This window comes from Talpa europaea (genome assembly GCF_964194135.1).
Source record: "Talpa europaea genome assembly, chromosome: 7".
Taxonomy (NCBI): domain Eukaryota; kingdom Metazoa; phylum Chordata; class Mammalia; order Eulipotyphla; family Talpidae; genus Talpa; species Talpa europaea.
The window spans coordinates 101,984,425-102,056,513 of record NC_140074.1 but is presented as its reverse complement, the minus strand read 5'-3'; the positions used below and the strand labels follow the sequence as shown (position 1 = coordinate 102,056,513).

Genomic DNA, 72,089 nt, shown 5'->3' with positions numbered 1-72,089 from the left:
CTGCGCGCCATGTGGGACCCTCCTCCGGTGGCCGGGGAGCAGCCGGGGATCGAACCAGCGCTGCAGAGGCCGCGGGCAGCTTCGCAACCCAGCGCTCAACCGCTGCGCCACCGGGAAAGGGGCCCAGATTTTGAAAGTGTCTTATTTTCACTTTTTTTTTTAAAACTAAAGCAACTAAAGCTATGGATTAAATAATTTTCTAAATTTAAAAATAAAAGTCAAAATAAGTTTATTTGGATTTACAAACTAGCAGGAGCTTAGGTTCAGGCTAGAAACCCAAAACCCCTTCACGTAAAAAAAAATGAGGTGACCTTGCCATTAACATTTCAAACGCTGCTGCTTCAAATGCCCACCGCTGACCCAGTTCTGTGCAAAAACAAAGTTTAAAAAAGATATTTCAAATTCAAGGTTTTCTGCAGAAAGGTGGTTTGAATTTTTTTTGTCAGGAATGCGTGCGAGTGTGTTTCATCCCATCCTCTCCAACATTTCATTCTATTCTGTTGAGCTGTCTTCAGGCGTTGACACACGCCCCCCACCTTCCGCCCCGCCTTCCTCTCTGCTGGGCCCGCCCCGTCCCTTCCCGTCCACCTGGGAACGGTCATCTTTATCCACAGTTCTGCTCCTCACCACCAGGCGGCGCGTTTCGTCCCCGCCCGCCCTCTGCCCGGACCCTCGCCTTGGTCCTCCTCAGACCTTCATTTCTCAGCGCTTTCTCTGCAGTGCTCCTGCTTGCCACCAGGCGGCGCCCTCTGTAGTTTGTTTTTTAAATTTATTTATTTATTCATTTATTCATTTATCTATCTATCTATCTATCTATCTATCTATCTATCTATCTATCTATCTATCTATCTATTTATTTATACATACAAGCACTGGGTACAGTCAGAAGCGCGGGAGGGCGAGAGAATTCACCAGAGCCAGAGCGGGGAGCAGAGCAGGCAGAAGGACTGAAGTACACTGCTGAGGGGAGCAGCGGGCGGCAGGAGAGGTCTGCACGCCATGCGGGACCCTCCTCCGGTGGCCGGGGAGCAGCCGGGGATCAAACCGGTGCCGCAGAGGCCGTGGGCAGCTTCGCAACCCAGCGCTCAACCGCTGCGCCACCGGGGAGGCCCAATTACTAACATTTTTAGTGTTTGTAATGTACCAGACACTGGAAAGCATACTTCATATTCATGATCTCATTTCCTCTTCATAGCAACCTTATGAGACAGGTATGAAAGTTATTTCTATTTGCTTATAACTAAAAAAGCAGCTGACATCACATAGCTAGCAAATGGCAGAATAGAGATTTGCTTTTTTTTTTTTTAAACATTTTTTTTTTTATAGAGGCATGTTTTTTATTTATTTACTTATTTAATTTGTTTGTTTGTTTTGTTTATACATGCACTGGGCACAGTCAGAAGCGCGGGAGGGTGAGAGAACTCACCAGAGCCAGAGCGGGGAGCAGAGCAGGCAGAAGGACCGAAGTACACTGCTGAGGGGAGCAGCGGGCGGCAGGAGAGGCCTGCGCGCCATGTGGGACCCTCCTCCGGTGGCCGGGGAGCAGCCGGGGATTGAACCGGCGCTGCAGAGGCTGCGGGCAGCTTCGCAACCCAGCGCTCAACCGCTGCGCCACCAGGCGGCCCCCTCTGTCGTTTTTCTGCACTTCGGCCCTTATGGCCCTTTAAGATCTCCCTGGCCCGTCCCTTATCAACGTTTCAATCACGACGGACCATGTACTTCATTGCTCTGCCCTCTCCCCTTTCCCTCGCTCTTCATTCCCTTTCTTGCCTCCGCCTTTGTGCACTCCTTCCGGCCCTTTACCTTGCCCGCTGGCACTGTCATCATTCTGCATTTCCCGCCGCCTAGTCCCGCCTGTCCACAAGGCGGCGCCGTCCACTCCTTGGCCATTCATTTTGCCCCCGCAGCCTCTCCTTCTGCGCCTCCCTGCCCGCTCGCAATTCAGGAAGCGACTTTTGCCACGACTTACAAGATGGCGAAATGCGGTTTTTCCGCCTTTTTTTCTTAATTTGGGAAGTGGCTACAGAGGAGGCGAGAGGAAGGAGAGGATCCGGGTCCAAATGAAGGCAAAAAGCGATGAATGACGCCGCCTTGTGGACCGGGGTGGTAATGTGGGAAAATAGCTAACGGAAGACGATGTGGACACGAAAGTGGGTGGAGGAACGAGGGGCTTCCGGGCAAAATGATGGCAGATAATATTGGCGCGCGCCGCCTTGTGGACTGGGGTGGTAACGTGGGAAAACTGCTACCTGAAAACAACCTGTGCATGGATGTGGGGGAGGAACAAGGGGCTCCTGGGCTAAATAGTGGCCGTTAATACCGGAGAGCGCCGCCTTGTGGACTGGGGTGGTGCCGTGTGAAAATGGCTGGCGGAGGTGGGATTGATCACGGAAACAGGTGGGAGCACAGGCTCCTGGGGCAAAGGAAAAGCCTGCGGAATGGAGTCCGCCCCACCCCGAACGCTGCTCAGGGGCGTCCCTGGGGGTCTCATGTGTCTCAAGTGCATGATGATGGCGGGCAGGGGTGAATGGAAGGGCGGGTGCGGGGTGCAGAGGAAGGTGTGAAAGGAGAGCAGGAGCAGGGAAGGGGCAGGATTATGCTGGAGCGCATCCGTGCTGGGTGAGACGCTGAGCGGCTGAGGCTGGACGGCGCTCGGAAGGGCAGGGAGGGATGTCGGGCAGAAAGGCGACGGAGGACGCCGCCTGGCGGCCAGTAGGAACACTGCCACAGAAGCGCTGCTACGGGAGCCGGAGGGCTCGGGGCTGGCAGGGCCCAGGGCGGCTGATGGGAGTGATGAGGCAGTGGGCGGGGGGAGCCAGAGTGGAGCAATGTGGCAAACCCGGAATGATGACAGGGCAGGGGCTGAGGACAGGAGAAAGGGGGTGGGTGGAGGGACTCATTTCACAGAATGATGTGCTGGCACTGTTGAGAGGAAATACATATGCTCACAGAATAAATTCAGACCTCCCTTGTGCAGATACCTTAAACTTATATTATTTATTATATTTTATATTTGATATTTAAAATATCAAAATATTTTATTTTGCACAGAATACTGGGGTGTAGGCCAGAGGGGTGGGGACAGGGGTGTGTTTGTGTGAGAGAGGATTCACCACAGAGTAGGGAGCAGAACAGGCAGATCTACTGAAATGCACTGATGAGGGGAGCAGCGGGTGAGCCAGGAGGGATCTGCTGCACCATAAAATATTTATATTTTATTTTAAATAGCTATAATAATTCCATTTTGGGGAAATGCAGGTAATTTCTATGTTTAAAAATGTTTACCAGCACTTTCTTTATAGTAACAAATAATTGGAAAAAAGCTAAAGGAAACCCCAGCAAATGGCCAAATAAATAACAGTATACACATAAATGAAATGTAGCAATTAGATACAGTAATTTTGAATAGTTTTTAATGACCTGGAAAATACTTATGTTACAGTGTCAAATGATGAAAAGCAGAATTTCCACTACAAAAGGAAAATATTAATGAAATATACTCACTTTAACCCTTATGTGTATGTAGAATAGTAAGCGAATTACTTAACCATATTCAGACCAGTCAGGCTTCAGATTTTTAAATCACACTGTAAATAGTCTCCACCCCAAGCCTGAAGGAAACCCCCCAATGTCCTCGGGCTGTATCCTAAAGTATCCCCTCCACATCATCTTCCAGACTTGAGCCATATTCTGCAAATTTCCTGCAGCATAATTTCCCACTAATTTATAGCTTCTTTTCAACTAGAAGAAAATACATCCTTCTCCACTAGTCAAATGGGAAAGGCATACAGGAAGAAATACCTGGTTAACATAAATGTTCTCTACTCTCCCTCTGAGAGCCCTAAAGACTAAGGACAGATGGTTTTGTTTCTAAATGGCTGAGTCATGATTTAAACTAGACCCAAATGCTTTTGGAAACTCTTAATTTGTTTACGGCATATCCCATAAAGGAGAATAATAATGGGAACAAGAACACAGAATGAGGTGATTAATGTCAGCCCCCCCCCCACACACACATTAAAAGTGGTAGAGTACATAATTTTCTTATCAACGAAATGTTATTTTAATTTGTGAAACTGATCATTCTATTTGTGAATGATGTTGTTTGCATTTCTTAAACACACCATGGGGCCAAACAATGATATCAACTAAATGAGGGGGTTGCTGCTGTCTTGTTTCTTTGACAGTTTTTGTTTCTTTTAACATTTATGCTGAGACAGATTATATATTTTTTCTTTTCTGAAAGAATAAAGGGTAAATGTGTAAAAAATGCCTGTGGCATATAACATAATGGAAACTTAAAACACTGAGGCCTGATAATTTCCACTTGCAAAAGCCAACAGCTCCAGAGGTGGAGAGCCTTCATTTTCCAAATCAAAGTAGAAAGATAATCTAAAGGGAGATTTTTCAGATTAAATGTGGCTCATGTACATTGCTTGGTAAATCCCTCCATCATCCTTAGTGATGATAACTGGAATATTATTAACTTCGTAGTGGAGGAAACTGGCAGAGAAACCCTCAACCAAGTGAACAAAGCTAACATTAATGTAATGGGACAAATTGACACCAGGTGCCTGATAAACACAGATGGAAAATTACTACTGCAGTATTGTTGGCAAAAAGTGAGCACATCTTAATACAAATCAAAGCATGAGAAGATATCAGTATCACACAACTTTTGATGCCCATATTTTCCCCATGTTTTGTAATCTCTAACTGTAATCTCTCATGATATATTTACACAGTAAGTCTTTAGCAGTCTACCTAGCATCTCCCTCCTTGATTTCTTTTTTTCAGTTTTCTAAGTGACTCTGGGCCGTTGATGCCATCCTGCTGTCGTGTGCATTCCATATCCTGCTGCAGTGACCTGAGGCCTGAAAATCTCCACTTGCAAATTTCAGAGGACACCGAAAAGGACACCGAGCTTCTCACTCTTCCCAAGCACCCACCCTATCCCAATGGATTCCCAGCGCCTGGCCACCTAGCAGATATTCTAGCCAAAGGGAATACTTTCAATCAGTGACCATCATTCATTCATGATGAGAATTTTTCATGCCATGTAGAAATTCTGGAATCAGACAATGGAGTGACAGCTATAGGACACAAGGAAAAAATATTCTAAAGAGCCAACTTTTATTTTCACAAGAAGAAAGGGAGGGTAGGGAAAGATGGTTGACACAACTGGGACGAGAAGGCCAAGGGGCAGAAGTGCTCCAGAGAGGAGTTTGGTGGTGTGATTTGGAGTCAGAAGGCTGCCCTGTCTGGAAAGGAAGGGGGGTATTTTTTCAGCTAAGCAGTTTCTTTAAATTGAAAATATTATGGGAACCAGTAAAACAGAAAAACCATGGTACCAAAAAAAAAAAAAAAGCAGCATAGTGGGTAACTATGCAGGGAAGGGATGGAGAGGGACGGCTGCTTGGGGAGCTGTGGATGGGGGAGGGAAATGAAGGAACATAAGAGACAGCACAGATGTCAAAAGCATCCCAATAAGCAAAAAAGCAGTATGGCTTGATAGCAAATTCCAGCCCAAGAAGCATTTTTCTAGATTGAAATGATAAATCTAGCATATAATGGTGGCCACACAGATTTCATTATTTTGTGCAATATTTGGGAAATCACTTAGAAAGTGGAGTGAACATTAAAATGGTGAAAACTGGTTAAGAGACCATCATTAAAATCAAGAGTAGATGGAGCCTTAGCTCTTCCAAGGGTCACCATCAGGATTCCTCTTAGTGTCTTCATTACTAATCTACACTGAGCATGAAAACCCCTTGGGCGTGACGGGTGGTAGCAAGCTGTGTGGTGGTGTCAGAGCAGGAAAGTGGTAGAACAGTTGTATCTAGACAGGTTAGAAACAACACAACTGTAGGAGGTAGGCCAGAAAAGCAACCTGGAACACTGAAGCAAAAATTCAGCAAAATAAATGAGAGAGAGATGCCCGGCACTCACTGGCACAGTTCTGAAGGGAAAGAAGAGTGACGGACTGACATGTGCCTCGAAGCCATACCCCAGCCTGGTTAGTGAGAACACAAGGCAAGAAGCTATCAACAGAAAACTGGAGTCCACTTGTCCGGATTTTAAAGAAATCGGGGTAGCCCTGCCCTTTTCCCATCCTGCAGATACCTGTTCTGATGTGTAGAAAGTTTCATCTCCTTGCTTGTCATGCATACATGTTGCTAATACAGCCCTGTGGTCCTGCTTCCTAATGACACAGAAAGTGTGCAGGGGCTGGTAGGTAAGAGGGACTAGGCAGGTGAGGGGCAGTGTGAGCAGGGTTGGTGAGAACTGAGCCTTTTGTGAGGCTGATTCCCTCCTCACTGCCCTGTGTGAGGCTGTCAGGGCAGAGCAGGTAATGCCCGAGAGGAGAGGCTGCGTTACTGTGATCTTTGTCAGCATCAGAAACTTCTGGGAAACCCTGTGAAGATGGTCAACAATGCAGATGCACCCACAAGAAAGACCAGCAGTCACCCTGATCCCAGCAGAGCTATTATAGAGATCTTACCTGAAAAGAAGGGAAATAAAATATTAGAGACAGGAAAACAGTGCTGAAGAGTGCAGCTGAATGAAGGAGATAAGTGGTAAATTAGGGAAGTTTAAAAGGTTAAGGAACCAGAACTTTCTGACAGCAAGAACCTCTGTTTGTGTTCATACCGGCCAGGTGTAAGAGCAGATCGGCTATCTGGGAACTGAGGGCAGACCTGAGAAAATGCCAAAGCAAAGTTCCACAGGGAGCACCTCTGCCAGTTGCAGGAAAGGAGGGGGTAAGCCCCTCACCCCTTGTGGGAGCCTCCCTCAAGTTCTTCCAGGGCCCAGCTCAGAGGTGAAGGCGGAAGGCCTGGGATGTGCAGGGGCAGGTGCTCCTGAATTACCAGATCCAAAGAAACCAGTGCTTGAGTCCATGACCTAGTCTAGGGTCATCTTCTGTTGCCTTGACCACCTAATTACATTTGAAATGTAACCACTCAATCTTCTAGTGATATTGTATTGGCAGGAATGAGAAGAAAGCACCTCTGTAAGTGAGGTGATCTCCCAGACGAGACAGATCCTTGATCCTGTGCGTCTCAGAGCTGTTAAATTCCCACATGAAAGGGCTAAGCTAATGGCCCTGACCTCAGACAGTCACACCTGATGCAGCTGAGCCACAAACTCTCCTGCATTAAGGAAGGGACCCTAATCCCAGTCCCCACATGAGCGGGGCGGGGCTGAACAGCTGGGTGAAGCTGTATAACACGGAAGCCAGGTGGGTGAGAGGGACAGACAGGCAGAGGAGTGTGCTTGCTTTTCAGCTTTGGACTTGCTCCACAGACTTGGGAAACTTGGAGGAGAGACATACAGAGACATTTGAAAGAGACAATGTGAGAGACAGATGGGGGGGTTGATGATGGCAGCCATTATCTTGATTTGTGCTTTGATTTTGCTCCTTTCATCCCAGACTTGCGTGGCTCCCTCTGCCCACCCTCCCCGCTTCCTGTGGCTCCCCATCAAAAGGCGTCTTAGACTTGTCACAAGCTTTTGGGTCTCAGCAGCCCTGCTCTGGGCTAACTCTGCTTGGCTGGACACTTACCCATGAGGGGACAGGTAATCGGGTGTTTTATTGGGAAACTACTCTCCTTTCTTCTCTCCTCTCTCAATGCGCTTCTATTAAAGTGTTTTTACACCAAGAGTCTGCTTTGTCTTTGTGGGCACAGATGGCTGGACCGCTTTAGAGAGAGAAAGTTGGGAGGCCCCTGGGTCTGCACCTGGACGTATACCCTGTACTCAACCCAAAACCCAACTGCTTATTGAAACCATCAGAATATATCATAAACATGACCATGTATGGAGTACTTCTGGAACAAATGAGACTTACACATGACAAAAGTGAAAGTTAACCTCTGAAACAAAAGTATGCATTTTTAAAAAGATTTCCTTGACAAATGACGTTCCCCATTATGCTGAGATTTGTCCCCATTATGCTGAGATTTGTAGACGGCAGCCTCAGATACAGCACCATCTTGCTCCATCAAGGTTCCCGGCCTTCCCAAGGTGAAAGTTAGCTGGCTGTCTACACTGGATGGTGACAGGACCAGAACCAGCTGGGACTTCAAAAGATGAGTGTCCCCACTTTGTAACTAGGGCCCATGAGTTAGCAATACGTGGCAATAGGGACATGTAAATGAAAGAACAACAGGACAGGGCCAGTGTGTATGGGGGGGGGAGCAGAGGAGATATTCTTGAGGAAGACAAAACAGGAAGGCGGTGGGAGTGGAGGGACCAGGAATGAATGAGGCTTCTAGGAAGTACCTACACGTGTGCTCAATCTACTCCTCAAACTTTCGCTGATTATCTTTGTGAAGATCTTCTTAAGGCATTACAAGGGCTCACTTAGAATTCTCTGTAGGCTCCAGGGAAGCTGATGATTTCTTGGGGACCCTTTCTTTAGAAGCTATAAAAGGTGTGGCCACTGCCCCAAAGGACTCCCATTTGCTTAGCTGAAATATGCCCGCATATTTTAGCATAAAATATATCTGGCAGTTATTAACATAATTGGATTGCTACACCTGTAAGCACTTAATTTTTCATTAAATTTAATAGAAACTTCCTGGGTTTATTCCAGTGCTGCCACTGAAACCAATAAAATACATTATTATATCAATGTGGTCTGACAATGGGTACTCAACATAGTTTCAGCCAAGAATAAAAAGCCCAGAAGTCTCATTGTGCAAAGATTAATAAAATGTTGTTTAAAACACAGATGCCGAATTAATATAACAGGGAAGAAAACACTGCAAAATGCAATGTAAGACTGGGTGTTTCAGAAAGACAAAAGTGCAGAGTGAAAGGAAATTATGTGCACACTTCTGAAATGGGGGTGGCCATGATGGTCTTTTCCTGCTTAGGCTTAACTTGCAAGAACAGCAGGGTGGGCTTGCAACAATGGGAAAACCATTTCCATAAGTTGACAAGTTGTATGTAGAGTATAGGTCCAGAAGACTGTTAGCTGTTCTTGAGGTGACATCTCATTGGCTAGACGAAAACAGCCATGGCACAAAACCCTGATGCCTGCCTCTGGCTCCAGGGACAGCACTCGGAAGCAAGGGGGCTCAGTGGGCTGCAGTTCTGGATCCAAATTCAAGTTCCACTCTGATTCAAAATCTGAATCCATCAACTTGCATTTTATGTATTTGTTCTTCTACTCCATACCCAAAGGCCCATCCTTGGGGAGACTGATTTGAGAGCCCCATCTCCAGTCTTCTGCCAGGTTAACCTCACATAAAACTAGTTCTTTCTTCAAAAGCTGCAGGCATGGGTTTTGACTTCTGTGCCATTAGGTAGTGGGTCTGTGCTGGGCAACATTATAGATCTGATAGAAGTCATTGATCAGAATAAACAGAGAACTTTCACAACTAATAAAGAAAAAAACCAATTAAAAATGGACAAAGGACTTGAATAGACTGTTCTCCAAAGTACACATACAAATGGTCAACAAACACCTGAAAAACCTTTCAACATCACTAGTAATTATGGAAATACAAATCGAAACTATAATCACAAGCCCCTTCACACACAATGGAGAAAATCTGAAATAATATATATTGTAAGTTGCTTGTGGAAATGTAAAGGGATGCAGTCCACATTTAACTAGTTTGGCATTTCCCAAAAATCTTAAAAATAGTATTACTCTATGTTTCAGTGTTTCCATACCTACATAGATAGCCCCCAGAATTGAAAATAGATATTCAAGCTAAATTTTGTACACATAATTCTAGCAGCACTGCTCATAACAGCCAACAGAGACACAGTGAAAATGTCTGTCAGCAGGTGAAGGGATAAACAAAATGGGGTAGATCCATCAACTTCAATACTATTCTGCCATTTAAGGGAGAAATTAAATCAGTGCAACAGCTTAGGAAACCAGCATGGCAATTCCCCTAACAATTCCCCTAAATGAACATGGGCTACAGCAATTGCACTTCAGGAATACACCCAAAAGAATTGAAAGCAGCGACTCAGACTCTATCTGTACACCCATGTTCACAGCAGCATTATGCACAATCTACCAATATCTAGAAGCAAGTGGCACCCATTTTGTAGAAATACAATATGGCCTAGAGACAATGCCATATTCACTCAAGCAAGGAAGGAAATTCTGATACCTGCTACAACTTCTAGGAAACGTAGATTCATTAGAATAAGTGCAATAAATTACCCAGGCACAAAAAGACAAGTGTAAGCAATTCCATTTAGGTGAGTATCCAGAGTAGTCAAATTCAGAATGTGTTTGCCAGATGAGGGGAAGGAGGGATGGAGAGTCAGTGCTTAATGGATAGTTTCAGTGGGGAAATGAAAAGGCTCTGGAGGGTGAAGATGCCAGCTCACCCACTCCACAGATTTATTGTGGGTCTGCTAGGCTTAAAGGGCTGCTTAAGCTGCCATTCTGGCTATGCAGTTTGGCCTTTTCAGTACAAAGTCCATTTGGCCCAATTACCTAAACTTAAAGAATGCAAACTACCGAGGACCCCAAAAAGGTTCTTAAACTAAACAAGAGCTGGATGCTTAACTCCCTGGGACAAAGAGTATACATCACCAGGCATGACCAGGAACGCCTGGGGGGCTATTGACTGATACACTTTGCCTCCCAGAGACTGAAGGGTGGAATGCCTTGCTAATCGGATTGGAACCACAAGTGGGGGTCAGAGCTTGATTTCGATCTTCAAACATAGGCCATAAAAATGGGCCATAAAACTAATCCGGATCCTCAGACTCATCTCCCCAAAAAGCCTAGATAACCTAAGCCTACATTTGCTTCCTTCTAATTTTCTTCTCTTTGTTCTCCTCCCCTGAGTAAATGACTCAGTAAAATCAATCAATAACAAGGCCAGGATTTGCCTTCCCAGCAGCATCCTGCCGTAACAGCTTGCTCCACGACACCCGTTTCTTTGACTGTGGTGTTGCCCGACACAATAATTTATAACCAAATGATACCTAAACAAGGGAGCACCTGGGCGTCCACTGAGTGGGGCCTGGATCAAGAAGATGTGTCTATCCGCATAATGGAACCTCGTCAGCCCCAAGGAAAGACAAGATCTTCCCAGTGGCAGCAAAATGGAAGGAATTTGAGGGACTGCTTTATAGTAAAGCAAGTCAGAATGACAAAGACAAATGCTGGATGTTTCCACAGCAGGTGAGAAAACAAAGCAAAATATACCAGACTCTAGAAATAAGTCAGGCTCCAGAGGTTAAGAGGGAAAGGGGAGCTCTCCTGCCTGCAATTATGCAGGTGTTTCTTTTCACAAATCCTCTCCCTCTGCAAAGCAGCAGCAGAGCTCCTGGCCCACCTCTGGCTGCAGATGCCTCTCCTTTTCCTAATGAAACTGTCCTTTTAAAATGTAAAAAAAAAAAAAAAGGGGGGGGGTAGAAGGCCAAAGGGAAAAGTGTCAGGTACTAATAGGTGTTATATTATGAAGAAAAGGTCTGGAAAATAGATGGTTACAGAGAGGTGCTATTAGAGACAGAGTGATCTAGTGGGTCTCTCTGAGGAGGGAGTTATTTGACAATCACCTGAAGGAAATGATACAGTGGGCATTCGAGCAGAGAAAACCCCAAGTTCAAAGCCCTGACCCTGAACATGCATCTTATTTTTAACAAGATCAATAGGGCCAGTGGGGGGGGCGGGGGAAATACAAATTAAAATTAAAATTAAAACTGAAATACTGGCCTGTTTTTGTTATGGTTATATTATAATCCATCATAAAAATGATAATTTCATTTTCCTCTTAATTTCATACCACCAAAGAAGTTAGGTCTATATCTCAGGAAACAAACTGTTGGGCACTCATGCAGGTAAATGGGCTATGGAGGCGGCCAAAAAAAAAGCATGAACATGAACACCTACGTGAGAGACGTCAAATAGAAAAGACCGCCCAGACTGTAGGCAGGTGCACACATTAAATCCATCAAGGTTGTGAAAATGAGGAACACTTTCAAACCAAAAGAGAAAACTAGATCAGAGTGGAATAAGACTTTTTCACACCATTGGGGCAGGTGGTGAATGTTGAAATGCCCTGTAGATCAGATTCTAACAAGGAAACCATGGTGACTTACTAATTGGGGGCTTTGTGGTGGATCCCTGGACTATTTTGGTTAAATACAAAATGGAATATTGTGATGAAAACACAATGAGATGGTTCATGTTAAGTCAAATACATAGTAAAGTAGGATTCTGCATATAAAACACGGAGTGTTTGAATTGCTATTAAAATTTCCCATGCATTTGAAGAATGGAAAGTAAATCACTTTCCAAAAGACTCTCCAGAAAAACATTTCTTCAGAGAAGACACTGAAATTGGTCACATATACAAGGCCTGACAAAATCCAGTCCCTCCAATGATGTGCAGCTGTGTCTCTGTAGGAGTCCACATGTTACTAAGAGACACTGTGGGAAGATTCTATATTAGTTTAAAGACATTAAGTCTTGGGTGTTGCAGATGACCCAGTAAGTGGTAGAAATAGAAGCTTTTAAATGTCAAAGTTTTACATCACACCACGAAAAACAAAACATTAGCAAGATGAATTCAGTAAAGCTACAGAACACAAAATCAATACATAAAACTCAGTTATGTTTCTATACCCCAACAATAACCCATCAGAGTCAATTGGAATACAAAACCATTTACAATTGCATCAAAAAGAACAAAATATCTGGGAAAACATTTAATGGAGAAAACCTGCACAATGAAAAACTATGAAATACTGTTGAGAGAAACTGAAAACACAAACAAATGGAAAGATAGTCTGTGCTTGTGATTGGAATAATTAACATTACTGAAAGGTGCAGACTTCCCAAAGCACAGATTCAATGCAATCCTGGTCAAAATTCCGATGACATTTTTCACAGAAACAGAACTAACCATCCTAAATATGTCTGGGAGCACAAAGCACCTGAAAAGCCAAAACAGCTTGAGTGAAGCTGGAGGCATCTTGCTCCCTGGGTTTCAGCTGTTAATTGGACACAGTCTCAACTAAGGCAGTTTATTAAAGTGAGGATTTGAGCCCAGGAGCAGCCTGACAAATTTTATTCCCCAAAACAAGGGTTTGAATTTAGTTTATGTGGCTAGGAAAAATGAGTCGTTGACACTAAGAATGCAATTATTCTGGATAGGCAGGACTTCTCCAATTTGCCCCAAACTAAATATATGCTTAAGCCAGACTTAACCTCTTCCTTTCGAAAAAATGTCCTGTTGAGATGCAAAAGCTGAGCGGCCATTGTTAAACCTTTATCTGCCTCTGAGATCAATAGTGGGGGTGAAGAGACTGGCTTCACCTTCAGGTGCCCTGGACACTAAGGGTGGGCACTGCTCAGACTGGACGCCTGGGAGATGGCTTTGCCCTCCTGCCTGCTAGACGCGGTGGAAAGGGGGCTTGACATCTCCAAAAAATTTACAATATGTTCTCCAAATCCTATTATCAATCCACTGAAATAAAAACACAGATCAGTGGAACAGAGCCCAGAAAAGCCACACCAGGTGTCATCAATTTACCCAGGAGGCGCCAGAAACAGAGAGAAGGACGCGCTCTTCAGTCAATGGAGGGGGAACACCGAGGGGTCACGCTCAGGAATGAACCCGGACCCATAGGTGCTCCAGATCCAATAATGAATCCCCCCAAAGCCTCCCAGTTTTCCACATACAACCCTTCCCGCACTGGGTCCTTCGCCTGGACCCCCTCCGCGATCAGCCACCCACAAGATGTTCTCACTTTCCTCTCACCTTTAGCTCACCCCCTCTCCTCCAGGCCAAGGAGGTCCCCAGACCAGAATGCAGATGAGGTCTCCTCCTCGCTAGGTTCAGGAGACACCAGGTTCCCAGCCAACACCAAGTGCACCCCAAGCCCGCAGGAAGCCAGCGGCCCGAGGAAGCCGCAGGGCCGTGCGCGCACGCGCCGTCGGGGGCTGCGCAGGTGGGTGGGACTGGCAGGTGGAACTGGCAGGTTGGGTGGGCGGGGCGGGACACACCCCCATCGCGCTTCAGTGATCTCGCCCACTCGGCAGTCCCACTCCAGCCTTATAGTTTGCAAATTCGAACTCAAATGGAGGCAAATAACCCAAGGAAATTCAAATTCTCCCTCGTGACAAAAGTGGGCAGTGCTTTCTTCTAGAATTACTAAGATCAGAACAAAAAATAGATGCGCGTACTTGCATGTTAGATGGTACCTCTTTTCCCCTCTATCTCTTCTTTTTATGTATTAGCTACATGTAATGTGAAATTATGACTAATGCCAGAGGAAAGAACAATTAAAATTTGAAAGTACCACTTGGGACTTTTTAGTGTCTGTCTGGATATTACTGCTCAAGAGTTTTAGCATGGAAATATATTTAAATTCCTATATTTCACAAAATTCCATTTTTTCATTAAAAAATGTGTTACAGGGCCTCCCTGGTGGCGCAAGGGGTTAAGCACCGCACTACGAAGCAATCCACAGCCTCTACAGCACGAGTTCGATCCTCCCCGCCCCGGGAGAAACTCACCTGGGGAGGCAGACCTCTCCTGTCTCGCCCGCTGCTCCCCTCAGTAGTGTGTTTCAGTCGGTCAGCCTGTTCTGTTCCCCACTCTGTCTCTGGTGGATCCTCTCCCCCCACCCCCTCGCATCTCTGGCCTGTCCTTGTATGCATAAATAAATAAATCTTAAAAAAAAAAAAGTGTTAACAGCAGAACCTAGCAATGCTCTGCCATCTAGTGGTCAGTTCACTTTAGAACACATGACGTCATGGCACTCAAAACAATAGCTTTAAAAAGTGGTTAATAGTGATCACTAAAGGATGTGAATAACCTACAAAAACAAAAATACGTAAGTATACTAATACACGCAATGCATGCTAATATTTTGCCACACATTTATATTTACACGTTTGACATTCTTGAGTATTCTATTATGCCCAAGACCCAATCTAATGAAATTAATCTCAGAGTTGAAGTGTAAGGGCTAGTATCCTCCACATCATTCTTTCCCCTATCTCATGGGATTTTTCATGATTGTTTTACAAGTTATGTATGTTCATTTTTACAAATTTTAGAATACATGAGATGTTTTATTATTGAAATGATCAAGATATGAAACAATGTTGTTGAGCTGAAATGATGAGAGTATCAGAGATCCACATATTTTAGTATTACAAAGCCCTGTGTAGGATTGTTCCCCAGCACACAGGTACCTGAGAACCAATGCAGAGGGGCTCAGACTTTAGCCGCTGAGCAGCTGCGCTGGTAATAAGTGTGAATTATGGAATAGATTTCCGGGTGCAACATCAAGGAATATCAGTCAAACACTGAAAAATAAAAGATTTTCTAAAAATGAATAAGGAACATTTTTTTTTTAAAAAAAGATTTATTTATTTATACATAGAAGAACTGGGGTATAGACCAGAGGTGTGGGGAGTAAGAGGATACACCAGACAGAGTGGGGAGCAGAACAAGCGGATCTGCTGAGGGGATCAGTGGGAGAGACAGGAGAGGCCTGCTGCACCAAGTGGGTCAGCTCCCTGGCCTGGGGATGGAACTTGTGCTGCAGTGGCTGGAGATAGCTCGATAGCACTGTGTCTTTAACCCCTGCACCACTAGGGAGGCCCAGGAATAAGGAATTTTTAAACCAAGCTAGAGAAACAGGAAAACCTTGTCAAGATGCCCATTCCTACTGCCTCAATCACAGAACTGAGAAAGAAAAACAATGAAATGAATGAAATCCAAACTCTATAGCTGGGTCAAAACAAGATAACCATCTTCCTGGATAAGAGATGTACAGAAACACTTTGAAGCGACCGAAGTTCAAGGCCTGATGGGTGCTGAGTTTCAGATAGTGGTAGCAGCTGGGGAACAGTGTACCCAGTTGCTGACTTCTGGCTCAAGAGCTCTGCTCCTGGACCCATAATGTGAACAGCACAAGGGGAAGCCTGGCAGTGTGAGGCTGATGGACAGCAAAACACACTGCAAACCACCACAGGGACACAGACACAATGGGAATTCAGCGGTAACTATATCAACTATGAATTCAGACAGTTTGAAAATATATGTGCAAAGGGATGAAACATGCATTACATTAAAAAACAGGCCTCCCTGGTGGAGCAAGGGGTTAAGACACAGGCTATGAAGCTGTCCGCAGCCACTGCAGCACGAGTGCGATCCCCAGCCGGCCAGGGAGCAACACACATGGCGCAGCAGACCTCTCCTGACTCGCCCACTGCTCCCCTCAGCAGTGTACTTCAGTTAATCTACCTGTTCTGTTCCCTGCTCTGTCTCTGGTGAATCCTCTCACCCCCCACACCTCTGGCCTGCACCCCAGTTCTTGTATGCATAAATAAATCTTAAAAAAAAACCAAACACCCCCCCCACCCCCACCCCGAGACTGAGTCCGGCTGACTAAGGATGGTGGCCTATGACTGAACTGTGGTGGAATTCAGTTAGGGACAAAGGAGAGCTTCCAGATAGTTCTTGGGCAGACTCCACCCAGCACTCTCTTGCTGTGTTCCCCACTCAAATAGGTGAGAACTTCTCCTCACTGAGGTCAGGGGACACCTGTCCCCTTTTGGTGCCTTGTGTTGAGGCTCTCTTGCTCTTGGGTCTGTCCTTCAGGTTATTGCTATAAGATCTTTCAGGTCAGAGTCCAGACAATTTCTGGGTTGCTTCTGGTTCTAAGGCCAGTGCTCATTTCATGAGTGGGTGCACTTCACAGACCTCACCTGTTAAAAATGAATCTTTAAAAAAAATACTTATCTTTTGCATTAGCTTAGGAATTAGTATTTTAGTTGAAAGTCACTCAAAAGAAAACTCCAAAAAAAAAAAAAAATCAATGGTACAATCTGCCTTAAAGAAAAACAAACAAGGGCTTCCCTGGTGGCTCAGTGGGTTGAGCACAGTGCTGTGAAGCTGTCTGCAGCCTCTGTAGCGCCGGTTTGATTCCCAGCTGGCAAGGAAGATACCCCTATGGTGTAGCAGGCCTCTCCTGCCGTGCCCACTGCTACCCTCAGCAGTGTACTTCAGTCTGCCTGTTTTGCTCCCCACTCTGTCTCTGGTGAATCCTTTCAACCTCCTGCGCCTGTAGCCTGTACCCCAGTTCTTGTATAGAAATAAGTCTTAAAAAAATACAAACAACATAAAAGTATCCATTGCAAATTTATTATGCATTAGGAAGCTTAACTTAAAAACCAACAGCATAGTAAAAAGATATGTTATCTCTGTTCATAGCAGAACAGGTTTCAAAATATATTTTCTTTTAAATGTATTCAGTCAGTACACAAGCCTTTATAAAAGTTGTATATATTTTTTCTGTCAACACCTTCATTACATTTATAAATACAAGATTTACACAGCACCCCGTCAAAAAAAAAATTTAAAACTCCTTACAAATATCTACATATATTTCATACCTATAAAACTTTCAAAGGAGTGCTCTGTTAAAGGTGGGCCCTAGTTAATGGTCCATTTACTGGTGCAGCAAAATACATATAAATCTGTAAAGTTTTCTTTGTCCATAAAACATCTCAAAAAATTAGCAAGACACTTATTGTGAAGCTGAGCTTCTTAACCCATCATATGTTAGAAAGGAATTTGATGTGCATATTCCCATGAAATTCAAAAGTCAGAAAAACAGATGGAAGTAAAGACCCACTGAAAACAAATGCGCACTACAAAGCAGTTAAGGCAGGAGTGTGATGAATGAGAAAAACTGAAGTGGAACACAAGAGATGTGGAAAGGAGCAGAGTGATAATGCATTATGAGTTTGAACTCGGGTAAAAAACTGCACTGGTATCCAGTTACTAATGCTCATCCTCACTAGGAATGTTCACATTGTTGAAACTTTCTTAGAAGCATCCTCCAATTTCTGAATTGCCACCAGAATGTTTGATGTGTGGTTTTCTTTTATAAAATCACCTCAGATCCAACCAAGAAACAAGGTCCAGGAATCTGAGTTGCTATTACTACATGATTTAAATTTGAAAGAAGATTTTCCTTTATCTGATAAAGGTTATCACTGATTAGTATTATTAATGACCAGAGGTGTATATGCTGAATTTTATTCTTGCCAAGGACAGGAAGCAGAAAGGAGACTCAGACTAGGCTTTTGCTTGACCTTTGAACAAAGGCCTTAGATCCCTGATACTGAGTGACTCTGGGAGCCCATAAATATCTATGGGCTAAGTGGACCCATTCAGAGAAACAGGGAAGGAGGGTAAGATAGGAATCTTTCAGATATTGCCCAAGGTGGCCATCCCACTACAATCCTGCATGATCTAAGGACATGGAAAGACTGGTGTCACACTATTCCAGAGTTATTAAAGGAAAGCCATCCTTTCCACAAGAGACAGGATATTTTCTGTTTGTGTTTCAATGTTGGGGCTCTAGATAATGTTGAGAACTGCATATTAATCTGAAGCAAGTATTTCAAATCTTGTTCTATTGTACAAACAGAAAGAATGGAAGAAACAGGAGGAGGGAGAGGAGAGAGATGGATGGAAGGAAGGGGTCACTGCTCAGACTTGGCCCTACAGGATGCCACAAGCATCTCCCCTCCAGCACCATGAAGTCTCCATGTGGTGTGGCAACCCACGGCTCTCAGAGCTGGCGTCCGCAGAATCCGCCTTCTTGCTAAGTTCATAGTTCAGTGCATTGATTCCCAGGCTCCTCCAAGGAAGAGAGCTCCCAGATGCTGCTGTCCTGCAGTAATGGCTCAATGTCCTCTTCACTGCCCCGGTCTGGGGTGTTGGGCAGACTGCCAGTGATGCTGTTGCTATGTTTTTGAATTCCACTGCCTTTACTGTATTCGGGGATGAATAAGGCAACCAGAAAAGATATAAGAACTATACACGCCCCAAATAAAAATGGTGGGCCTGGGATGACGGCTTCCTGATGGTGTGGGAAACAAACAGAAACGAAAAATTTGGTCAGTATTTCCAATCCAGAAATTAATACTGGATGATCCCCAAAAAAACCGCACCAGGAAAAGTGAATCAGTATCTCAAGCAAATGTTTCATTAAATGTCAAGGCAAAGCTAATAGAGCCAGGTGTCTGCAATATGACAGAGGACAACCAGCCACTGCTTTCTGCAGCACTTCTTTTAATGAAACCTGTAAATGACAGTTTATCTCTAATCTCATTCTGTGACCTCACATCATGCACTTCTGTATAGGAATATTAATTCCAGTTTTGTACATAATCTATAATACTGCTTAGTGGAAGGACTATCAAATAGTAACAACAACAAAATGGCACTCTAGTCTCTAGTTCAATTCCTAATTGAAATTTGAAGTCATTTCATATTATATTTTAGCTTGGGTTTCACCAGAGGACAGCACTTTGAACAAAGTTAAGACAAAGCTCTTACATAAGATAATAAATCAATGAAATGATCCCATTCCCAGGCCCAGGAAGTACTAAACAGAGCACTTGCTTCCTGTCAAATATAATAGTAATATTATACAAATAAGAACACTCTCCAAATTTAAGGTCAAAAGATTCTGCTATAATCAGATGCAATCATTATAAAACTAAACTTATCACATTACCTGCAGGGCAGCATTGTTAGAATTCAGTTCTGGCCCCAACTCAGTCAATTCAACGTGGAACATGTAGAATATGAAGCCGTACAGCGCTGGTCCTAAGCCGTTACACAGTCCTCTTATGCCAGTGATGATCCCCTGGGCAACTCCTACATCACAACAAAGAGAAGCCAGTCTTCTCAGAGAAGCATCTCAGGATTTAATTGTACTTTTGACAAACTATGATATACTGAATTTGCTAGACCGAGTAGTCTGTACTGAGGAAAGTAGATTAAGGATTTATTAGCCCACCATACTTTCATTCATTTTACAAATGTTTCCCTATGTCATTTTAATGCTGCCCTCATTCTGTATGTCCTAAGATTCTACAAGGAAATGAAGTCATAGCGATGTTTCTTATGTCCCTTTGGGCTGAACTCTCCCCATAACAGCTTGTGCTTCCTGTAAGTGGAAAGTGATAAAATGAATACTCTCCATGCATAGGCAGTTTCCACCTTCCTGTGGGTTGAAGTTTTCCTGTTAGCACAATAAAAATCTGTCCTTACTCTCTTTTGCATCCTTGCCCATGTACAAGTCCACAGTAGTCTTGACCTATGTGCTCTGGCATCTCTGAGCAGACTGTGTCTCAAGGTGCCCTTTGCATCCTAGGTGTAGCTCCCTATTGCCCTGCACTGAAACCAATTTCTAGAAATCTTCAGTTTCTAACTGGTAGGTAAAACATTAGTTTGAATCACATGAAATGGGGGTACAAATGTATGGGGAATATAAAAATAAAATTAAAAAAAAAAAAATGGTCAACTGTAATTCAACCTTTACAGCATTCTAAAAATTTTGCATGCTGACATATTGAAACATCTGCATTAATACATACCAGCCTAAAAGAGCCAAAGAAGCCCTGAAAGACAGGACAGAGTCTCTGAGACACGCAGGCAGGGTCTGTCCCCAACAAACAGTCAAGCCTCCACTTCAGATACAAACCCTTAACGACTCATGGCCCAGGGAGTCACAGATTCATGGTGACACAGAACTTGTGGTCTTCAAGCGACACTACTAAAAAGTGGGTCTGAATAAGACAGCTAACTTCTCATGTGGAAAAAAATAGGTATGATGAATAAACTCTTTTCCAATCTAGCTTTTTACTGAAAAATTTAAAAAGAGCTCTTAAGCATTTACTGTTACTTCTGAAATTCTTTTCCCTGACTACAGTAAGGTGAACTATTCAGATACGGAGAAGCAAAAGGATTAACTTGGGCAGCTGGAACTATCCGACAGAGAAGTCAGAGGCTCAAGGGGGATGAAGGGAGTCTAGACAGCAGAGTGCAACTTTCCACAGTCTAACTTGAATTTCATCTCTCACTTTCCTTTTTTTTTAAAAAAGATTTTTATTTATTTATTTATTTGTTTATTTGTTTATACAAGCACTGGGTACAGTCAGAAGCGCGGGAGGGTGAGGGAATTCACCAGAGCCAGAGCGGGGAGCAGAGCAGGCAGAAGGACCGAAGCACACTGCTGAGGGGAGCAGTGGGTGGCAGGAGAGGTCTGCGCGCCATGTGGGACCCTCCTCCGGTGGCCAGGGAGCAGGTGGGGATTGAACTGGTGCTGCAGAGGCTGTGGGCAGCTTCGCAACCCAGCGCTCAACCACTGCGCCACCGGGGAGGCCCTCATCTCTCACTTTCCACCCAATTGTCAACAACTACAGATTTCCTTTATCCTATCAAAGAAATCATTTCCTAAATTCAACTAATGGACATTTAGTGATTCCAAATTAAAGAAATTTTGATGATGAAGTAACTTGCTGTTTTACTAACTCATCTATCATTTTTTAATAGACATCTGTTAAACTATGATTATAGTCTAATTCATTCTGATGGTAACACAAAACAGTTAAAACCAAAAATAATAGGTAGTTCTATTTCTAATTCTTAGTATTCTGAACTGTTGAGTGCAGATTTTAAAAGCATGAGTATTAGATCAAAACAGGAAGAAAAGTAGAATTTTCCCATTTGGCAAAGTAAATTGTTGAGAAGGGACCACACGACTGTCACCTCCTGCTCTGCTGAGTGTGGAGAGAGGCTCAGGGGCTCACGCTTCTGGCAGGTACATCTCAGCTGAAAGTAGAGAATGAAGGGGTGAGTAACCTCACCTTGCTGATCTGACTCTGCATTCCGAGAGACCAGGGCGCTGATTGCTGGAAACGTGATGCTGGACATGGCAGCCACAGTTCCTGCTGCCCACATCATCCTGCAATGACAGGACAGGCTGGTCAGGTGGCAGGCCAGCCTGAGTTGTTTGCTGCTCAGAGTACAATCAGTGGCAAAAGTACCAATGCTTTGTTTTCTTGTGTTAATTGATATTTATTTTTAAATCTTAAAAAAATTTTTTTTAAACATGGAAGGTTACATATCACACTGTTAATATGATCACTTCACAGGTTGGGAAAGCTTCATCTCTTTAAATTCTATTCTTCCTGATTTACCATTTTTAGATATAAGTTCAATGAAATTTTGTTTCTAGAAATTCCACTTTTTTCTTTGTACTTCTCAAAGGCTCACCTTCATGTGCACTAATGGAAAGAAACAGAGACCTGAGGTTCAGGATGACATCCTGAGACTTCCAAGCCTGCTTCTTTTAGGCCTTTGTCCTTTTCTTGGTGAAAGGAGCTTAAGTGCAAGTGTGGGAAAAATGAAGCCCCCCCATGGCTTACTACTCATGAGGCCAGGATGGCTGACATGCATATCCTTACTGAAAAGGAAAACCCTCAGGCTGACAAAATCTTTTTAATGTGTCATGAGTCTGAATCAGCTCCTGAACTAAAGTTCAGAGGACTCCAATCTTAAAGAACAAGAAAGAGTCAACCACAGACCACTAAAATGTACCTAATTTCTCTAAATTATGTCATCCATTTATTTATTGAAAATAGAGACACTCAGACCATTCTTCCTCTGTTCATGGGAATCTGACGTTGGTAATAACTGCCTCAGGGAACATGTGATTTCAGAACAGACCTTAGTGGTCATCTAACTCAAATGCTTCCTTTAAAGGTTATGTCATTGCACAAGGTCATTCAGCTAAATATGGCTGTGAACCACAATCAGCCCATTTTTCATCCTTGTGTTTTGTTTTTGACTATATGTGATATACTTAAAGAATGAGAAATATTTTTAAAAAGGAGACATAAAACTTTATTGGAGGCTTGGGGGAGAAGGCACACATTCAATTAAGAAACAACTCACTGACAGCCCAATGAGGTGAAGGCAAGTTTTACAGATAATCCTAAACAACCTAGCTTCATCCTTCCCCAAAATAAGTTTAAGAATTTCTGAAATACTGAACACATAAAATTGGTTAAATAACCCTTGCTTCCTTCACATTACAATCAACTTGAACTCCTCTAAAAGATGCCTCTATTTGTTAGTTCATGAAAATTCACAGGAGATACTTACCAGGCCTGAGATCCAAAACCGTACCAGGCTAACTGGAACATCTGGAAACCTAAGCCAAGGAGGACAGTATTCTTATTCCCCAATGATCTCATCAAGATGCTAAGAAAGACCGTCTGCAAAGCAAAGAAGACAATCCTGAGAAATCACATGAACACATAGATTTGATGCAAACTCTGTGAGGGAAGCCCCTTAACAATGGCCAGGGACCTCCCAAGGACATACCACTTAACCTGAGACTGTGGAGACCTGTGGTACTGATGGATCCTTACAAGGATGGCGCTTCAGGGGTTTCCCAACTGACCAGAGGTCAGGGCCTCTGCCTCTTCCCAGAAGCCTGTACATCTCATGCTTTGTTAGTACTTCCCAAAGGTCACTCTAGTAGTTCACCAGTTCTCATGACTGGGGGTGGGGGTGACACATACCTCAGTATCTTTAGAGAAATGCCAATCACTGAACCACCAGTGAACAGCAAATCTATGCTGAACATTTATTTTTATTTTTATTTTTTTAAAGATTAATTTTTTTATGCATATAAGAGCTAGGGTATAGGCCAGAGGTATGGGGGGTGGTGAGGGGATTCACCACAGACAGAGTGGGGAGCAGAACAGGCAGACTGACTGAAATACACTGCTGAAAGGAGCAGCAGGCGAGAAAGGAGAGGTCTGCTGTGCCATGTGGGTTATCTCCCTGGCCAGGAATTGAACTTGTGCTGCAGTGGCTGCCAATAGCTTCATAGTGCTGAGAACATTTATAAACTATGTGGGATTTTGCTGGAGGCTAAGAGTTTCACAAAGTTGGACTGACATAAACTTGGGTTTAATAATATATACTTTGCTAAAAAACACTTGTGGTGATAGTCTTAAAGGCACAGGGCAAGAGGAGTCTGGACTGACTAATCAGAGTTAACGTAAAAAACAAGCCAAAATATTAAGCAACTTGACAGATTAACAAAATTTAAATTTGTTGATACAGTTCAACAACAACAAGTAATTAAAAGGCCATTTGCATTGATATATTTCTATGAGCCCTGTCAATTCTAATTTCTGGGCAAAACAGTTCTGTACCCTTCTCATTTCTGACAGTGAATGAATGTAAGAGAGAGCATAAACCAATGCTCCACTGGCCCACCAAGCTTTGAAGTAGCTGCTTCAGGGAAAGCCTATAGGCAGTGCCACAGGATCGAGTCAGTGGAACTAATTTATTTTTTAAAAATATTTTATTTATTATGCATACAAGAGCTGGGGTACAGGCCAGAGATGTGGGGGTGAGAAGATTCCCTGGAGACAGAGTGGGGAACAGAACAGGCAGACTGACTGAAATACACTTCTGAGGGGAGCAGCGGGCGCGAGACAGGAGAGGTCTGCTTGCTCCTTGGCCGGCTGGGGATCGAACTCATGCAGCAGAGGCTGCGGATTGCTTCATAGTGTGGTGTTTAAGCCCTTGCGCCACCAGGAGCCCAGTCAGTGAAACTAATTTAAAGGACACATGCTCTGCCTTTTATGGTCAAATAATATTTATAGTAAATGGGGAAACATTTAATTCTTTTTACTCATTACCTATTTTCTACTGCATTGATTTATATTTCTTTAGTCCTGAGGATAGAAAAAGTTGAAAGTTACTGATTTTTTTTTTTTCACTTACCCCATCTCCTTACTTTTCAAAACATTAAAATAATACTGAAACATTCTCCTGATGAATTTTTCAGTATAGTTTTTATTTGCAGAACTGATCCAAAAGAGATTAAAACTGATCTAGAAGAGATTGAAAATTCCTCCAATATCACAATCTCAACATTTTATTAAAAATGGAGTAGTTCTGAGGACTGTATCCATGCCAGTTTTCTGGGTTTGATATGGAACCACTGATATGTTCAATGTTACCATGGTTGGGGAGGGAGGAGTAGGAGTGCAGGTTATTTTCATAAACATCTCTTTTTCTTTGCAGCTTCCTGTGAATCTATGGTTAGTTATGTCAGAATAAAAAGGTTAAAAAAAAAAAAAGAGTAAAATGACACTTACCTGAGCTACAATAGAGAGAATCCCAACCATAGCTATAAAGGCTGCAATTTTAACGGATCCGAAACCTATGATCTGTGGAAATGGAAATAGAACACTTTTGTGATATATATAATTACACACATATATATATTATAAAAACAATGAGGAATATTATGTCCTATTAAAGCCATAGCATAAAAAGAATTGAGGAAAATTTATGACATCTTGACAATGGTACATTAACGCATGTTGAAAGTTGAACCTATTAACCAGTAACTTACATCTAAATCTGAAATAAGACATCACTGTAAGCAATCACAACTTAAGAAATATTTTAAAGACAATATTTTCCATTATAGGTTGATGTAGTATTGTCTCATATCTCCCCCCACCAACTAACCAATAGACAAAATGTTATCAAATCATTAGAACATGAAGAAAATGATGTGACTTTTGATGCTGCCAATACAGAATGTGCTTATATAAGCAAAGTGAATAGCTCTCAACTTTGGCACAACATGAAAATCATGTGGGCAACAGAGATGGGAAAAGAGAAGACAGAGAAGAGGAGCGCAATGAGATGCTGGAATCCGCTTGAGACCAATTAATTCACTCTCTGGGGGTATGGCCAAGGCACAGCTATGTTTTAAAAACTTCCCATGGTGATTCTAATAGGCAGCCAAAATTAAGTCTCTTATCCTTAAGAGCAGCTCTGAAGTGCCTAAAACTTTTTAAGTTTAAAAAACAATTTTACCCTCCATGAAATTTCTAAAATTTGGAAAAGGACTACTTTAAAATATTATACTTTCTCATTTCTTGCTACAAGTTACACAACTACCTAATAAAAGAGCCAGAGCTACAACCTCTGGTTCCCAATCCAGTGCTGATGATGTTAACAATAGCCTATTCTTTAATCAAAAGCAATTTAAAAAATTGGAACATGAAGCTGTGGCTTTATTTAGGGGTTATTTTTCAGCCTCCGGGGACACAAGGATGGTTTAACATCCGAAAATCAATCAACGTTATCCAACACATCAACAAAAAGAAATATAAAAACCATATGATAATATCAATAGATGCTGAGAAAGCTTTCGACAAAGTGCAACACCCATTCATGATAAAAGCCCTTGAAATTCTTGGAATACAAGGAACATACCTCAACATCATAAAGGCCATCTATGACAAGCCAACAGCCAGTATCATTCTCAATGGTGAAAAGCTGAAAGCAATTCCATTAAGATCTGGAACAAGACAAGGATGTCCACTCTCACCACTGCTTTTCAATATAATACTGGAAGTCCTAGCCAGATCAATAAGACAAGAGAAAGACATCCAAGGAATCCAAATAGGAAAAGAAGAAGTCAAACTATCACTATTTGCAGATGATATGATAATATACATAGAGAACCCCAAAAACTCCACAGAAAAACTAATTCAACTCATCAATCAGTTCAGTAAAGTGGCAGGATACAAAATCAACACGCAAAAGTCAGTAGCCTTCCTATACACAAACAATAAATCTGAAGAAGAAGAAATCAAAAAAACCATCCCTTTTTTTATTGAAACAAAATAAATCAAATATTTGGGAATAAATCTAACAAAAGAGGTAAAGGACCTATACAAAGAAAACTATAAAACACTGTTAAAAGAAATAGAAGAAGACACAAAGAAATGGAAAGACATCCCCTGCTCATGGATTGGAAGAATAAACATTATTAAAATGGCCATCCTTCCAAAAGCAATATACAGATTCAATGCTATTCCAATCAAAATTTCAATGTCATTCTTCAAAGAAATAGAACAATTATTGATGAAATTCATATGGAATCACAAAAAACCCCGAATAGCCAAAGCTCTCCTGAAGAAAAAAAGAAGGGAATGGAGGCATCACACTCCCAGACTTCAAACTATACTACAAAACCATAATCATCAAAACTGCATGGTATTGGAACAAGAACAGACATACAGACCAATGGAATCGAATAGAAAATCCAGAAATAAACCCACAGATTTATGGTCAACTAATCTTTGACAAAGGAGCAAAGACTATGCATTGGAGCACAGAAAGTTTGTTCAATAAATGGTGCTGGGAAAACTAGGTCGCTACATGCAAAAGAATGAAGCTTGACCACTACCTCACACCATACACAAAAATCAACTCAAAATGGATTAAAGAACTAGACATAAGACCTGAAACCATAAAATATATAGAAGGAAATATAGGCGAAACACTACGTGATTTGCACATCAAAGACATCTTTACAGACACATCACCCAAAGCAGTGATAGTGAAGGCAAAGATAAACAGCTGGGACTACATCAAATTAAAGAGCTTCTGCACAGCAAAAGAGACAATAACAAAAACAAAGAGAAACCCCACCAACTGGGAGAACATTTTTGCACCCAACACTAATGATAAAGGACTGATCACAAAAATCTGCAAAGAGCTGATGAGACTCAACAACAACAAAGAAAATAATCCAGTCAAAAAATGGGCAGAAGAGCTAAAAAGAAACTTCTCTGAAGAGGAAATGCAAATGGCCAACAGGCATATGAAAAAATGTTCAACATCACTTGTCATCAGGGAAATGCAAATCAAAACTACCATGAGATACCATCTCACACCAGTGAGAATGGCACATATTAAAAAAACTAGCAACAACAAATGTTGGCGAGGGTGTGGAGAAAAAGGAACTCTTCTGCACTGTTGGTGGGAGTGCAAACTGGTCCAACCACTGTGGAGAGCTGTGTGGAGATTTCTGGACCTACTAAACATAGAGCTTCCATATGATCCAGCAATTCCACTCCTAGGTATTTACCCAAAGGACACAGAAACATCAATTCCAAAGAACACCTGCACCCCTATGTTTATAGCAGCACTGTTTACAATAGCTAAGCTTTGGAAACAACCCAAATGCCCAAAAATAGATGACTGGATCAAGAAGATGTGGTACATGTATACCATGGAATATTACTCAGCATTCAAAAAAGATAAACACATGCAAAATGCAGCAACACGGATGGCGCTGGAAGGGATCATGCTCAGCTAAATAAGCCAGAAAGAAAAAGAAAAATACCGGATGGTCTCACTCATAGCAGGAATCTAGAAAACTTAAATAAGGACCAGGAAAATGAATAACTATAAGAAAGTGAAAATCAAAATCAACAAAAAACTATGAACCAGAGACACTTTTAGGGGGGCGGGAGGGGAGGGATTGGGGTCAGAATGGGGGGGGCTGCAATTGTATGGGGAATATAAAAATAAAATTTATTATCTAAAAAAAATATTTAAAAATATATTTATTTTTAAAAGTTTTGAAACTGAATTTATTTATTTATTTTTTAAAGAGTCATTTATTTTTATACAAGAACCAGGGTACAGGCCAGATGTGCGGGAGGGTGAGAGGATTCACCCGAGACACAGTGGGGAACAGAACAGGCATGCCGACTGAAATACACCGCTGAGGGGAGCAGTGGGCGAGACAGGAGAGGGCTGCTGCGCCATTGTGGATTTTTTCCTGGCTGGCTAGGAATTGAACCTGCGCTGCAGAGGCTGCGCTCAACCGCCTGCGTCACCAGGGAGGCCCGAGACTGAATTTAAACATCATACAATTCACCCAATTAAGTGTACAATTCCATAGATTCAGTATACTCAGAGCTGGGACAATCATGCCCATCGATCAATATTAGAAGCTCTTGTCACTTTTCTAAGAACATGGTACCCATAAGTGTCCCATTCCCCTGGCCTACTCCACTATCCAGCCAGTATAATCTATTTCTTAATATCTACTGACCTATTCTGGGCATTTCAGATGAAAGAAATCATACACTGTGTAAAATCCTGGTTTCTTTTGCTTAGCACAATGCTTTCAAAGTTCCTCCATGGTCAGTTTTTATTGCCAAGTAATAATATTCCATCATTAGAAGACAGCACATTTGTGAATGCATTTATCAGGTGATAGACATTTGGATTTTTTCCCTTTTTGGCTATTATGAATAATTTATATGTAACTTTCTGAGTAGACATCTGCGTTAATTTCTCCTGGGTATATATGCCTGGGAAGAGATTTGCTGGGAACTCTGTCTTGAACACTTTGAGGTACAGGCAGCTCTCTTCCCCAGTGGCTATACTGTTTTACATTCCCATTCCCACTGGTAGGTACAGGGGTTCCCATATCTGTGTCTTTTTGATCACAGTCATCTTTGCAGGTGTGAGGCTACAGTACGTTACTGTCTTATTTGGTGTTTTCTTGATGGCTAACGATGCTAAGCATTTTTTCTGTGCTGACTGGCCATTTGTGTCTTTCTTGGAGAAGTACCTTCAAAATACTATTTGTCTTTTTTTTCAGTTGGGTTGTCTTTTTACTGTTCACTTGTAAGAGTTGCAGGGATACAAATTGTTTATCTGTGTGAAAAGATGAGATAGGATCTTTTACTTTCTTCCTTGAATTTTCTGACTTAATTTTCTGTTACATGCATATTTAATGCATAACTATGAGTATGTACATAATTCTCTACATTAAACACATAATCTTACCACTATTCCTCTTAAATCTCCAGCATCTGTCCATCAAAAATGAGCAAAACAAAGCTGGAATTGCTTGAAAAAGTGTAACTTACATTATACTCTTATCTGCTCAGGAAAAAAACTGTAAGAATGGTGTATTTAACAAGTCTCCAAATCAGAGGAATATATCTTAGGAAGAGGCCTCTTTGGCTCAAGTAGAATAAAGCAATTTCTTTAAATTGCCTTAAATCAACTGCCTTTTGTGGGTACAAAATAAATGCAATTAAAAAAAAAATCAGAGGTGGAAAAGATTATTTTGCTTATTGCTCATGAGTCATTTTGAAGTCTGTGAATGTTGAGCTGTGGCTACTGAAGATGGTGCAGTGGGCTGGCTGCTCTCCAATCAAGGGCAGAGCACTTCTAAAATAAACGAAACTTCTTTGTGAAGTTTAATGAGGATTATTAAAGACTGAAGACATTATGATAAATTTTGTTTCTGCTAATTCTCAAAAGAAATTTTTTCCACAGTAAGCCTTTTGCTCTATTTTAACGTCGTTGCATTAAAGATCTCCTGTTTACTAATTATATATCTCTCAGCACCTCATTGATAATTAGGAGAAAGTTCATGCATTTTTTTTCTCTGCCACGTTTTCCCCCAAATATCTTTAGACAGATCCAAATATTTGATTCCCTTCACATTTCAATGTTACTAGTCACCCACTACCTACCTGCCTGAGATAGAGAAAAAAACTTGAATACTGTCCAGCTTCAGGAAGGTATGAAAGAAACACAGTGATGCAGATCAGTAAAACGGTAGAGTCTTTTCCAACTTTCTTCAGTGACTAGGAATAAGCAGAAAGAGAAACAAAACACATAAAAAGGCAAATAAATAACTGATGTCACTGATATTCTGGGATATTAATTTCATGGTTTTGATCTAATTAGGTGGATAACAAGAGTTGAATGGAAGTAAAAGAGAAGTAACCTTACATGAAATCTATCATCTTTTCTCTATGGAAGACACAAGTCCTAATTTCAGAGGCATTTGTTTTGAAAGAAACTCTAAACATCCTAGGACTATATGCTGAAAATATACTGCTCTAGAACCTTTTAAGAAAATCTCTTGTTTCATTCATAAATAATTTCTTTAAAGTCATAAATAAGGGGTTTTCATTACATACAAATTTTCTCTATTCTTTAAAATGTTAATATTCAATTTGCCTATAAAACTGGTAGACAAGACACGGGGTCAGTGATAAGATTCCCTAACCAGTGACAACTTTTTTGAATATTGTAACATTGTCCAAAATCCTTTTTATATTTTCTTCTACACAGGATTGTTTGACTATGATATCCCAGGAGTGTGGAGTATGATATCCCAGGAGTGTGGAGTGCTGCAGTATACCCTAGATCATACCTGCAACCCTCTTATAATTAACAGCAATAGCAGCTCATGTCTATTGAGACCTTGGCTACACAAGACACTAGACGAGCCAATTTACAGTCACTGCAATCACCACAACTACTCTAAAAAGTAAGCCACAGTGGTTCCATTTCACAAAAAAGTTAGTGTGTAACTGGACCACGAGATGACAAGAAAGAGGGAGGCCTGAACCTCCTGAGTCCACTTCTGATCTCTGTTTCTACTTTTTTGCTGTCTGACATCACAGCACCAACAAGAAAGGGCAGGGCTGCAAGGTCTTGTCCTGAGGGGGATTTTTATAAGAAAATTTCTGATGAGTCAGTTTTCTTATTACCTGTATTTTTTTCTAAAAGGTAAACTTGGGGGCTACAAAGCAAAAATCAATTTGTTGGTTATTTTTTTTTCCTACACATTATTTTCTTCAAGAACAATTTCAAATCAGTTAAGACAGGGGAAGAGAGAAAAGGTACTTTTTCTCAAGATCTTCTCTAGTTGTTAGTGGGATGCCTCCATGTAACCCCTCCCTGAACAAAACAAATCAGAAGCCATTCAATCTGCAAAACACAAACTCAAAGCCACTGGTCAAAAAGGATGTACATTAACAAGTTAGTAAAATTAGCCAGACCAAATGCATTTATCTTTTTTGAATTTAGGAGAATGAAAATGACCACTTCAAATGACCACTACTTGCAATTAATTTTTTGTTTTTACTGAAGAAAGAAATGAATCAATAGCTGCTGGGATGCAGGAGGCTGCAGAAATAATTCTTTTGTTTGCAGGGATTAGAAAGTTATTCATAAAGTAAATTTTTGTTTTCATTTACCGCAAAGGGATCTGCTTGTTTCCAAGAAATCTGAGCTCCCCAGGAGAGTGGTCTCATTTTCTCTGGCAAAGATTCTGGAACAGCTACTAAGATGAAGCAGATGTCCAGAAGAGCCACCACTGTGGCCACCAGCACAACGAGGCTGTCTCCATAATTGGCTGAGAGGTAGGCTCCAATGGCTGGGCTGCTCACCAGACTGGCTGCAAAGGTGGCGGAGACCTATGGAAAACACATTCTCATCTAGGGATCCACCTGCTGCAGCCACAGACCTGAGGAAAGCAAACTCCCACCCAGCATTCCCACAGGTGCATAACTGCAGGTATCCTCCCCTGGTATTAACAAAATGCATGTGTTGCACACAAATTTTTTTTTAACAATTATTTACGCAAAGGAGAACTGGGGTATAGGCCAGAGGTGCCAGGGGGTGAGAGGATTCACCAGAGACAAAGTGGGGAGCAGAACAGGCAGATCTACTGAAATACACTGCTGATGAGAGCAGAGGGAGAGACAGGAGAGGTCTGCTGCGCCTTATGTTGGTTTGCTCCCTGGCCAGGGATGGAACTCAGGCCGCAGTGGTGATAGTGCTGAGACTGAACCCTTGCACACAAATTCTAAAAATGAAAGAGAACTGAAGCAATTTTGTTTTAAGAATTTATTCACAAACTATTAGTTGGGGATGTCCTAGAAAGTTACAAGAATAAAATATAATGATATACAACATTCTTTAATTGGGGAATGGGACAGTGGGGAGAAGGATATGAAAAAAATTCCTATAGAGTTGATGATAAAAATCTACAAATTACTCTGGGACTGTGCTCAATGTTATCTTCCAAAAAACACCACATGTGCACCATTCTGTTATTTGGTGACCATTTCACCAATAGGTGGAGGAGAAGGAAATACCCTTTATATTCTTAGAAAGACAAAAAAAAAAAAAAAAATGTAACAACAAAACCAAGAAAGAGTTGTGGAGAGAGGTCAAAGCTTTCCAACAAAGGAGATCCTTTAGCCGTGGATTTGTCACCCTTAACTTTCACCTAGTCCTTGTAAATGATCACTGATGCAACTTGAATCCATGTTGATGCTTGTCACACTGCTTTCTAACCAGCTTCTAGAATGCTACTTTTATTAAAAAAAACCAGAAGCTTAATGGACACATAAAACCAGAATGACTACCTAAAGTATATACATAAGTTGGTTAAACTTCTAATGGATTTTAATAGAAATCACAAACATCATTACGTAACCAACTACCACTGGGTAACTAATGACAATCTTCCTCCATTCATTACCGTCCCCTTTTCCAACTGAATGTAAAAATACACTGTATCTAAAACTACTATTCCAATAAAATACTATGAAATTCAAATTAAGAGAAAGTTTTTTGGGTTGGGGTAGAGGTGTAGAGAATTCCAAGTTGGGAAACAGAAACTCCTGGTCCACATTTCTTGAGCTGCTACTATATACCATAGGGGTAAGAAGACAAAGCTTCTGCCTTTCTTCTGCTTCTGGTTTTTCTATATTATCTGAAAAGACCAAGCCAATCACATAACTGCATTATACACTACACTGCAAATAGCAATGGAAGCATTTTGCAGGGTACTTCAACTTATTCAACAATCCAGGCAGATCATTTTTCTTTTTCCACCTTCTCATTTCACATACAGGAAAGTTCAGAGAAGAGCACAATGCTCTGTATGTCTGTGATATTATGATTTATATGAATATTTATTTTGGTCATTGGGGTCACAAAATTGTATTTTATATATACTTAATCTTCATCTATAGGGTCTAGCTGACAGTTGCTAAAGTCTTGGAATTTTCTAAGTGCTGAGAATGTTAAAGGTGTCTCTTGTTTATGAGGTGAATTTTGGGGACATATACAATAATGGGGTGACTGGTTGCCTGGGAATTAAGTCTCAAAGATTAGAGTGTTGGAACTTCCACAACCAACTCCCTCTTCACTACCCTTCCATAGGGGCTGGAGGTTGAGTTCAGCTGCCAAAGGGTTAATCAGTCATGCCTATGTAATGAATAAAGCCTCCATAAAAATCAAAGGAGGTGGCTTCAGGAGAGCTTCTGGGTTAGTTTTAAAGATTTGGAAGAGAAGGGCACACCTGGAGTGGCATGGAAGCTCTGTGTCTCTTCCCTATATCTTACTCTACCCATCTCTTCCATCTGGTCATTCCTGAATAATAACTTTTATAATGTTATCTGTGATCTACTGCCTAAATTGGTTATCTGAGTTCTGTTTTAGTAAATTAACTGAGAAGGGTGGTGTGGGAACCTCCAGTCTATAGCTAGTTTTTCAGAAGTCCAAGTTCCAAAATGCCTGGGGCTTGCTACTGACATGTGAAGTAGAGGAAAGTCTTGGGAGACAGAGTGAGCCCTTAGCTTTAGGAATCTGGTATCTCTGGGCAGACAGTGTCAGAACTGAGCAGAATTCTTGGACACCAGCAGGGTGTCTTAGAATTGCTTGTTTGTAAGGAGAAATCTATGGACAATGGCTGGAAATTGAGTTGCAGGACACCACCAAACAATGCCCAAAAAGCTTCATACTGGACACAGGTACACACATGCTCACACATCTTTTCCCCACTGAATCTTTTGAGAGTAGCATTCAGCACTGTGACAATCAAAGTTAAAGTGCTTCAGCCTGCTATCTTCTATAGGTCTCTTTTATCCCATACAAACACAATACCAATATCATGCCTAGGAAAATTCGAAATGACTTAAAAAATTATCCAAAAAAAGGTCTCCTGTAACTTATGGTATGCCCTCAATAATACTTGCCAATAAATAAAGGTAGTCCTTTTTCTAACAGTACTATGTGCCTGAAACATACAATACCAACAACAATATAGTAATAACTGACTAACATGGCTGTGGTCCCAACACCTCTCCATTTCAAATTGGGTGCATGCAGACTTCTGATCTTAGCTTTTATTTACTATTTATGTTTCCTCAAGAGATCAGTTAACAAGAAACAAATCAAAGCAACTTTTTAAAAAACTTTGCTACTGATAACTCACAAATTTCTGTCAATCTTCCAATCCAGAGAATAAATTACCTTTATCTTGTTATTTTTAACTTGTTTCCTTTTTTATTTCAATTACTTTAGATTCTCTTGTACATAAGTCAATAGTTGCCACATTTTAAAACTCACTTGCCAGTGAATTTTTAATAGAATGTTAATTATTTTTTCTCTAGGTAAAAAAAAAAACTAATTTCTTACCCATCCATAAGCAGTACTTCGCTCATGTTCCTGAGTGACATCAGCTACATAGGCAAATATCACAGAGAATGTAACTGAGAAGACTCCAGACACAGAAATCATAGCAAAATACCACCTGTAAAAGGATTATTTTAATTACGGAGAAGAGAAGTACTTATCTACGTATTTTTATAATCAGAGTCAAGACATCATAAAGATTATAAACCAAGAAAGAGATTAAAAATATATAAAATGTATATGTATATTTAAAGACATAAACTTATACTTAAGATGGAGAGTATAAAATTACTATTTTACCACTGCTCAAAAGGTCTCAGTACATGCAGTTAAAAAAAAATGAAAGGGCTGGTTAAGTTAGAGTATTTTTTTTTAAATGAACACCTTACTGTTTCATCATCTTTTTTTTTTTTTTTAAAGATTTTATTTATTTATACAAGAACTGGGGTACAGGCCAGAGGTGTGGGACAGTGAGAGAATTCACCAGACAGAGTAGGGAGCAGAACAGGCAGATGGACCAAAGACACTGCTGAGGGGAGTAGCAGGAGCGACAGGAGAGGTCTGCCACACCATGTGGGTTTCTCCCTGGCTGCCTGGCCGGGAATCAAACCCGCACTGTAGAGGACAGTGGACAGCTTCACAGTGCAGCGCTTAACCCACTGCACCACTGGGGAGGCCCAGTAAAGTTAGAGTAGCCAGCAGAAGAGAAATAATCTATAAATTTGGTAACTTTAGGTAAGGAAAAGATACACAGCAAATGATTTTAAAAGCAGAAAGCACAAAAAATATTAATGTAAGACCAAAAATTTTTATCATATGCATAGATGCTTTTAAAAAATCTACTTCAAACAGTAGCAAACAGAACTTCACAGAACAAAAAGTAGGTTTTATCCTAATACATGAGAACCTATTAATAAAGTTCATCATATTAATAATCTAAGGAGAAAAATCAAAGAATCAAATGAGTGCAAAAAAGGCCTCACTTCCTTTATAGACACAAAGAAGGTGAGTCCACAATCATCACTATTTAACATTATTCTTTTGTGAACAAAAAGTTGAAGAGGTAAAATCACTTACAGATGACACTATACCTAGAAAACCATGCAATTAGAAGAGCCCACATTATAACTGAACAAAAAGGGTAACGTTTATAGGAATAAACAACAAAAAAATGTGTAAAATCTAAAAAAAAAATTAAGCCATTAAGAGGACATAAGTCCTAACTCACTGGAAAAGTATGTTCTGTTCACAATACCAACAAGTATTTTATAAAAATTCATCACTTAGTAGAGAATAAAATGATCCATTATGTGTACCCAACTAATTTAAAATGTGACAGATGTTGACATAAAATTCCTATTAGACAATCAAACAAAAATATTTTTACATGAGCTGAAAAGAAAATATATTAATTGCATTAAAACAAAACCAAACTTCCAGTCTAAGGTATGTTCTTTACATAGGAAGGGCATCTCAGCAACAGAATTGTGGCTAAAATACCATCCTCTGAACTGTGGAAAAATCAATTAAATTACAGCTTAGGTGTAAATCCCAACCCATATTTGGTACTAAATAAAAAACTTCGATTACATGATATTTTCTCCGAATAATTATTTATCAGGAAAAAAATAAAATTAAAATCCATCTTATGATTCAGATTAAGCTCTTAGTCTTATTCTAGTTTACACAAAAGTGACTCTTGCCTCTTGAAATATAAACTATGTTCACTCAGCATCTTAGAGCAAAGAGCTGGCAAAAACAGCACATTTGCAAAGTCAACTGAGCCATGATGATGAGTACAGAAATGTCAGTTCCCTCCCAGGACCCCAGCGTCTGTTAACTGACCTCATGGCAACAACAGCTCCCCTTATTGATACCTCTTTTTCCTATTTCTCTGACTTAATTTTGTAATGTCTTAATTCCCGTAGGTAAAAATAGGCATGATGGCCTCTGGCCGAGCTGGTGCTCTACAACTGTAGTGTTCACTCATGACCCAAAGCAGACAGTCATGATGGTAGAGGGTGGAGCTACTCACCAAGGGCTGATCCTCATCAGTGGAATTGGGAAGCAGGTGAAAAAGACTGTAACAAGGAGAAAGGGCTTTCTTCCCCACACATCAGACAGAGCGCCTATGAGTGGGGCACTCAGAAAAGAAAGCAGGCCCTGAAGAACAAAAAGGAAGCAAAAGTCAGATTTGTAATATTATCCCCTAGTTACCTGTAATTTTTATCTTTTAATGCATTTATAAATGCTCTAATTAATTTTGTTGGCCCCAAAGTATCATAAAAAAATTCTAACAAAATTTCTAAACATGGCATTAGAAAGGGAAGAAAGGATAAAAGAGCTTGTTTTCTGGGAGAAGTTGGAAAAGAGAATATGGAATATATATGCCATAGTTGGTCCTTTAACCCTTTGCACTCTGAACCATTCTGGACATTGGCTACCAATGTCCCCTGAGAGGGGACAGCGGAGTGCAAAGGGTTAAAATGAGCACACACCAAGCATATGGGAAGAAAGAAGCCTAATCCATTTTAACAACTTATATAGCATATCTATTATGTGCAAAAGCTCTAAGAATCAACTGGTACAACTTAAAACACCCAAATGAATATATACCCTTTTACTCTCAAGGGGTCTATAAATAGCTAATAGGGCCAAACAGAATGAATATGCATATATTAAATATCCATAAGAAAAGGAGATTCTCTAAGTTAAAGTTCTGTCTGCTTGTGAACTTAAGAAGGGAATAATGCAACCTGAACAGAGTTGAGGCTTAGGGGAAGCAAGAGACAGACCACCGCACTTAAGCAACAGGAAGTTATGAAACTCCTGTTTACTACATCCCCAATATTTGCCAGTCACTCTGCTGGCTGGTCACTTTCATGGCAATTCCTATTTGACTTCAAGAATTTGTGAGGTAGCCATGGGCGTGCTCCTCAGACCCTGCTGGTGCCACTGTCCTCATTGCCCATGCTCTGTCTGCACACATGGCCACCACACTTACTTATGGACAGCTTTCCAATCCTTCTCATACTTGAATGAGGCTTATTTAACACATTATTTTCTCCCTCAGTACATCATAGCCCTCTTGCACTTAGAAATACTAGACAGCACTTCATAACTACACTTGGGGCCATTTAAAAAATCCCAACAACAAAAGGTACAAAAATACAAAAATGTGACACTAAATAGGTCACAAAAAGGACATGTTTACAGTATGAGACTTGAAACAAAAAGACAGAACATCAGCTTGTTCAACCTCACTTGAGCAACTTAAACAACCCCGTCCACTAACCAGTCAGTGAATGACCACAAAACAATGTACTGATTTGAGGATTACAAATAAACTTTGACAGCAGATTTGCAAACATGAAATCTGAGAATAGTCTGAGACTAATCTGAGAAGTCAGGACTATCATACTAAGTTATCACTGCCCAAGTACTAGATAAACAAGATGTGCAGGAGTCCAAGGATGGATAGCCAAATCAACCACAATTAATCACAGTTCCTTAAGCACAATTAGTTTCCCAGTCCAAACTGGTGTTTAAGGTGGCATAATTAATTGGCCATTAATTCTGGCATTGCTTATAGGCTCTTCTAATTTGACAAAATACCTATTTAAGCTATTGTTCAATTAAATGCAATAAACTTTTTAAGCATCTAAAGAATGGACAAAGACAACTGAAGCAACCATGCATGAATTTTATACTTTACATAGTCATCATGAAAGTGTTAAGCATGTTTTTAACACAAAAAACTGAAGAATGCTTGACTAAATCAGTTGGGTTAATACTCTTAAAAAGTTTTAAAAATGAATAGTTTTTTGCTTTTTCAAATATAATTAATTTTACAGCTAAATTTGAGGGAGCAATGGCATCAGTGAAGAACAAAATACAGTCATTAAACTACTAAAAGTTTTCTTTTTTTTCATGAAACAACTCACTTTTTGTGACAAATTTCTGTTAATTTGGGATTCACTGCTTCCTAGTAAAAAATTTTACACTGACAGCTTTTGTAAAGAGTCAGCTTACATGCTTCTTTCCCCTTCTGAGATAGCAGTCATTCTCTTATGGTTTTACTTTGAGAGTGCTTTTACGTATTCATCCTTCTATTATAAACATTTTGCAAGTAATGGTTTATCATTTGTCTTTTAATTTTAATGATGGTGGTTTTAATTTACCAAACTTAAAACAGTGATGTAAATTTTTCAATTTTTCCTTTATGAATTCTTTTTCCAAAAAAAAAAAAAAAAAAAAAACCTTCCCCCAACCGTAAGGATGGTCACCAAGATTTCCTTTTAATAGTTTTAGATTTTCACATATCTTTCTAAGCAACATTTACTGAGTATTTAGTACATAAATGTATTGTGCTAATAGTTTTCACATATACTAGGTCATTTAATCCTCATAAACACGCTATAGAAGGTTCTTTTGGGGGGTTAAATTATATCACCAAGTTAACATAGTTAATAAGGTATGGAATAGGATTTTAAAGCCAAAGTAATCTGAAGCCATATTAACTCCATTGTACTCACATGTACAGTAAAATATCAACACAGCTGTGCTTAGCTGAGGGTTCTATCACCCATGAAACAACCAATTATTAAAGTACATAATCTTCACTGAAGTTCAACAAATTAAAGTTCAAAAACTGAGTAAGTCTTTGTTCATGCCCTTGAATCAACCAAATACCTTTGTTTTATGCTTTTTATCAGAGTAACACAGTGGCTACCCCTAGGTGCAACTGTGGCATGTCCCTCGGCTATGGGTGTAGACCTACTTGATTTTATTTTGTAGAATCAGACTAGACCACATTTTATTAACTACTCCACAGATATAAAATAGATAGAGTAACTTCCTCAGAATCTACTTTAAGGATAAATTTGTGTTATAGTTTATCAATGTGCTCTTTATTTTTTATTCTTTTTATCTATACTATTCATAAACTGGTGCTTAAATGACCATACACCGGATTTTTGATAATATACCTCTTCATCTCTGTAATTATCAAAAACTTCCTATCTCAATCTTTATTTAAATTTCAACATAAGGGGGGTGGGGGGCGGGAGGGGAAGGATTGGGGTCAGAATGGGGCGTTTGCAATTGTATGGGGGAATATAAAAATAAAATTTAATATTAAAAAAAAATAAATAAAATAAAAAATAAAAAATGCAAAAAAAAATAAAAACAAATAAAAACAAAAAAAATAAATTTCAACATAAACTGCAAAGCATAAATAATTCTTAAACTGTTGAAAAATACACTGGTTAACCAGAGGGAATAGGGAGAAGGAAATAGGGGACAGGACAGTGGCATGTGAGTTTTGGTGGAGGGTCAGAGAAGCATATGCACATATAGGAGTGTGAAAATGTACTCACCAATTATAACAATAGGTAAATGACTGCCAAAAATAAATAAATAGCCCCCTTTTAACAAAGAGGGGCAGGAACACAGCATTATATTTTAACCACTTATTCATAAGCTTTTCTAATAGATATCACATTAAAATTTAAACAATGAAGACTAAGTCAAGTGAGGATTCAGAAAGTAGAACACCAGCTGTGTCAAGAGACTACAAATTCAACTAAAGTCTATGGCAAAAAAACAAAAACAAAACTCCAAACAAAACAGTAACACTCATCCATTTTATTCTGTTGATAGGAAGAGCAGCTAAAGGTCCACATATGAACTGCTATATACATGTTAGTAGAAATGAAGTATTGCTGTTACTAGTAAACCATTTTATGACTTATGGATTTGAGTCAAAGTTTATTTTGACTTTGGTAATCCAGCTAAAAATTTACTTAGGTCTCCAAAACAAATAGTAACCAACTCCCTAAGTGTCATTTAAACTTCCAGAGTTACACTACCAAGGATTCTTGGCTTTAGATCATTGTGAACCACACAAAAAATGTTTTGTTTTGTTTTTTGTTTGTTTTTTTAAAAGATTTATTTATACAAGCACTGGGTACAGTCAGAAGTGTGGGAGGGTGAAAGAATTCACCAGAGCCAGAGCAGGGAGCAGAACAGGCAGACTGACGAAGTACACTGCTGAGGGGAGCAGCAGGCAGCAGGAGAGGTCTGCACACTATGTGGGACCCTTGCCTGGCAGCCAGGGATTGAACCGGCGCATAGAGGCTGCGGGTAGCTTCACAACCCAGCGCTCAACCGCTACGCCATCGGGGAGTCCCCACACAAAAAACGTTCTTACCTTTACACCTTGAATGAGACCATTCATGAGGAAAGTGTGTTGAGGAAATGTTTCATGCAGAACCTACAAAAGCAAACAAATGTCAAAATAATTAAAAAAACAAATTAAAAGGAAGACTTCTGCCTGTGGTACTGGCAGACTAGGTGAGATGATTCCTGTAATGAAAAGTTTTTAAAAATCAATAACACATGAAAAAAATTTCTGAAAAGCATGTAAAAATAACAAACAGTGAGGCCAAAATTTAAACAGGTCCAAAACCTAAAAGGTACGCCCAATTCTCAAACCCCTTATTCATAATGCTTTCATTACAAAAAAGCATTTGCAGCAAAATTAAATCATTGATTGGCTACTCACAAAACCACCAACAATTTTGAGCAATTACTGCAAAGGGTCATACAAACTCAAATATGGGCCTGCAACCCAGCTTCACGTCACCTTGGTAGTTAAGGAAATCCTAGCCTTAAATCTGGAGTATAATGGTTCCAAACTGGTAACTCCAAATGTCTAGTAGAAAAAAATGTTTGCAAATATGCAAGCATGCACATACACAATACATACACACTGCTACTTTTCTCCACTTCCACCTAGAAGTCCAGTGATATGACAAAAGAAATATGAAACTAAATTTATGGCATTCCTGGAAAACTACGAATAGCAAGATACTTTTGGACAATCTGTACAAATGAGAAGAGGAATAACAAAACCTAAGAGTTGAATAGACAGTAAGATATGAATGTGAAAAAGAAGATCTTCAAAGAAGTCAATTTTCCAAAATCCAGGAGAAAAAACACAGAAAACAAACTTGAACAGCCTAAGGAGTATAAAAAACATCCTAAGTGAATTGGTTATTAAAAGGTGACAAAATATGCTCCTGGTGATTTTGCTCTCAAAGTTGCTGACTCTTTATTTGCCCCTAAGATAACTTCTAGCATAATTCTATGAAATGGGACTTCTAGGGGTATATGCTTAAAAAAAAGTCTCTTCTGCCCTCACAAGCAAGGACCTAGATTGCAGAACTGAATGGGGTAGGACTCAAAAAGTAAAGTGGCATAAAGCTCTACAATCACATGATGAACTATGTTCTATTATAGAGGAAATCCCAGAGCACCCACACTTTCATAAATCAAGAGTACCAACCAGCAATAGTGTGTACATTCAGTTCTGAGGAACAGGGCTTTCTGCTAGGCTGGAGAACTATACTTGAGCTACTGGACATGTCTAGATTACAGGTGGCAAACTGATAATGCTATTTGCCTCACACTATACTTTTCAAAGTGAGTTAGTTGTCAATGTGTAAATTTCATGAAACTCCATATGCTTTTCTAGCTTCTAATAGGAACTTAGATTTCAAAACATGGGGTATGAATTGCCACATCACTGACTGACTGAGTAGAGTAGAAAGAACATGAATCCCAACTATAACACCAACTCATTCAATAAAACATTTAAGGAGAACCACTGTTTAAGGCACAAGAATATCACTCTCTTGACCATCTGTGATTATGCAAGTGCCTCTTTTTCTTTCTCCTTTTCCTAATAAACCTGTCCTTTTAAAATGTTAAAAAGAAAAACACACCAACCTATCTTATGTCCATAGATGCAAAGACACTAACAAAATACCAGTAAATCATATCCAGGGTCATAGCAAAATACATGTGTTATACTAGTTGAACAGGATTTATTCCAAGAACACAAGGGTGGTTTAACACTCAAAATCAATGTAACTAACCACATTAGCAGAATAAAGTGGGGGAATCTAATTATTAACTGATTGTATATAGAAACTTCACTTGATAAAATTTAATATCCACCCATGATAACAATCTAAGCAAAGCAGAAACAGAAGAGAACGTCCTTTCTCTGATAAACATTATGTACAAAAATAAGTTTAAAGCAAACATCGTATTTTGTGATCAATTTTAGATTGCTTTCCACCACAGGTCATCTGTAAGACAAGGATGCCCACTGTACTGGCTCATAGTCTTAAAAATAAAAGGAAAAGGAAAAGAAATAAAATTATGAAAGGACAGTAAAGAGTTAAAATTGTCACAAAAGATATGAATGTGGATAAAAGAATCTACAGATAAATTACTAGGATTAATAAGTGAATTTAGCAAAATCACTAGATAAAAGGTCAATACACAAAAACAAATTCTTATTTTATTCATCAGAAACAAAAAATTAATTAAACCTTTCAAATTCCATTCCTTACAACACCAAACACTGTCAAATACCTAGAAATAAATCTAGTGAAAAATGTCTGCACTGAGAAATATAAAATAATTTTCGGAGAAATTTCTAAAGACCAGGTAAAAGGAAGATAGATAATGTAAGGCACATCAGCCCCCAGTCCCTATTAAAATAAATTAATTAATTAAAATAAAAAGGAATCTGACAATCTGGTATAGTATCAAAAATCCAAGGATTTCAACTGTTTGAGAGAAGGCTTTAGAATTTCTGACAGGGCATCAAAAACAATAAAATGGTCTTCAGGGATCTCCCCTGTGGCGCAGAGGGTTGTGTGCAGCACTGTGAAGCTGTCTGAAGCCTCTGCAGCGCAGATTTGATTCCTGGCCAGCTAGGGAGATACCCACATGGCAGGATGGACCTCTCCTGTCTCGCCTGCTGCTCCCCTCAGAAGTGTGTTTCAGTCAGTCTGCCTGTTCTGCTCCCCTCTCTGTCTCTGGTGAATTCTCTCACCTCCCCCCCCACCACGCCTCTGGCCTAGACCCCAGTTCTTGTATAAATAAAAAAAATAAATCTTTAAAAAAAATTAAATAAAATGGTCTTCATTTCAATGTGAATTCTTGCCAAATAAAGAATAATGACAGGATTGCTTCTATACTGAGAAAATGGCTTAACTTCTATAACAGATTATAGGCAATTGGTTGTATCAGAAAAATACTGTTTTGAAACTCTTAACTTTATAACCTAATGAAGCTGGGGGTGGAGGGAAGTAGTGAACTAGCGTCAAAGATAAAAATAACACATGTTCCTTAAAACAAGTGTCCTGGTGTGTCTATCTGCATACTAAAAAAGTCTTGGAGAAGCACTCACTCAAGGACACAGATGTATGTGCCCACATATACTTGTTATAAGAAAATATTTACTGAGTACCACTGTGTTCCAGGCAGCCCTACAAAGAAATGGCTGTAGGTAAGCCACCAAAAATGGAAAATTGGACCTTTTTTTTTTGAAGATTTACTTATGCATATAAGAATTGGGGTACAGGTCAGAGGTGTGTGTGTGTGTGTGTGTGTGGGGGTGAGAGAATTCACCAGAGATAGAGTGGGAGCAGAACAGGTGGACTGACTGAATCACACTGCTGAGGGGAGCAGTGGGCAAGACAGGAGAGGTCTGCTGTGCCATGTGGGTCATCTCCCTGGCCGGGGATCGAACTCGTGTTGCAGTAGTTGTGGAAAGTTTCATAGTGCTGAGGCTTAATCCCTTGCGTCACCAGGGAAGCCCAAATTTGGACATTCTTAATCACCACTTTCATTGTACAAGGTACTCACCAACCTCCCACTTACTATATTCTTTTAAAGATTTATTTATTTATTTATACAAGCACTGGATACAGTCAGAAGCGTGGGAGGGTGAGAGAACTCACCAGAGCCAGAGCGGGGAACAGAACAGACAGACTGACAAAATACACTGCTGAGGGGAGCAGCGAGCGTGGCAGGAGAGGTCTGTGCACCATGTGGGACCCTTGCCGGCGCCTGGGGATCGAACCAGCGCTGCAGAGGCTGCGGGCAGCTTCGCAGCCCAATGCTCAACCGCTGTGCCACCAAGGGAGGCCCTCACTTACTATATTCTTAAGCCCAAGGCCATTACTTCTATAAAAAGCAAGTTACAAACTAAAGTTTTATGATAATTTCCTCTAGGACATCTTAATCTACCTAAACATATAGTTCATTCACATCACTCCCAAGATTCTGGTTCAGTGGGAATGTCTTCCTACCCATGAATACTTAAGAAACAGCCCAGATATTCTGTTGCAGATAACATATACTATACATTGTGGAAAACACCACAATGGAATAAGCTGTCTTAAATGGCTGACAAGAATTTTGCTCAAACACAAAGTCCCAGGGGTATATGTTTAAAAAACGTCTCTTCTGCCCTCACAAGCAAGGACCTAGATTGGCAATACTTACAGTTAACATTGGAGTTGTCAACAGACCCCATGCAAAGAATTCAAGAAAGATGACAATGGCAGCATGGTATACACTTGGTCTCCCAAAGCCTTGTACCTAAAAAAGAAAGTGATTATGAAAAACTGCAAACGTGTAAGAAATTTATTATCTTAAAGGGTATCAAATGCACCCGTACACACCCCTGCCCCCCCCATGTAAAAAAAATCAACTTAGGAATTATCAATATTATTTAAGAGAAAAACTTCGTTGTGTGGTATCTGTGATCCCTCTATCTTCCTTAATCATGGAAAATGCCAATATTATAGACTTTCTATTTGTTCTATCAATGCAAATCACTGGAGTTTTGGTAGAAAACCAACTGGGCCTTCAAGAGACTGGAAGTTCCTCCTGTCAATTCTCTCTTAGTGATTATGTGCTCCTTAGCAACTTGGCCTCTCTAAGCCTAATAAGTTCCCTAGCTGCACAATGAGAGGGGGTTGGCCTGTGGGGTATATGCTCAAAAGTTTCAGGGGGCAGCACAGATGGTTTAAATAATGGAGTTTGGAGGAAGAAATATAAATAAGGACTAAGTCAAATCTGAAAATACATGTCATGCCTACGTGTCAAAATCCAACTTTCAGTTTCTGTTTTAAGACTACCTTTTCTAGTTTCCTGAAGTTCGTGACTTCTGGATATGATATCTAAAGTTCCCCTTTACTTAATGTTCTTTGATTCTGTGACAATGCTTATTACAAGATCAGGTGCTTTGCTAGCACTTGGCAGTAACTGGAAGTGATACTTACAAAATTTTGTATAAAACTTACACTATTGTTATAGTTACATTTTTAAAGCTTCAAAAGATAAAATTGCATCTGTGCGCACTTTTACTACAATCTAATCATGAAGACCTGATCATACAAATCCAAACTGCTGGATTCTGCAAGAAACTGTCTTCTTAAAAGTGCCAATGTCTTAAAAGACAAAGGGAGGTAGATGCATACAGATTAAAGGAGATTAGAGCCAGGACAACCAAATGGGTGATCCTAAACTGGATTCCAGAGGAAAAGGGGATAAGAGGAAAAAAATCTGATAATGGACTAAATGTTAGATAATCATATGTCATTACTGTTAAATTTCGTGTGTGTGTTTGTGTATTAGATCTGGGGTGTAGGCTAGAGGTGCAGGGGAGTGAGAGGATTCACCAGAGACAGAGTGGGACACAGAACAGGAAAATCTACTGAAATACACTCCCAAGGGTAGCTAGTGGGTGAGACTGGAGAGCTGCACCATGTGTGGGTTAGCTCCCTGGTGGGGGATTGAACTCAGGCCGTAGGGTGATAGCATTGAGACTTAACCACTAGGCCACCAGGGAGTCCTTCTTGGATGTTCTTGATGCATCCCACTTATTGCCAAATGGGTTGGAAAAAAAATTGATAAATTTTTGATGAAATAAAGCAAATGTCACAAAATGTTAATTGTTGAATTTAGATGAAGGGAATATGACTATTCATTTTACTATTCTTTTAAATTTTTCAAATAGAGCCAAAAACAATTGTTATTTATAATAACATTTATAATGCAAACTGCAAATACCTAGATTATTTGCAAGATCTATTAAGCACTATTTTAACAGTTTTTAAGCACTGTTAAATAAGGTATCTGCAAAACAAAAGCACTTTACAAAATTTAAATTAAGTAAAAAAAAAATCAGAGCCTTAATACAGCACAAATCTTTTGCTTTTTTAAGATTTATTTATGCACACAAGAACTGGGGTACAGGCCAGAGGTGTAGGGTGTGAGAGGATTCACCAGAGACGGAGTGGGGAACAGAACAGGTGGACTGACTGAAATACACTGCTGAGGGGAGCAACAGATGAGACAGGAGAGGTCTGCTGTGCCATGTGGGTCACCTCCCTGGCTGGGGATCGAACTCGTGCTACAGTGGCTGTGGATAACTTCACAGTGCTGTGTCTTAACCTCTTGGGCCACCAGGGAGGCCCTACAACACAACTTTTAATAGCACCAGTTTTCACTACCAAAGGTGAATGGAAATGGTAGGAAGTATTTGGCCTCTGCTCATGACTAAGACTTCCCAGACCCTTCATTATTAGTTTTTCCAGCTGCTGGCACCAGAAACCTTGCTACCATCTCTGACTCCTCTGTCCCTTCTTGATCCTTTACTAGCTCTTGACTAGATTACAGAGCAGCTTTCCACCTTTGCCCTATCACCCACAGAACATCAGCCAGAATGACCAGCTTAAATATAAATCAGGTTACGTTATTCTTTACCACCTTCTCAGCTCCCGTATTATTCTACTACACACCTTTCTAACAAACTTTATGATTTATTTTTGTTCATTGCCTATCTCACCTGGAAAGGGAATGTAAACACCAAGAAGGAAAAAAATTTAGTCTGTTTTTGTTCAATGATGTATCACAAACAGCCCTTCTCTCACACCACTGTAACAAGAACACCTCTTGAGACTAGTATCTTTTCTTGGGTCCTTTACACAACAAAACCCAGACCATAGGAAAAATTTTGAAACAAGTGACCCAGTTTTTTCAACAAAAAGATTGCACAAAGAAAACAGAAAGGAAGGATATGTTGCATATAGATTAAAAGAAATTTAAGAAATATTAACCAAAAGCAGTGTACAGACTTTAGGTTTTGTTGAAACCAATCATGGAAATTGAAAACGGACTGGGTATTAGATGATACTAACGAATTATGCTTGTATTAATGGTACTGAAGTGTGATTTTTTTCCCCCCCAAAGTCTGTATTTCTTAAAGATACATGTAATGTATTTATGAAATGAGGTGATGTCTGAAATGTTTAAGCATTTATAGCAAAACAAAAACAAAAAAGTGGCAGCAAAAATAAATTTAAGAAAGTAAATAGTCTACCTGCATTTACTAATATTTTTCTTTTGTTGTCTGTTCTTTTTGGTGTTTTTGCCAGAAATCATTGCCAAATCCAGTGTTATGAAGCTGTATTACCTCTGTGGCAAAGTAACTGCTTCCAAATAATGGGTGAATATGACAACAAACAGCCTAACTATCCTCTGGAATAATTCATTTTATTCACTGAACATGATGCATATAAGATTCTCTACAAATGCTGAGAATAGCTCACAGTAGAAAGCATAGGAGGGCTACTCTACTTTCTGCGATTTCTGTGATTTTGTGCTCTTTCCTAAGCAATGAAGCTCTATTTATGGAGACCATTGGGAGAGAGATCCATGTGACTACAATGCTAATTAAATATGTAAAAAGACACATTAGTTTGTGGGCATGTATCTTTATGTTATTTTTAACATCCTGCCAAAAAAGACAACCCATCTTTTCATTCACATAATATGTTTAGATATATCAATTAAAAGTTGTTTGAATTAGCAAACATCTCTTCTACATCTGACTCACTAGCTCTATATAAATTACTTTCATTAAGGTATCTTTCATTCCTATCCAAAAACAACAACAGAGGAGACAAATGAAGCACTGATAAGCAGGCCTTGGAACAGTGGGAACTTTGTGTGGGCAACTGAAATAAGGTGATAAAAATAAATCTGCCCTCCTTCTATTCTTCCTAAACTCTTGGTGGCTGATCAAAAAAGTATCATAGGTTTTGCCTTAAAATTATCTGGGCCAAATTTATCAAATTATTTCCAGCTGAGGTGTTTTTTTTAAAAAAAGATTTATTTATTTATTTATACAAGCACTGGGTACAGTCAGAAGCGCGGGAGGGTGAGAGAATTCACCAGAGCCAGAGCAGGGAACAGAACAGGCAGACTAACGAAATACACTGCTGAGGGGAGCAGTGGGCGGCAGGAGAGGTCTGCGCGCCTCCAGCTGAGGTTTATACAGGACAGCTTCTCTGGATCAGTTCAATGTCTCCCTTCTCCATTTTGTCCCTAAATCAGTATGGAACATCTTGCGATATCTAGAAGTAGAGGACAAAAAGTGTGTTGGAGATATCTTTACAAACTCACATTGCCATCTCCCCCATGGAGCACTGCAATGGTCTCTTCACTCTACCCTGACTACTCTTCCTGCATTCTCCTATTCTTTCTTGACTCAGTGACTAGTCTGAACTACAAATCTCATCCATCACTCCTGAGGAAGAATGCAGAAAATGAGCTAAAAATTTTGCTCATTCATGTACACACAACCATTCTGCAACATGACTATGCTGCCAATTTCAACAAAATGTTTCTCTACTTCCTGGATCTGGGCTGGCTTAACAACTTGCCCTAATCAACAGCTGTCTGGGGAAGTGGCTACATTGGCTAAGACAGTGTGGATAAATATTCTAGTAGCAAATGATGACCCCAGACAAATCAGTTAGCAATCATTACCAGCTGCCTGAAATAGGAGCATGGTCATCTTAGATTACTCCACCCCTATGGAGCCTCCTGATACCTGTAGAAGCATGAGTAATTCTAAGTAAATTCACCAAACCACCTTAGCTGACTCTACCTCCAAACTACTAACCTAGAGGTAGCAGAACTGTAGAACCTGTAATAAATGGTGGTTGTTTTAAGCCACTTTCTTTCTTTAAAAAAAAAAATATATTTATGCAAACAAGAACTGAGGTGTAGGCCAGAGGTGCGGGGAAGTGAGAGGATTTACCAGAGTGGGGAGCAGATCAAGTGATCAAACTTCTGTGCAGTGGCTGGAGATAGCTTGATAGTGCTGAGACTTTAACCCCTGCACTGAGACTTTAACCTGGCGCCACAGGGAGGCCCCAAGCAACAAAGTTTCTTATGTAGCAATTATTAACTCTCACTGCCCTCATAGTTAAATTAAGCTCTTTTTTTTTTTAATATTTATTTATACCAGAACCAGGGTACAGGCCAGATGCATGGGAGGGTGAGAAGATTCACCAGAGACAAAGCGGGGAACAGAACAGGCAGACTGATGAAATACACTGCTGAGGGGAGCACCAGGAGAGACAGGAGAGGTCTGCCGCCATGTGGGATTCTCGTCAGCTGGCAGGGATCGAACATGCACTGCAGAGGCTGCTGACAGCTTCACAGCGCGGCGCTCAACTGCTTGCGCCACCAGAGAGGCCCTAAATTAAGCTCTTAATACTTTATAAGGTCCCTTTTGCAGTTCTCCTATCTTAGTTTTCGGTCCGCATATAACTAAATATGTGATATTAAGGAATATTCATATAAATATCATCTTTTACCATTTTATATATTTATTTAAAAAAGATTTTATTCATTTATTTACACAGGAACCGGGGTACAGACCAGATATGCAGGAGGGTGAGAGGATTCACCAGAGATAGAGCGGACAACAGAACAGGCAGACTGACGAAATACACTGCTGAGGGGAGCAGTGGGTGTGACAGGACAGGTCTGCCGCGCCATGTGGGACCCTTGCTGGCCAGGATCAAACCGGTGCTGCAGAGGCTGCGGACACCTTCACAGTGCTGTGCTCAACTGCCTGCGCCACCAGGGGAGGCCCCCATTTTAAAGAACACAAAGATAAGTGTTATAGACACTAGTAGTCAGAAAGTCTAAAATAATCATTAAAAAGAGCAAATTTGCTTACTCCTAATACCTGATTTCAAATCACACTACAAAGCTAATCAAATCAATGTGGTCCTGGCATAAAGAGGGACACGCACACCAATGCAATATAATGAAATTCAGAAATAAACACTCACATAATGGTCAAATGACTTGTAACAAGGATGCTAAAACCATTCAACGGAGAAAGGACAGTCTCTTCCATCAACTGGTATTTAGAAAACCGGATATCCATAGCAAAAGAATGAGACTGAACTTCTTACCTTTTTATACCATGTACAAAAATAACTCAAATTGGACCAAAGTTCTGAGCAGAAGCACTAAAACTGTAAAACTCTTAGAAGACAATATAGGGGAAAAGCTTCATGACACTGGATTTGGCAATGGTTTTTGGCAAAGATACCAAAAAGAACAGACAATAAAAGAAAAAAATAAATTGGACTTGCACAAACGTTTTTCATTTTGCTCATCACATGCGTGAAAAGGCAATCCGTAAGATGGGAGCAATAACTGCAAGTCACATATCTGATAAAGGATTAACAGGCAGAATACAAAAAAATTCCTACAACTCAACAATTACAAAAAATGGGTAAAGGAGAAAGACATGAAGATGTTCCACATCACTAATCATTAAAGAAATGCAAATTAAAACCATGATGAGATTATTACTTCGTGTGGTCTCTTTATGCCAGGACCACATTCGCCTATTAGGACAGCTGTGATTAAAAATAAAACATAAAAACCAGAAAATACCAAGTGTGAGCAGGGATGCAGAGAAACTGGAGCTCTCGTGCACTACTGGTCGGAATGTAAAATGGTGCAGTCACTATGGAAAACAGTATAGTTTAGCTGTTCCTCAAAATATTAAAAATAAAATTATCCAGTGATCCAGAAATACCAATTCTGGATATATATCCAAAAGAATTTAAAGCAGAGTCTCAAAGAGATTTGTGCACTCAGGTTCATAAAGCATTACTGACAACAGTAGGAAGGTGAAGACACCAGCTGTATCAGCAGATAGAATTAGTCAGTCTAAAAAAAAAAATAGCTGTGATGAGTAGGAGGGCCACTGCGGTGAGCCTTGAAAAAAAAAAAATAAAGAAAACTCTGACACATGCTACAACATGGATAAACCTTGAAGACATTTGTCTAAGTAAAATAAGCCAGTCAAAAAAGACCAGATCCTGTATGATTCATTCACATGAGGTCAAATTCATAGAAACAGAAAGTAGAAGGGTGGCTGCCAGGGGTTTGGAGGGAAAGGAAAATGGAAACTGTTTAATGGATACAGAAATCAGTTTGGGATGACCAATTCTGGAGATGAACAAAGGAAGGTAACAGTTACATAACAATGTTAATGTGCTTAATGTCACTAACTGAACACTTAAAAATGGGTAAAATGTTAAAATTATGATTTATAATAAAAAAGGAAAGTAGTCAAAAACCTAAAAGTAAGGCCACTTAGTTTAGATACAACACTAGAGTCACTGTCCATGCATGAAAACGTTGGTATGCTTGACTTCATTAAAGTAAGACTTGGGCTCTGTGAAAGAGGGCCGCTGAGAATGAAAAGACAAGATAAGACTGGAAGAACATATTTACAAAACTCTTATCTGATGAGAAACTTGAACCGAGAATACATAAAGAATCTTATAACTCCCTAATAAAATAAATAACACAATTAAAATGTGGGTAAAGATTATCAGGGATGAACCCTTGAAACCTTATATAATGTTATAATGCAATATTATTTGAATATGTACATGTGGCCAACAAGCACATGGACATAAATTCAACATCATAAGCTATCAAAGAAATGTAAGTCAAAATCATAGTGAGATACCACACCCACTAGAATGGATATAAGTAAAATGATAACTAGAGTTAGGATTTAGAGAACCAGAAGTTCTCATACATTGTTGTGGGAATACAAAATGGTAGTCACTGTGGAAAAGTTTCTCAGTTCCTCAAAATGTTAAATAGTTACCACATAACCACAAAATTCTACAATATCTAAGACAAAAAAAAAAAATCTATTCAAACAAAAACTTTTGCACGAATGTTCATAACCAACTGTAGAAGGAACACAACCACGGTTGCAAAACCACATAAATATACTAAAAACTAAATTCTATACTTTGAAACAGTGTATTTAATGATATGTGAATATAACGCAATAAAAATGCAAGAGTAGTAAAAAAAAAAGTGAGAAAGATGTAGAGAGGCTGACAGACTCTTTGTCACTGGACATTGTGGACTGTGTGTAAAGTCTGGAACTATGTAAATAATGCTGAAAATAGAAGGAATTGGTCTTTGAAGACACTGTTTAACTGCTAAATCAACCAGTCCTAACCCGGTAGTGATGGTAGGGTGCAGATTTGAATAGACTCCTTGCCAAAAGTGATGCTCATTATTCGAATGTTAGTAGCAAAAACAATTTTACTGCTTATTTCTCCAGATGAAATAACTTTTCCACAAACATAAAAATTTCCTCAGCACTATATATATTAAGTACTGAATAAATTTTATATATTTATCATGGATACACTATTCATTAAATATTTATAAAATAACTGCATTTCACTAAACTTTTTAAACTCAACAGTTTACTGACCACCACCTAACTTAAGGCAAACTAAGCTGCCAAGAGCTAATTCTGTAAATATTCCCATATCTATCAACATTCTTTAAGAATGAAAACATGCAACTCCAAGTGATGAATTCATTCAACACACACGTGTTAAACACTACAACATGTCAGATGCTGGGGATAATGGAAGCAAAAAAAAAAAAAGTAACTATACCTACTCCCATTCCATGAAATGCAAAATTAGAAATGGAGGTAAACTGTCTGAAGGACAAGGACACAGGTAAGACCAGTCTCTTACAAAGGATCCTGAGCTATACCCAGGCAAAAGTGATCTATAACAGCAGCAGAACCACCAGCAAAAGACCTTGTGCCAAGCCCTAATCAAAACTCATTACAGGTGGGCCTCCCTGGTGGCGCAGCGGTTGAGCGCTGGGTTGCGAAGCTGCCCGCGGCCTCTGCGGCACCGGTTCGATCCCCGGCTGCTCCCCGGCCACCGGAGGAGGGTCCCACATGGCGCGCAGACCTCTCCTGCCGCCCGCTGCTCCCCTCAGCAGTGTGCTTCGGTCCTTCTGCCTGCTCTGCTCCCCGCTCTGGCTCTGGTGAATTCTCTCACCCTCCCGCACTTCTGACTGTACCCAGTGCATGTATAAACAAAAACAAACAAACAAACAAATAAATAAATAAAACATGCCTCTATTAAAAAAAAAAATCAGTGCTTTAAAAAAAAACAAAAACTCATTACAGGTAAGTACTAGCATCTTAACGTACTACAATCTTTTGAGATAGTTAACTATTACCCCTGTATTAGAGATGACAAAACTCAGATGCAGAGAATTTATGTAGCTTGCCTAATTCACACAATAGGTGCCACATCTCCAAAGTGTGTCCTACTAATCACTCTATCACCTACACTGCCTTTCTTAGAAAGACCAAATTTCTTCATCAATAGAATCAGGACATACATATGGCAGGTAGCCTCAACTGCAGCAACTTGAGTAAGAGGTACAGGAGTCAAATGTACATAGTTCCTCCAGCAAAGTACAGTGCAGACCTTAACTAACCCACTCAGCCTTTTCCCCACACTAAGTAGTCTGACCTAGCTGGTGTATATTTAGGCAAAAGGACAATGTCCACCAACCCATTCACCTGCTTTCTCAACATGACCTGAGAAGTTCAGAACAAAAAGTATATTTGTCCTTTGTCATTTAGGTCATTTGTTGTCAACTAGAAGATCAAGTTAAAAGCGACTTGCAGTTGTCAAGTACTTGATCCCCAACTCAAAGATCATACTACCCAATAAGTATCAGTAACTTGCCAACAAGGAAGCAAATGGGAGAAAGGCTTTAATTTTTCTGGGATGTAGTATATGGCTGCACTTCCCACCTCAGCCTGTTCTCCAATTCCACAGATGTGGCCAAGCAGGAGTCCAGAGATTAAAGGACAACATAACTATCAATACTTCAGTTTGGGTGACTCAGCAGCTTTTCATAAGATGAAATATTTTTTAAAGGGGAGGCGGGCATATTAATAGTCTCACATAAAAGATGCTATAGGTTCTTATCAGGTAAACTCTAGATGCCTTATTTGTGAGTAAACAGTAAAATGATCACTGTGTAATCTTAAAACTGAAGTTAGAAATAAAAGAAATGCCCTTAGTACACTGTAATCTTTCAGATCAAGTGAAGATCCTGAGGCAGACAGCATACATTTAAGAACAGCTATTGTATTCCATTGTGTAAATATACCATCTTCTTAATCCACTTATTTGTCCTTGGGCAGTGGGGTTGTTTCCGTAACTTGGCTATTGCATCTAGTGCTGCAATGAACATAGGAGTATAGATAACCCTTTGAATTAGTGTTTTTTGCATTCTTCCAGTAGGTATATTTAAGGGTGTAGAATCAAGGCTACCAGAGTAGCAGGGAGCAGTAAAGGGTGGAAGAGGCCCAAAGGACAATGGTGGAGGATTATAGGTGTCTGAGTGGTATGTGTGTGGTAACGTACACACAGAAGAGTTGTGAATCTCTGAAACATAAACAGTGTTTTAAACCAATGTTATATCAAGACAAATAAACAGAGTAACCAACAACAAAAACAAAAATATGTTGTAGTCTTCCTCTTAGGCAGTCTAAGGTGGTCTAAAAGTAGCAGAACTATACAGTTAAGTGACTATACAAAGCAACTGTATGTACACTCTTAATGCTGAAAACAGGAAGTCACCAGTGGTAAGGACTAATAACTATTATTTGTATCAGAAGAGCTAAATATCAGCATTCCTAGTGATGTAGGTTTAGAGCCTCTGTTTTTCCCACCCTTTAATCTCCTTCTTAATCTTCTCTATTATCAGTTGACACCAATACAATAATTCCAGTCTCTTTCCACCTACATCTCTCCCAAGCTCCTACAAAAGAATACGTTCAAGCACCTTCTGGGCAAGTCATGTGAGCATTCCCAAAATCAACACAATCAAGGCATTTAAGAGTATATATATTCCAAAACTTGAATGTATAGGTATGCATGCCTACACTAGACAAAAATCAAAGCAGTTATATGTATACATTCACATATGGAATCAGCACATGGCCCTGGACACACAAATTAGGAAATCCCTTTTCTCACTTTCTTAAACCAAGATTACAAAATCTCCAATGAGTTCAGAAATGGATTTCTTAACAGTTTCAACTGTCATCTCTGAATGAAAAAAAAAATTGACAAATATCTTTCCATATGACCTCTCAGCTACTTCAAGAATGCCTAGAAAATAATTTAAAAGGTCAGACAATACCTTCAACTCAAGTTGTGGAAAGCATCTTCTATACACTGTTGCTCCTTCCGTTGTTAGACTGAGTAAACATTCATCTCACAAACCAGATACTTTTAAGTGTAAAAAAGGGGCTCTGCTCAGAATTGGGCTTAGGGGCCTCCCTGGTGGCGCTGGGGTTAAAGAGGCTATCAAACTATAGCCTGCCACTGCAGCAGAGTCTGATTCCCCAGCTAGCCAGCCAGAGAAGTGACCCACACATGGCACAGCAGACCTCTCCTGTCTTGCCTACTGCTCCCCTTAGCAGTGTATTTCAGGGGATCTACCTGTTCTGCTCCCCACTGTCTCTGGTGAATCCTCTCACCCCCTGCACCTCTAGCTTACACCCCTGTTCTTGTATGCATAAATAAATCTTTTTTAAAAAAAGAATTTGGCTTAGACAACAGGCTTAAACAAACATCTGATCACTCTAAGAATGTCCATGGAGGAAAAAATTCTCTAACAGCTAGAACCTAAGTTCTATTCTGGCTCTGCTTTAAACATTTTTGGGGGCTTTAGTGCTTTCATATATAAACTGAGAAAACTAAAACTGGATACTGGTCCCTCCTGCATATACATCTGCAAAGGAGCAGGATCAAGCTCACACAGGAAAGGGAGATTCTCAGACTGTCAGTGAGATGGGAGGGGTAGTTAGAAAGGAGGAAAGAACTTGAGGTTGCCTGCACTCTCAGAACAGGAAGTCTGTGAGATACCCACAAGTGTGCAACTTCCAGTATTTATATTTCTTTCCATTAGTCTTTAAATATATTCAATGGAAAAATGAATAAATACAAATATAGAAGCACACAAGAAGTTAAAATACTCTAAAAATCAACTCCAGAAATGATCATTAGTACCTGCAAGGTATAAATTCTTGCAGATATTTTCCAACGCAAGTCTAAAAATGTATTTTTAATGTGATGATACTTCTGTGCAGTCTTATTTTCACATGACACATATTTTCCATAACCATATCAACAGGTGCTTCATTTTAAAGAATAGTTTAATACCCCATTGCATGGAAGCATCACAACTGTTTCATCAGATCCCTTTTAATTTAGTCAATCTTCTGTAATTACATGATCAATGCATAATACACATCCTGAAATATACCTGTATGGTTTTGTACAGTGTCTTAGAATAATTTCCTTGAAGTGGGATTGCCAGGTCAAAAGATACAAGGTTTTAAAAAAGTGTACACTAACTATTTGGCCTCCATGTAGGTGTACTACCTACAGACTATTTCATAAAAGAATGGTAATTTAAGATTGACGATTTCTCTAAATCAGTACTCAAAGTTCCTAATACTTAATAAAGGTCATATCTCACCATGCATTATCTTATGATTATTTCATGGCCATGACACTCACATGTGTCAGAGGCTGCAATGCAACACATAAAGCCACTATTTTTCTTTTTCTTTTTTTTTTTTTTTAAGATTTGTTTATTTATTTATTTATACAAGCACTGGGGGTACAGTCAGAAGTGTGGGAGGGTGAGAGAATTCACCAGAGCCAGAGCGGGGAGCAGAGCAGGTAGAAGGACTGAAATACACTGCTGAGGGGAGCAGCGGGCGGCAGGAGAGGTCTGCGCGCCATGTGGGACCCTCCTCCGGTGACCGGGGAGCAGCCGGGGATCGAACCGGCGCTGCAGAGGCTGCGGGCAGCTTCGCAACCCAGCGCTCAACCGCTGCACCACGGGGGAGACCCAAGCCACTATTTTTCTTCAGGGAACATCCTATCATCTTGTTACTGATCCCATAGAATTTTTTTCTTTTACCACATCACAGGATAAAAACAATGCTTGTCTTGTTTGCTTGCAAAGAAACAGAGACTTTCATTTAAGTACTTCTTAGAACAGTCTACAAAAACTACTCATATGTAAAATTCATAATATCAAGGGCACGTCTGAAATTTTCAAATAGGAGGAATCAGTCAGATGCATAATAATTGTTTATCAAAAAGCAGATTATCCACCGATTTCTACAATTTTCTTCAGATCTCTTGTCAATTTTATAATCGACAGTTCTGGGCAGTGGAGCTAACTCTGTAATTGCACAAGTGTAAAAGCAAAACAAAGCTCGGGTCACTAGGAGTCTCTTCTCTTCCTCAATCGTGGACAGTGAAAAGAGAAGTGACTACATAGGCAATTCCATAAGGTGAGGAACTGGGCTGCCAAATTAAAATTAGTTTAGTACACAGAGATGAGGAGTCTCCAGCTCCACCACTTAGTCAGCCTGGTCATTTTCAGCGAGTCAAGGTTATTTTCATGCACCTGTATTTTTTCACTTTTAAGTCACATATAACACTGTCACCTACTTCAGGAGAATTGAATATGGCCAGTAAAAGCAGGCCATATCCTTGCAACATAAATATAACAATGTTCTTGACTTATGAAACAATTTCTAGCAAAACCAGGTGAGAGGTAGAAATATATCTAGATTTTCTGGGGGCCATTCTGCCTCACTGGAAAGAGCTCTCTAGTACATAAATAGTAACAATATGTTTCCTAGTCTAAGTTTGAACAGAGGTTTTCCAAAGAGAGAGTAGGAAGGGGCTTGGAAGCATAACAGAATGAAGATGCTGGGGTGAAAGACCTTTCCCACCCCATACAGACCACCTTGGCTTGGAAGGAGCCCTCCCTTTCCCCTTTACGCTTATCACCGTAGTCAAGATGGTCTCATCCACAAAAATGCCTTGAGGCTGGCCCAAGACTAATGCGGGAGGAAAGTGTAGATAAAACCCAGGTATTCAGAATAAAATACCAATTTAGCCACATGAAGGACCTTTTAAACCAGAAAGAGTTATAAAATGAGTATAATCAGACATTAAAAAAAAAAAAGAGGATCTGAAAAATTAATCATCCCTCCCAAGACTAAAGAGAGTCACAAAATAAACCTTTACATAGGCAGAAAAATCCTAATGATGGAAAGGGACACCAAAAATCCACGGCAACATTTAGAAGGAGTCAGGTTGAATATCTGCTAGATCCAGAGGCTGTGGCGTCATCTCACAACAGCATGAGTAAAGTGGGAACTTTCCTTCTCTTTCAACCTTTCCTGCACTCCGTTTCCTGAGGGAGAGAGGCCAGAAACACTTTTGAATAAAACTGTAGATGCCAAGTGAGGAAAGCAAGAAGGTGACTACAGCTGCTACCTACAGGCTGTCCCTTGGAGAGCATATTTAAAGGGAAGGAGAAGTTAATTTTAAGTCAAGTTCAGAGGCTGGCTTATTATTTAGTGCAACACATCCTAATTTCTGAAGTAAGTTCGTGTTTAGTAACAAAATAACTAAATGGCTGGAGACAAAAAGAGGTAGAAAAATAATGATTACAGCTGACTTGTAATGAGCTTAAGTTTCCATTTTACATGATGAAGAGTTCTGGAGATGGATGGTGGTGATGGTTTAATACCAATTAACTGTACACTAAAAATGGTAAATTTTGTGCTATGTGTGTTTTATCACAATTAAAAAAAGCGAAGGAAAAAGAAAGTATATAAACAGTAAACAGCTGTTAGGAACCAGTATGATCACTTCAAATAAAAGATACCTGGCCATTTTAATTGCTTTTTAAACCATAACCTGCTTTCAGTATTACTTCCATTTAGCCTATAGAGTATTTAACATTCTTGTTCTCAAAAATCAACATTAGCCTTTCTAAGGATCCCTCTAAAACAGTCTGAGGAAAATAAACTTAATAGACATCAAATGTCTCCAGAATGACACTGATCCTGAGACCACACATTTGCCTCTGGAGCCCATGAGCATCCTAAGGTGGTGTGTTAAACCTAGGTGGGTTTTCTTTGCAGCCAATCTTAATTCTCATCTGATGCTCAAGGGTAAGTGGTTCTAAAAGGACTTTTTCTTTACCAAGTTATTCAGGATAAGAATATAGAAATTCTGCATTTAATGGTAATGCAAGTAATTCTGCTAAAATATCTGAAGGTGTGTGGACACACGATTAGGAGGGATAGAGCAAAAAGAAGACAATAAAACAAGAACTTATTACACACACTTTCCTTTTCTAGAAGGCAATGATTTCCTGGAGTAAATATTTGGTTCACTTCCATTTTTCAAGTCAATATAACTCACCACTCTACCAGACAAGGTACCAAAGAGTTGTTAATAACCTGTATCTGGGCAATCCTCCCTAAGGTTATTAGTTCCTGAGTACTCTGAAACCATAAATATCACTGGAATCAAGATATAAGAAAATTCCAACACATTAAAATGAAGTCAAGCCATGGTGCTGTAGAACATCGCACCTGGAAGTGCTAGAAACTGCAAGCAGAAGAGACACATAATTTGGGAATTCTGGCATATGACATGAACATGTATGATTAAAGGTATTCACTGCTTTTCTAGTCTCTATACATTCCAAAAAAGCAATACCTGAATGTGACCACTTGCTTATGCCAGTCATCTCACTAAGTATAGCAAACATCAAGAAGACTATCAGTATTCATCAAAGTTTATCAATACTGACTCATATACCCTAAAAGACAAGGAAAGACTGGGAGGACTCTACTTGTGCCTGAATCAGCAAATTTTCACAGGAAAAGGTATCATGGAATAAAATGTAGATTTTTTTTAGTTAAACATCCCTTAAAAGGTCCTGTACAAAAGATCTGCAAGTTAGAGTTTAGGTTGGAATCTAATTCCTATCCAGATTAGTAAATGGGAGAGAACTTTTATCAGTCAGGGATATTATATATTCTGACCAACCATGTTGAAGATTCTGAGAAAAAAATCACAGCTACTAGTACTGAGGACTTACTAGGTGCTAGGTCTCAGTAACCCTGGCAATACTTTGAGGTAAATATTATTAATTCACAGAAGTTACATAACTTGTCCAAAGTTACACAGGTAATAAAAGGTGGGAAATGGAATTCCAAGCAAGCTCACCTAACCACTATGACATAAAGCTTTGGCCTGTTAGGTTATTTTTTTGAATCCTGTAAGCAAATGGGAGACAAAGAAAAAATTTTAAGGGTAGGATTAATGATCATATTTACATGTTAGCACTCACTAATCAACAATGGAGGGCAGACTGAAGGTAAGCTGAAAAAGGGTCTCAAAATTTAGATTGAAAATTGCTGAGGAACTGAACCAAGGAATACTGGGAGAATTACCTACCTAAAATCTTCACCTGGTAAACTTACTTCAACTTACCAATATATTTTAGGTTGTAAGTATGGAAAAAGATGAAGGACGCTAACTTGGGTTACTAGCTTAGCCACTAGCAAGTGGTTAGTACTAATAGTAATTACCCGCCTTCTACTGAAAGACTGAAAATAGGTCGCAAATAGGTTTTGTTTTAGGGGGAAGATAAATCTACATTTAAATAATCCAAAGACAAAAATTCTATAGACTCCTCCTCCTTCCCACCAATGCTTTGTCAAAAATACACATTTTGGGCAAATAGGCCCTTGCTTCCTTTTACTGAATAGGTGCTGAATGGCAAAGCTGAGCCAACAATACTTTGGTGTCTCACGGGTTCTGGTAGAACCAGGACTGGAAAACAGTCCTACCTTCTCTATTCTGCTTACTCCTCTATTTCTCCAGTCCTCCCAGCTCTACTATGGGACTCACATCACCAAAATAAAAGCATTCAATGTTTTTTTACAAGTAAAAGTAGTTATTTAAGGTAAAACCCTAACTTACACAAATTTAACATTCCTAAATTTTTTTCTATTTTTCTTTGGAAAAACCTGTCCATGCTATTAGAGCTTCTTCAAGTCCTAAACAGCCAGGAGGTAAAAAAAAAAGTCTTTTAAGTCATTAAAGACTCTGTGCTTAAGTGTTCCTCTATAAAAGTGACAAATCCTGCTCAGCTGAAACCAGGCCAGTTAAATGAGTGCTACCCTGAACCGCTGTCAGAAAGTATCTGAACCTCACAAACAACTAGAAATCGGCCTGCACAGGGTCCTCTGCGGGGTCGGGCCCTTCTCCCCAACTGTGTGCTCTGGCCGCCCCGATATCAGGAAGGAGAGCCTCCCTGGCAGCCAACTTCCCGGTGTCCAAGGCTCCCGCGCTCGGCGTCGGAGCCGGAAGCTACTCCGCGAAAATGCACCAGGCGCTCTGGAAGAACAAGGTCGCTCGGAGTCGCGGTCCCACGTCTGGCACCCTTCGAAACAATAATCACAGCATATAAAGTTTTGTGTACGGTAGGCAGTACTAGGAGAGCCCGCAGTCGCGGTGTATTCGGCTGCTGACCCGGAAAAGGACAGGCTTTCCTAGAAACCAAGTCTCTGCCCGAGCGGCCACGACGGTCGGCTTGTCCGCACCCGGGGGGGCCGGGGACCACCCCACCCCCAAACCGGCCCCGCGTCCCCGCAGCCGCCCCTGACTTGGGCCTGGGGTGGTGACACCGCCGGACGCCGAGCTCACCGCGCTGCCGCCCGCGGCCTGTGCGCCCGCGCGCTTCTCCGGCATGGCTCCCGCCTCGGGCTCCGGCGCCGCCTTCTCCTCCAGCTCCCGCGGCGGCTCCGCGCTCATGCCGCGGCCATGCCCGCGCCGGTTCGGGGCGCCCGGGGACGTTGGCGACGCCGCGGAGGCGGCGGCCGGGCCCGCGCCCTCATGGGCTCTGCGGCCCGCTACGGCCTGCGGGTCGGGCGGCGGCGCCAGCGGCGACGCCGGGGGCTGAGAGGAGCCGAGGCTGAGCCGCCGAGGAGGCAAGGAGAGAGGCGCGGCTGCAGAGTCGTCCGCCGCCCCGACCCACTGACTCTCCGGCTCTCCGCGGCGTCAGAGCGGCGCCGCCGGTCGCAAGGCCCCGCCCAGCTCCTCCGCTCCCGCCTCCGGCGCTCGCCCGCGCCGAACCCGGCAGTGCCCGCCCATCCCAGGCCCCGCCTTCAGGTCGCGGCGCCGCCTGGCTTCCGGGCGTCGCGGCGCCGGAAATACGTCATCTCACAGTGTCGAGCTTTATTTCAATTTTCCCGAGGCAAACTCGTACTGCGTGAACCGCGAGTCTCAGAAACTCGGGGTTTTGTGGTAACGGCACCTCTTGTCTTGGTTTTGCCCCAAACTGACAAGCGGAAGATTCCCGATACCTATCCCAGCAGGTAGCGAGATGAGCGTGTTCTGACAGGGAGGGTCCTCCCCTCTCCTGGCCTGGAATTTCAAACAGGGGAACTGCCATAGGCACTGTAATTAAGATATTTTGTTCCTCTCTGGAATCTAGAGGAGCTGACGGAAAACTTGATAATGGGCAGTGAGCTACTTGATGGTATCAAGCCTGATTATGGACGGATTACTCAAAATCATGGCCCATGTTCTGTAAAATGGGGAAAAAATAGCCTACTTTGGGTGAGGTGGTGATGTACAGAAACTTAAGCTAACACTGATCTTGACTCCATAAATGTTGGTTTTGTATTGTTACTGGCCTAGAAAGACCTTGTGAGACACGGTAACGGTGGTCCTCAGGAAAAGGGAGGCTCCAAGTTCCCTCCCCTACCCAAGGAAGGGTGGAGCTGAGCCGGGAGGAGAAGATGGACAGGAAACCTGGAGAAGGAGGGAAGGATGGAGAGCAAGGAGACCTACCTGGAGGAGGTACAAGGAGCAGAGACACATGTGAGCAAGGTGTGCTTGCTTATTGGTCCTGAACAGGTTGACACAGATGTGGGTGAGAGACCCAGGGGGCGGGTTAACAATGGCAGCATTTATATTGATTTTGCTCCTTTCCTCCTGCCGCTTTCCTAAGGGTCCCCACCAGAAGGTGCCTTAGAGTGGTGGCAAGCTTTTGGGCCAACCCTGCTTGGCTGGCCATTTACCTATGAGGAGATGGGTAACTTGGGTGCTGGATTTGGAAACTATATTTTTTTGTTGTACATTAATTCTATTAAAGTTAATTTCCATTAAAGATCTTATGCACTAGAGTATGTTTTGTCTTGATGTGGTGGGTAGCAGGACCTGTTTAGAGTGGACAGGTTTGGGGGTTCTGGGGTGCCCCTCTACCTGCCCTTTACACACACATCCTGTTTTGCAGTGGCCAAACCAAGTTTCACAAGGAAAGTAACTTGGCTAGTTAAAAGCCAAGTTAAAAGGTAAACCTGCTCAACCAAATTTGGGGTACAGATATAGGCAGAATATTTTTCCCTATTAGATGTTTGCACATTCAGTGCTTCTTCAAAGGAAGACTATGTCTTCCTCCTTATTAAAGGGCCCAGGTGGACATCCTGGAGAATGGATTAAGTGTGATCAGTCCACTATTGGTTTGTGTTTTGTACTATTGTTGCATACAAGTTGTGAAAAATCCCAAAAGGTTCTGTGTTCTGCTATAATGTGCCCCTCTCCCAGGCCTTAGGCTGGTATAACCCTAGTGTCTTAGCTCAGGCTGTCATAACAAAATACCTTAGATGGGATGGCTTAAATAACAGGAATTCATTTCTTAAAATTCTGGAGGCTTAAGGTTCTGATGACAGCTTTTCCTGGCATGCAGATGGCCACCTCACTGAGAGAGAAAAAAACAAGTTGTTAACTCTTATTATAAAGGCACTAAACCTATTATAAGGACACCCTCCTTTCAGGACCTCATTTATTTTTTATTTCAATTTTTTACATCATTGTTCATTTGTAAACAATATTTGTTTCCCCCCACCCCCTCAGGTGTAGTCCCCACAGAGTTTCCTTCACCAGTGCACCCTTGCACCATCACCTCAGTCCCCTGTTCTCCTCCCTCCCTCCCTCTGATCGCTCTTCCTCCTCCCCTGCAGTATGTCTTTGATTTATAATTGTCTGTTTTTGCTTTGTTGTGTTTTGTACTGTTGTTATTTTTTTCCACTGATGTCCTATTTGGTTCCCCTATATTCCTGTTATAAGTGAAACCATACGATATTTTTCTTTTTCCTTCTGGCCTGTTTCACTGAACATAATTCCTTCTAGTTCCATCCATGTTGCTGTGAATGGCATGAGTTTATCTTTTTTGATTGCTGAATAATATTCCATTGTGTATATATGCCATATCTTCTTGATCCAGTCATCTATTTTTGGGCATTTGGGTTGTTTCCAGGTTTTACCTATTGTAAATAGTGCTGCAATAAACATAGGTGTACAGGTGTTCTTCTGAATTAATGTTTTTGTGCCCTTTGGGTACATCAGGACCTCCTTTAAATCCTATTCTCTCCCCCATCCCATGCTCTACCTCCAAATTCCATCACACTGGGGGGTTAGGGCTTTAATATGAATTTGGGGTAGGGGCACAATTCATTTCATAACACTTGCTGTGTAATGTTAGAACTTAATTTACACTCACTGTTCAGACGTTGCATCCCAAAGTATACACTAATATCCAAAAATCTGCTCTTATAAGAACAGAGAAGTTATTTTCATAAGCTTGAGTAATCTACCTAGAGTGTCCTTATTGTGGGGATTTTACTGCTGCTTGGCTTTAATAGGAAGCACTTTAGTTCGACTAGGAGACTGATGGGATTTTAGAAGCTACCAGCCTTGAAAGCAGGAAATTCTCCCAACAATTTATCAGGAAGGTTGTCCGCTACTCTGTACTTAAATATTGCCAGAGAAGAAGAGATATTATACAGACCCTATTCATTTATGGGCAGTTTCTTTCTTTCTTTTTTTTTTTTTTTGAATTGACTTTTTCTTGAACCAAACTGCCTGCCTGTTTCAACTATGCTTTGATTCGGGTACATATACAAAAATATCTTATTCCACTTATTTAAAAATCTAAGATGTCATCTTTTCTGACTGTCCTAGAGCATACTAGTTTGTGAAAATTCCAATTAAAATGCATAGTATAACACTAAATAATATTTGACCACAGCACTCTGAAGTATGGTTTCTTGATCTGTGGAGCTGTAATTGTTTATTTATCATGCTGACAATCATACCATAGCAATTAAACAAACCCTTATCCATTCCTTCTAATCAATTCTGCATTAACTGAGGCGAAAGATTAGGGATTCCACATCATTGAATTAACATCTTAGGTTCTAGGAGAGTAACAGCACGCCTGAAAGACAAGTGTCACTTGTTTCATCCAGAAGTGGTTTAGGTATGTCTCTACCATTTGGGTTCATTTTGGGTTCATTTTACTAATGAAAAGGTGGTCCTCAGGATGTAAATAGGTATGCAAGAGAAAAATCTTCCCCTGGTAGGAAATAACTTTGTTAAATAACAATGATAAAATGTTTTATTTTTGTTGCCATTTCTTCAAGTTTTAATATTCTAACGAGGATCATGATTTTCTAAGAAGAGAATAAATTAATTTTCCCATACTTACTGGACACATTTTCATTATTGAAATACTGATTATTATCTTGCAGATTTGTGAGACATAGTTTGGGAAGTGCTCCTTTTATCTTTATTGATTTCAAAAAATATGCATATAATACAATAATAGACTATAAGACCATACTATTGTTTAATCTTTTAAGAATATTTGTTGGAAAAAAAGAAAATATTTGTCTTAACATCTTTACCTAAGCTCTGGACCTTCCAGATGAGTTGTCCCTGGGGAATCATGATTCCCTTGCAGCATTAATCTATATAATTTGCCCTGAGGTATTAAAGGGTGGACATGGTGTAAGTCATTACAGTTTAAATGGTCAGCTTGCCTGAGAGGTCCAGCATTCCTCATAAGCTCCCCTCATTCTATCACTGTTTAGTTGTAGACAGCTTCCCAGTCCAATTCATAACACCCAGGTCTTAGTATATGGTGACACTCCTTGACTCTTCATGTCCACGAGTGACTTTACCTTCTGCTTCCTTATTTCTCTTTCAACTCTCCTGATGAGTCCAGGAGTATATGTAGTCTTGGGTCTGTAGGGACCTGTCTTCACAGTAATAGTTCTTACTGGTTGAGTATACACTACAAACCTGAAATATGCACTGTGTGTTCACTGACCTCTCATTTCATCTTCCCAACAACCTCATGAAATGGGTACTTTCACATTCCCATTTTACTGGTGAGGAAACGATTCAGAACCTGCTTAAAGGCATGCAGCTGAAAAGAGCAGAACTGGCCATAAATCTAGGTCTCATGGCCTCAAAGCTTTTGACCACTAGGTTTTACTGCTTCCTCAAACTATGCTGCTTTTATCCTCCCCTTAAAAGACTGCAAAGGAAAAATGCAAGGACCATTCTGTAGACTGTGTCTGACATGTCAGTAGGCTTTCCCTTATGACTTTTTATAAAAACAAAGAGAAAAAAGGTGCCTGAATAGAAACACTTGGTTGGTATTTGGTTTAAATGTAGAAAGGATTGTGTGAAAGTCTCCAGTTTCAACAAAAATTAAATAATAAAAAAACAGCGAATAGCTGTAGAATTAAGAATATTTTCAGATAAATTTCTGATTTTTGCTGTGAAGATATAGTTATATGAATATGTGATAATGCTTTTATAATCAGAAAAAGAAGATACACATATTACCCAATCTGTAAAAAGAGTAATGAATTACACACATTTTACTAGTTTCCTATTGTAAGCTTAGTGGCTTATTAGCGCAAATTATCTTAGTGTTCATGGTCAAGAGTAGGACATTTTAATTGGTTCCTATATTGAGGCTCTCACAAAGCTTAAATTGAGATGTCATCTGAATGCATACTCATCAGGAGTCTTGACTGAAGATTTGCTTCCAAGCAGCCTCTAGTTATTGCTGGAATTCATTTCCTTGTGATCCTGTGACTAAGGACTCTTGCTAGCTCTCAGTCAACTACTGCTTTCAGCTCTTAGAGTCTGTTCTCAGGTTCTAGCCATATGTTTTTTTCCACAAGTTTGCTCCTTCAAGCATCTCTGTGAAGAACTCACTTGAGTAGGCCAGGCCTATCCAGGATAATATCCCTATTCATTAACTCAAAGTCAGCTGATTAGTAGCCTAATCACGGAATGATATATCATTCATGGTCCTCTCTGCTCTCAAGTAGAGGGGATTAGGCAGGGTATGCACCCTAGGGGACAGTTATCTTGGGACCATCTTAGATTTCTGCCTACCACAGACTTCTTTAGAACAAGGACTTCCCATGGCCTATCTCAGTACTGAGAATATAGGAGATCACTGTAATTTACAAAGAAAACACCATTTCAAACAAGGTTTAGTTAGGAAGGAAGACGTCATACTATGCAATTGGGAGTATTCTCTACTTCATTTTACTAGGCTCGGATTGTGTATTGCTGATCCTATTTTGAAAGGCATAACATTTATGGGTACAGAAGGAACAAGTGACAACCCAAAAGGATTATGAAAAAGGGTTAGGATTGGAGTTTTCTAGTTCTTATCTGATATTTCTATGCTTATGACAACTGGAATTGTAGGTTGAAGTTCATATAAATAAGATACCTCATATTAAAAACCTGTAATTCTTTAGTTTTCAACTTAGAAACAAAGGAAGTGGTATCACATACTAGTTGAAAGACCAACTTAAGTTGTAATCTCGGTTTTACCATTTAACTTATTGTGTAACCGAAGGAAAGTTATTTAACCTCCCTATTACTCATTCTCCTCATTTATAAATTTTGGCTTTTAATATCTGTTAAGTATATATCTGATGAATTTTCACCAAGTATATGCATCTATGTACCCTGCACCCATATCAAGAAAACAATCCCATTTACAGTTGCATCTTAAAGGACAAAATATCTAGGAATAATTTAACCAAAGAAGTGAAAGACCTGTTCACTGAAAACAATAGGACATTAATGGAAATACTGAAGAAACAGATGCATGGAAAAATATTCCATGCTCATGGACTGGAAGAATTAACATCATTAAAATATTCCTACTATTGGTGGAATAGGGCTGGGTGGTTGGTGCTGCCTGTCACTAGCAAAAGCCAATGAGCAGAGACAGAAATTGACTCTGCAAGTGCTTTTATTTTTCAGATAGCTGATCATTGATCTGAGAGAACAGTGGGCACAACACCTTGAAGAAACCTTTCTGCCATGGCCATTGATCTGAGAGAATGGTTGCCATAGCACCCTGAGGAAACTTTTCTGCCATCTCATCTCAAACTGGCCTTTTTTATATTAAGTTAAACAAAGATAATTAATCATAAGCAAACAGCCCATCGGAACAACCTGTCATAGTTGATGTTCCTGGTATTTGTCATGTTCAACCCTGAGAACTTGTTATCAGCCTCCTGGTTATCTTGACCCTGTACATTTAATGGTGTTAATATTAGGCAACACTGGGCCAGGAATCTCAGTTTAAAGCAAGTGTTTTAGTGTAAAGAAAAAAGGTCATTAATCATATACATGCTGCCTATGCTATGTGTGTACATGCAGATTCCTATATTAGGTATGGTGCCTTTCCCTTCCTCCCTGTCGCCGTATCATTTCCCCATTGTTAGTTATGACCCTTATATCTATAAGGCCTATTTAAGAATAAAGGAACTTAAAGGGGGAAGAGAGTGTCTCTCTCCAAAACAGGAGAGGTATTGCTGTAACATGACCACAGTTAACAATATTATATATTTGAAAGTTGCTAAGAGAGTTGATATTGAAACTTCTTAACATAAGAAAAAAATTGTAACTACTTGGGGTTATGGATGTTAATCATTTTCTGGTAATAATTAGCAGTCTGTATATCACAAATATACAGTTTACCTTATTTGCAGTATATATATCAAATCATGTTGTATACCTTAAATGTAATGTTATGTGTCAATTGTAACTTATAAAACTCCTGGGGGTTTATCAATTGTAGTGAAATATATGTAACTGGATTTTATTTTATTTTATTTTTTTTAAAGATTTATTTATTTATTTGTACAAGCACTGGGTACGATCAGAAGCACAGGAGGGTAAGAGAATTCACCAGAGACAGAGCAGGGAGCAGAACAGGCAGACAGACGAAGTACACTGCTGAGGGGAGCAGTGGGTGGCAGGAGAGGTCCACGTGCCATGTGGGCCCCTTGCCCGGTGGCCGGGGATCAAACCGGTGCTGCAGAGGCTGTGGGCAGCTTCACAACCCAGCGCTCAACTGCTGTGCCACTGGGGAGGCCCATGATTTTAAAAATAAAAAAATGCTCACATAAAAAAAAAATCACTTTTGAAATTGACAAAAAAGAAAAAAATGTAAAAGAAACTGTACTGTGAAAATTAATATTGTAAAAGAAACCTCAACTAAAATTAAAGTTGGAGAAGCCTGTAGAGGGAGCTGTTATGCATCATGCTAATTATTTGCATGTATTTGCCTTTTTTGCATGTCCCAGCAGGGAGGAGAGTAAACTTACACTTCCAAATGCAAAAGTCTCCTTTCCTGCTCCAAGATTTATCCTGCGCACTAACAGTTCCATCAATTAGAAACCCTACAATCCAGCCAGTCTACCTTCTAGACAGCTCCTAGAAGAGTTATTTGAATGCAAAATCACCAGTGTTGAAGGAAACTATTGTCTCCACCATACACTTTTCTAAGAAGCACCACACCACATAATCAGCCAGTCAAGTTACACAAGGAAACCCTGCTGTGGGTTCTTTTGGAGCTGATACGAATATATAATACAATGCCTAAGATGAAAAGTATATTGGATAGGATTAGTGACAACTTAGTGAACTTGAAAAGATTAGTGAACTTGAAAATAGCAATAGAAGCTATGCAAAATGAAACAGAGTGTCTCAGTGTGTGACAACTTTATGTGACATAATATATAATTTGAGTCTCCAAAAGAAATGGTGAGAACAGAAAGTGTTTGAGGAACTGATAGCCAAAATATCACAAATTTGATGATGTCTATAAACACAGATCCAGGAAGCACAACAATCCCTAAGTAGAATAAACACAGATATGGCACCAAAGCACATCATAATCAAATTGTTACACACACACATACACACACACCCACACACACTGACTCTACTGATAAACAGAACATTTTTTAAAAATGTCTATTTTAATTTGGGGGTACATTTTTGTTCTTCCATTTGTGCATGTGTTCCACTCACCCTCCATCAAAACACACATGTCCATACCTCATCTGCCTCCCTCTTCAATCCTGACCTCTTCCCCTCTGTGCCGCCAGTTACCATTATAGTCTTTCCCTGAGTTCAAGATTTGTTCCTACTATATGTTGCCTATGTATGTTTTTTGGTTATTTATGCAGATGAGAGACACCAACTGATATCTGTCTTTCACTTTTTGATTTATTTCACTTAACATAATCATGTTGCAGTTCATCCATTTTGCCCCAAATGCCACTATTTCATATTTTTTTCACAGATGAGTAATATTCTATCAAGTATATATTCTACAATTTCTTTATCCATTCGTCTGTTGAGGGCATTTAGTTTGGTTCCATGTCTTGGCAGTTGTGGACAGTGCTGCCATGAACATAGGCATTGATAAATCTTTTTGTATTAGAGTTTCATATCATTTGGATAAATATCTAATAGAGCTGTTGCCAGATCATATGGAATTTAAACAGAACATCTTAAATACAGCTGAAAAAAAAAGACATTCAAAATAACAAAGATAAGGATGAGAGCAGATTTTTTGCTGGAAACAGTACAAGCTAGAAGATAGTAGAACAACCATCTTTAGAATATTCAAAGAAGAACAGGCCAACCTATAATTTTGTAAGTAATTTTTTTTGTTCAGATTGCTTTATCTGTGTCCATTGGGAACTCAGGTTTTTCCTGTTTCCTTTTGGGAAATGACTTTTTTTTCCCCCCAAAGAAGCTTGTTATTTTATGGTACTACAGTATGTTTCAAATTCATCTTGTATTTTCTCAGCCCAGTTCTAGAATCAGCTATTTTTGTTTCCTTTGATTATGGTATTGTATTTAAAAACAAAGATTTGGGTCCTGGGTTTGCTTGTTGCTACTGAAGTGTCAATGCTTCTAGACCCTCTCATGTAAACAATTATATTTATTTCTGTATTTGCTTGTTATTGTTTGAAAGTCTTGCTGTTTT

The 72,089-nt window shown here is 40.2% G+C and overlaps 1 protein-coding gene across 1 annotated transcript; it reads right to left on the bottom strand.

Moving 5' to 3' along the window:
- Positions 1-18,624: 18,624 nt before the first annotated feature.
- Positions 18,625-62,842, bottom strand: MFSD14B (major facilitator superfamily domain containing 14B; the record flags this gene model as incomplete). The annotated part of the gene is made up of 12 exons (XM_084236457.1): positions 62,618-62,842; positions 45,324-45,419; positions 41,167-41,229; positions 36,991-37,118; positions 34,959-35,073; positions 31,724-31,942; positions 30,206-30,319; positions 24,992-25,063; positions 22,974-23,086; positions 21,674-21,771; positions 19,537-19,679; positions 18,625-18,876 (listed from the first exon to the last, which is right to left on the bottom strand). The coding sequence occupies exons 1-12, from the start codon at positions 62,723-62,725 to the stop codon at positions 18,625-18,627; spliced, it is 1,521 nt and encodes a 506-aa protein (XP_084092583.1). The 5' UTR covers positions 62,726-62,842.
- Positions 62,843-72,089: the final 9,247 nt, after the last annotated feature.